Source organism: Miniopterus natalensis, chromosome 17, assembly GCF_054644295.1.
Source record: "Miniopterus natalensis isolate mMinNat1 chromosome 17, mMinNat1.hap1, whole genome shotgun sequence".
Taxonomy (NCBI): Eukaryota; Metazoa; Chordata; class Mammalia; order Chiroptera; family Miniopteridae; genus Miniopterus; species Miniopterus natalensis.
The window spans coordinates 960,295-1,032,383 of NC_142097.1; the positions used below are offsets into that span (position 1 = coordinate 960,295).

General features: G+C 41.6%; 1 protein-coding gene and 2 pseudogenes across 1 annotated transcript; 2 read left to right on the forward strand and 1 right to left on the reverse strand.

Moving 5' to 3' along the window:
- Nucleotides 1-1,048: 1,048 nt before the first annotated feature.
- On the reverse strand, nt 1,049-5,907 carry PLD6 (phospholipase D family member 6). Its single transcript, XM_087826454.1, has 2 exons — nt 5,478-5,907; nt 1,049-2,697 (listed from the first exon to the last, which is right to left on the reverse strand). The coding sequence occupies exons 1-2, from the start codon at nt 5,905-5,907 to the stop codon at nt 2,450-2,452; spliced, it is 678 nt and encodes a 225-aa protein (XP_087682580.1). The 3' UTR covers nt 1,049-2,449.
- Nucleotides 5,908-6,576: 669 nt separating this feature from the next.
- LOC148091172 (replication factor C subunit 1-like) lies at nt 6,577-41,441 on the forward strand (annotated as a pseudogene).
- On the forward strand, nt 41,438-47,203 carry LOC107539193 (replication factor C subunit 1 pseudogene; annotated as a pseudogene).
- Nucleotides 47,204-72,089: the final 24,886 nt, after the last annotated feature.

The following is a 72,089-nucleotide window of genomic DNA, read 5'->3' on the forward strand; positions in this document are numbered from 1 at the left end:
CCTTCCGTTCACGTTCAGGCCATGCCTGAGGGGGTCAGACAGAGGGTAGACTCACAGTCCTAGGGTGTCCTCAGTGTGACTGCTCATTGCTGGACTAGCCCCCAAATAACTGCTGCTCAGTGCAAAGCCACTTACATAAACTACCTGGTTAATTTGCTTTCATGGACCCAGAAACCTGATGTGTACTCCACCAGTTCACCCGGCAGACCAGACATGCCCAAGTCATCTCCAGTGCCCGGTCCTGGCCTGGCCACCCCTCAACACCTCTCCTGTCAGAGCAGGGTGCGGCCAATCCAAAGGTTAGGGGCTCCAGTAATTTTGTGCAACCACCTCATCTTACAGGCCAGGCAGATGGGCTGGAAATTGTACCAGAAGTGGTAGGTGTGTCTTGGAAACACTTTGGAACATCCCCAAGGAACACCTTCAGGTCTTACTCTCTTTGAGAGACTCCTATATTCACCAACAGTTTCTAAATAACTGTATGTTGCTTCTTCCCTCCAAAAGTTTTACTTGTTTAATAAAGAGCAGCCACAATTTGAATGACTGCAGAAAAGACAAAGACACACAACACTAACATTCCAGAATGAGAACATATTTATTCAATGTGTGGTTAGTCTAGAACAATCTGCAACTTCTCCCTTTATCAGAACATGCTCTGCTGGAGTACAGACTCAGATAAAAAATACATTTAATGTAAAACCATTTCTTGTGATTTCAGATCCATATATTATACTTTATAGTTTCAATTAAATAAGAAAAATTAACTTTGTGTTTACTTGTCTGACACCAGAAGTTAAAGAAAAAAACTTTAAAAAGGGAAAAACATGCAACAGTGATGGTCTCCAGGTGGCGCTGTGAGCATGGTGGGGAAGGAGAAACCCACATATACACCAGACACCTCAGGACGGCTACACAGCATATTACACACAGAAATATGACAAAATGGTAAAATACCATCCAGGTGTTATTTGATCTATCTATATATAAAGATACATGTTCTGAAAAAAGTAAATTGGAATATTTCACAAATGTAAGATATCTGTCCTCCTAATTACCTGTGGGTGTAAAACCCTGAGCTGAAATTAAAAATAGATCTGCAACACCCTGGCCAGTGTGGCTCAGCGGTTAGAGCATCAGCCGGTGGACTGAAGGGTCTCAGGCTTAATTCCCAGTCAAGGGCATGTACCTGGGTTGCAGGTTCGATCTCCGGCCCCCATTGGGGTTTGTGCGGGAGGCAACCAGTCAATGTGTCTCTCTCACATTGATGTTTCTCTCTCTCTCCCCTTCCTTCCTCCCACACTCCCCTAAAAATCAATGGAAAAAATATCCTCTGATGGGGATTAACAAAACAAAAAAAATAGATCTGCAAGGTACCACAACCTGAAACTGGCTTCTCTTCTTTGGGTAACTCATGGTTGATTACACTGACCCAAAAATGCAATTTAGCGTAGCACAGTTATTAAAGTGAACACCACTTCTAAACACACAACAAAACTACCCTGGATGTGAGAATGTTAAAAATTAAAAGCACAACATATGGAAACAGAAACAGGTTCTGGCATACAGTCCTTCCTGACAGACCACACACTTGACCATATGAAAATAGCAGAGAAGCTGCCAAGGACAAACATTTTTATGTGTACTTGTTTCAAAGAGAGCTCGCGTAAAAGAGTGACACCTGCTGCAATGGTAGCTAATGCTTGGGGAGCAGGGGGCCTGAAGGCAGCTCCCTGCAGCCCCCTGTGCCTAGCACTCCTCTCCTCTCGCACCTGTTTTCCTTCCTGACTTCTTTCCCTTCCCTCTTCTGACCAATAAGCTCTGGAGCTGGTGACAGCAGGGATGAAAAGACTGTCAACCTCTAGCCAATGCCAGGGTTCAGCTGTGCTGGGTGGGGACCAGGCTAGTTCAACGGGAGAAGAGGGAACATTTCAGCAGATACTGAAAGGGCTGAACTGCTGGAGTTGGCCAGAGCAGAAGGAGAGGGATTCTAGATTTTCAAGCCTGAGACAGGCACTGAGCCTGTCTGGGCAGCACGAGAAGCCCTTCCATCCTGAACCACGGCACCCGCAGGCTCCTCTAGGACACTTACAAAAGGCTGCAGCTGCACTTACTTCTGGTGGGAGGGAAACCCCAAAGCTCAGTCCAAACAACTGATCTGGATGTGGCAGGAATTTCCTTTTCCTTTTTAACACTAAACACTCTTTAGTTCCCTTTAGCATTTTCATGAATGAGAATTCAGTTTGGATGATTTTTTTCTGATGTTGAGGTTTATCTCAAGCGGAATGCAGAGTCTGACACCATAACTCGCAGCAGCTCCGGGCAGGATGCTGGCCGAACCTGGGCCCCATTCCTGACAGGTTTGGTCTGGTCTCTACTAGAGGAACCAAAAGTTCTGTGACGTTAAACACCTCTCCCCTCCAACTCCGAACACAGAGGTGAGAGCACGGCCTCAGGGACTTTTCTTCTTTTGTGGGAAAAAAGTGTACTTTGTAGGGTTAAACTCCTCCCAAATGTGTTCAAACTCCTCCAGGAAAAGCCTCACGCAGTCTCTGTCCTCCATAATCAGGACGTTCTCTCTGTTGTTCTGAATGGCTTGTGTGGTCCAGTTGAGGGAGCCGGTGATCAGCACCTTCTTGTCCACTATTGCAAACTTGTGGTGCATGTAGCCCAGGTCCTGGTCGTGCCGAACCTGAATACCTGCAAAAAGGACAAGTCAGCCTTCACACTGCTCTACTACTCTCCCACTCGAGCACCGCAGCTCAAGTTGGGGGCATTTGCTAGCAGCTACTAACTTTGCTATCTGTCTCCAAACTGGTGGGACAGGAGCAAAGCTTGTCACTTGGGCAGGTGATGGCGGCTGAGCCAGACAGTGACCAGCCACAATCAGCTCACAGGGGCATTCTGGTACAGAGGTACGGATACAGATGTCCAAAGCGTCCATGGCAGACACGCAGATACTGCTCTCTTAATATTACCCTGTTTCCTCTGGAAACAACCCATCCCGCACCCTGCCCACAACTCAAGTCCATACCAACCAGCAGAACCTTCAGAAGTCCTGGCTCACTCATCCTGCCAGAGGCAACCGGGGCAAACATCATTGCTGGGGTTTCCTTGCCGTGGAGCGCTCACTTTTGCACAGTACTGGACACCCCAGTAAACACCCCTAGGCTGGGAGCTGCACCCCACTCTGTTAAGAGAGGACCTCAGCCTGAGGAGAAAGGAGCACAGGAGAAACCAGACCCGGCCAGTGGCAGTAAGAGAGATGAGGGCACCCCGGAGCCAGCCAGCTCTGCCCAAGTGAAGTCCAGCTTGCACCTGGCCTTTCTGACTGCTGATGCAGAAACGAATTCCTCTCCACACCACCTGTTCCTCTGCCAAGAACTGTAATCGTCACCTTTCATTCTGCTGTCTTTCTCCCAGTTTTCAACCTCCCTGGGGCAGGGCCCTGTCAGTTCTGTCCACTCTGCACAAACCCTGGAATAACGCCTGGCTAGTTATCTGCTCAGTGAAGGACACCATTAGAAATGTGATTTAAAACAACCGTTTAAAATAGACTGCTTTGAATAGGTTCGTCAGACTTAGTGAATGAAAGTACATGATGTCCAAATTAAGTTGGGATTTCAGATAAACAACAATTTTTGAAGGTATGTCTCATGCAATATTGAGACACACACTAAAAATTATTCATTGCTTACCACAGCACCTGTACTTTGCTCAGGGTATGGGGCCACCATTCTACTCACACTCTATGGGTGAAGTCAGATTCACCTTCAAACCAGATCTTAAATCCAACCATTCCTGACCCTCCAGCACTACCACAAAGCTCTTCCATCCACCTCCTGCTCCCGTTCTGACTCCCCCCCCCCCCATCTACCCAAAGCCCATTCTCATCAGAGCAGCCTGGCCGTGAAGCCTGTGGTCCATCCTGCCCTGCTGACCATCCTCTAACAGCTTCCTATCTCACAGAATGGGTCCAAATGTCCGCTGCATGAAGCTACCCTCCCCACCTGTGTGCCCTCCAACCTCTTCTCATGACTACTTCCATCTTTGTCCACAGGGGATATCTTGTGACTAAGTTAGCATTGTACTTGCTGTTCCTCAAGCTAGGAGGCTCCCTCAGATATCTCTGAACATTGCTAAGCTCTGCTGACATGTCACACCTTTATTACATTTCCTGACCCTTCTTGCTACCTTAAATATTCAGGCACCGGTCAGAAGCTTAGTCGTGCTCACCGCCGCGTCCCTGGTGCCTAGAACTGATCCAAGCAAACACTGACACACAGATGTACATGTTGAACAGATGAATGGTGAATGATGCTGGGATGCCATCAGAGAGGAGTCAGCCTTAGATGGAGTCTGGTCACAGTGCCCTTTAAGGTTCTTTCCAAACCTGAGATTTTACACTTCTCTAAAAGCTAACTAAATAAAAATGGCCCATGCCTAACACTTCCTATTAAAACAACCAACAGAGTTAGGACAACTCACGGCTGCCAGGAGGAGTGGACGGGAGCAGCCTCATCATCTGAGCTAAGTTTCCAACTCTGCCTACATGGGATGCAACAAGCACCAGAGGGTTAACGTGCTTGGCCATGGCCGCGGCCGTCTGCAGAGCCCCAGCGGACGGGAAGCTGAGCCTCACTCTGGGAAAGGCTTCTCTGCCTCCCAGGCCAGCAAGAGGCTGCACGGGAGCTCGTGTAGCTCAGAGCACCTGGGACCGCTGGGCAGCCAGCCGCTCCCAAGGGCTCCGTGTCACTGGGGCGACCGGAATCGAGGGGTGGGGAGGATGTTCAGGCAGGAATTACATGAAGTGCGGACTCCATGCAGCCAACATACAGAGCGTGCTTGCAGGACACTCCATGGCACAGAGGTGCAAGGGTGGAACAAGGAATTCACAGGTAGGAACTCGACCTGATCTTATAAGAAAATGACTCATGGTCCCCGTTCACTCGGCCCCTGCCCCAGGGAGAGGCCAGCCGGCCAGAGAGGTCTTCCCAGGTGTTCTGCAGCTTCTCACCAACTAAATATTTTAGTTCCACTTTCTAGATTATTATTTGTATTCATTTCAGAAGCCCCAGTATGAAAGTCACTAGGGTGTTTAAGGTGAAGTGCCTTTTCTCCTTTGGCGCTTCACCCCGGGGCCGCCGGCGCTCTCAGGCTGCGCCGCCAAACTCCGCCGGCCCGGCTACGCCCGGCTCTGCCCGGGCCCGGCCTTCTCCGCTGGGCCCCACGGGAACGCGCGCAGTCGCGGGTGTCGGTGGGCACACGCCGCCCCTGCCCTCGGGGGCCCCCGGCGCCCGCTCCACCAGCGGGGAACCGCCCGCGGCGGAGGACGCGGCCTCACGGACGGCCCGGGTGAAGCCAGCCCCTCCCCAAGGCCACCGCGGGGAGCGGGCTCTCTGCTGCCCCAGATACCCGCTTCACACGTCGCCCCTTCGGCCCGCGCCCCGCCGCCCCTCGGGCCTGGGCTGCCGGCCTACCTGCCTTGCGGAGCAGGCCGATCTGCGAGCCCTTGAGCGCCATGTAGTCGCAGTCGGTGACGACGCGGACGCGCACCCCGCGCTGGTGCAGCAGCTGCACGGCGCGGCCCAGCTGCGGGCTGGAGAAGGCGAAGAGGCAGAGCTCCAGGCTGGCGCGGGCGGCCAGCAGGGCGCGCAGCAGGCGGCTCAGGGAGCTCTCCCCGTGGGGCAGGCTGCACGGGCAGCCCGCGGGGGGCGCCGAGGGCCCCGGGCCCGCGGCCCGCAGCAGGGCCTCGGTGCAGGTCACCTGCGACGGGAAGAACAGCACCTCGTGCCGCGGCCCGCGCCGCCGCCCGGCCCGCCACCAGCGCAGCGCCCAGGGCAGCGCCTCCAGGGCGAGCGCCAGGCCCACGGCCGCCAGCGCCGCCGCCGGCCAGGGCAACCGCCCCATGCCGCCCGCGCCCAGCCCGCGCCGCCACCGGCCAGGGCAACCGCCCCACGCCGCCCGCGCTCAGCCCGCGCCGCCACCGGCCAGGGGAACCGCCCCGCGCCGCCCGCGCCCAGCCCGCGCCGCGGCCGCCGCCGCCGCGCCAACGCTCCGCCCGCCAGCGCCACGTGCTTCCGCCGCCCGCGCCACGTGCTTCCGCCGCCCGCGCCACGTGCTTCCGCCGCCCGCGCCACGTGCTTCCGCCGCCCGCGCCCCAGCCCCTGCGCCTGCGCGCCGCGGTCACGTGCCCCGGGCGCCTCCGCCGCTGCGGGCGGCAGAGCGGAGCGGCTCCCCGGGCTCCTGCCTGCCGTTGGCCGCGGCCGGCGCGGGGCAGGGGCGGAGGGCGGGCTGGAATCGGGCGTGTTCCCCGCGGAAGGAGGGCGGCGTGGGCGCCCCGAGCCGGGTGTGGGCCCGGAGCCGCGCGGGCAGCCCGCGCCTGGGGCCTGTGGGTCTCAGGAGGCGCGGGCGCGAGGGCTCCTCACTCCTGCGCGGGCCCCGGGCCGCGGGCACGGCTCACCCTCCAGCCTCCCCGTGGCCGCCGATGGGCCCCGCGCCTCCCACCTGCTGGAAACGGGCCTCGGGGCGGGAGACGCTGACCGACCGGCGCCTGCGAGCGCGGTTCAGCCGGAGGCCATGCGGCCCAAGACGGCTGCGAGCGAGCGGCGGCCCCCACGGGAGGCGCCCCCTGCCCCCGCGCCCTCTGTGGGTCCGGCCGCCGTGACGCCCTGGGGCAGGACTGCGTCAGACGCCAGGGCGAACTCGAGTTTAGCGCAGTGACACCCGCGGCGATGCGCACGCCCAGCTCCCGGGTGCTGGTTTCCGACGCCCTCTCCGGCCAGAGGAGCCAGAGCTCCTTGGAGAAAGGACACTCTCGGGCTGGGCGGGGCCATGCCCGAGCCTCAGACTTAATACCTGGGGCCCGGGTGTGCAAGAGGCAGCTGGTCAGTGACTCTCCCATTGATACTTCTTTTACCTCCCTCTCCCTTCCTCTCTGAAATTGATAAAAAAAAATATATTTTTTAAAGGAAGAAACTGCCACAGACCAGAAGGGACTGGGGATATGTGACAACTAAATGCAGTGTGGTGCCCTGGACTGACTGGAGCCTGGGACGGAATGATAACATTAGTGGAAACGCTGGTGAAACCCAAATAAAGTCCACAGGTTAATTAATTGTAATGTACCAATGTTAACTTCTCCACTTTGACAAATGTATGATAGTAAGATAAGATGCTAACAGTAAGGGAAACTGGGTGACAAGAATGTGGGAACTCTCTGTGCTATCTTTAAAACTTTGCTGTAAATCAAAAATCATTTCTGGGCAAGATGGCAGCATAGGTAAATGCGTTACTCGCCTCCTCCCACAACATCAAAATTACAACTAAACTACAGAACAACCATCATTCAGAAACACCTGAAATCCAGCTGAATGGAAGTCCTACATCTAAGAATTTAAAGAAGAGGCCACATTGAGATTGGTAGGAGGGATGGAGCTGCAGAGTGGGCTGGTCCCATACCCATGTGTGGCAGATAAAAACCAGGAGAGAGATCTCAGCTGTGGAGGTACCCTCGAGGAGTGAGGGGTCTGTACATCATGCTTCCCAGCCCAATGGTGCAGTGCCAGCAAGAGAAGTCCCCATAACTTCTGGCTGTGAAAACCAGTGATGATTGAGGCTGAGCCAGACAAAGGGCACCTGGAGTTCCAGGTGTGCCCCTTAAAGGGCCAGCGCAGACTCCTACATGGACTCGCTCCCTCTGAGCGCCAGCCCTGGAGCAGCAGCTTGGAAGGCATCAGAGACATGTGGGGAGGAACTGAACTGTCCAGCATTAGGGCAGCTTTCTCCCAGACAGAAGTGCTGGCAGAGGCTGTTATTCTTTCAATAAGCCCTCCAGAAAGAGCTGGCAGGGGGAGGGGGCACCATATCTGAGTTTCCATTAATCTGGTTCACACTGTTTGCCCTGCTCTGGTGATTCCCTGAGGCCCCACCCCACCCAACTTTCAGGCTCACACAAGTTGTTTCCAGTGACTCTTCCATACAAATGACATGTTTTGGCTCACGCTTTAGATTTTCCTAAAATCTCTCAAGCAGCATCTGGCTTCAGCAAGCCCCATACCTCTCGCTAAGTGGGCCCAGAACTAGAAGCAATCAGCCTTGGTTCACAGCTTGACCTCACTGGGGCAATCGGCAAGACCAGCACAAGTAGCAGTCATCTGCAGATTGCTTTGTAGTTCATGCTGTTGGACCTGGGCAGAACACAGGTGGTAGACAACCTTTACCTGCACCTCCTGGGAGGCCCCAAAGCCAGCGCACCCAGTGTACAGCTTCAACCATGTGGAAGCATCACCAGCCAGCCACCTCCACAAGCAAAACACTCAAGGGGCAAACTCAGTGGGCTCCAGAGCTCCACTGAAGTAAGTCCTGCTCTGGGGGAGGGGGGAGGCTGCACAGCTGAATCTTCATGGTGGTCATAGCCAGTCCTTGCAGCTTATTGGCTGGGGGGTAAATCCCTCCCATTGATGTGCCAACAGCAATCAAGGCTCAACTACAAGAGGAGGGTGTACATGGCCCACACATGCACCTTGTGGGGGAAGTGTACCTTGAGTACCCAGCTTGGGTGATTGAGGAGGCTATGCCACTGGACCCTACAGGACACCTACTACGTTAGGCTACTCTACCAAGCCCAGGAGATGTAGCAACTCTACTAAATACATATAAAGAAACGCAGGGAAGCTGCCAAAGAGAGGAGACAAAGAAACATGTCCCAATGAAAGAATAGAACAAAACTCCAGAAGTGAATTAAACAAAATGGAGACAACCTACCAGATGCAGAGTTTAAAACACTGGTTATAAGGATGGTCAATGAACTTAGAGATAACATCAACTACATAAAAAAGGACCAGTCAGAAATGAAGGACACACTAACTGAAATGAATAATTTATAGGGAATCAACAGTAGAGCAGATGAAGCCAAGAATCAAATCAGTGATTTGGAAGATAAGGAAGCAAAAAACACCCAATCAGAACAGCAAAAAGAAAAAGAATCCAAAAAAATGAGGATAGTCTAAAAAGTTTCTAGGACAATTTCAAGCATACCTTCATGGGCATCATGGGGGTGCTGGCAGGAAAAGAGAGGGAGCAAGAAATTGAAAACCTATTTGAAAAAATGGCAGAAAACTTTCCTAATGTGGTAAAGGAAATAGACATACAAGTCCAGCAAGCACAGAAAATCCCAAAGAACATGAACCCAAAGAGGCCCATACCAAGATACACCATAATTAAAATGCAAAGGTTAGACAAAGAATCTTAAAAGCAGCAAGAGACAAGCAGTTAGTTACCTACAAGGGAGCATCCATAAGACTGTCAGCTGATTTCTCAACAGAAACCTTGCAGGCCAGGAGGGAGTGGCAAGAAATATTAAAAGTGATGAAAAGCAAGAACGTACAACCAAGATTACCCAGCAAAGCTATCATTTAGAATCAATGGACAGATAAAGAGCTTCCCAAACAAGAAAAAGGTAAAGGAGTTCATCACCACCAAACTAGTATTACATGAAATGTTAAAGGAACTTGTTCAAGTAGAAGAAGAAAAAAAAGATAAAAAATATGAACAATAAAATGACAATAAATGCATATCAATAATTGAATCTAAAAAAACAAAGTAAATAGCCAAGCAGAGCAGAAACAGACTCATAAATACAGAGAACATTTTGACAGTTACCAGATGAGAGGGAGGTTTGGGGGATGGTTGAAAAAGGGGAAGGGATTGGCAAGTACTAATTGGTTGTTAGTACTAGTAATAGGGATGTAAAGTACAGCAGAGAATATAGTCAATAATATTGAAATTACTATATATGGTGTCAGATGGGTGTGAGATTTATTGGGATGATCACTTAGCAAGTTATGTAGTACCTAAATCACTGGAGTTAACTAATATAATATTGTATGTCAACTGTAATTGAAAAAAATTATTTCAAAATGAAATAAACTCAATTTTATAAAAAGATTATTTCAAATTAAAAGTTTATTAAAAATGTTAAACATACTCTTTCCATATGCCCTAGATATCCCACTCTGGTGTATAACCCAAGAGAAATGATAGCATTGTGTCCATACAAAGATATGTATATAAGTGTTCACAGCAGGTTATTTACAATAACTGAAATCTAGAAATAGCACACAGGTTCATCAACAGATAACTAGATACACAAGCTTTTGCATATCTATACAATTGAATGCTATTTAAACTACTGATATATACTTCAATGTGGATGAATTTCAATTATGCTGAGTAAAAAAACCCAGAAAAATGAGTACATACTGTATGATTTCACTTATGTAAAATTCTAGAAAGCGCAAACTATAGTGATGGAAATAGGATCAATGATTGTCAAGAGATGAAGGAAGGGCAGGAGTGATTACAGAGAGAAAGTGATGAGTGTCTTTATTGTCTTGGTGGTGGAGATGGTTTCATGGGCATATATATATATGTCAAGACTTGTCAAATTGTATGGTTTAAATAGGTATAATTTATTGTATGTCAGTTATAGTTCAATAAAACTGTCATTTAAAAAAAAAAAGAATATAGCCCGGCCGGGTGTGGCACAGTGGTTGAGCATCGACCTAGGATCCAGGAGATCACAGTTCAATTCCCAGTTAGGGCACATGCCCAGGTTGTGGGCTCGATCAATGACTCATCATTGATGTTTCTATCTCTCTCTCTCCCTCTCCCTTCCTCTCTCTGAAATCAATAAAGATATATTAAAAAAAGAATATAGAGTCCCTGAGTTTAATTTTGACTCTCCTACTTCCTAGCTTCATGACCTGGGGCAAGTTGCTTCATTTCTTTGAGCCTCACTTTCTTCATCTAAAATGATAATAAAGACTGAGAAGAGGGACTTCCAGTTGTGGCAATATAAAGAGTTAGTCAATTCCTCTCTTCAAAAAACAAACATAAAATTGGGGGACATGGTCAATAACAACCACTTCAGGTCACTGGAAATACACCAAAGGCAGATAAAAAAAAAAATTGATGAGTTGCCTCCCTCATGTGTTCCAACCAGGGTGTCAGGTATCAAACCTGCAACCCAGGTACATGCACTTGACTGGAAATTGAACCTGTGGCCCTTTGGTGCATGGACCAACACTCTAACCACTGAGTCACATTCACCAGGGCAATAAGTACAACACTTTCAACAGACAAATGTCCTAGACCAGATAACTTCACAGGTGAATTTTACCAAACATTCAAAGAGGAATGAATACGTATCTTTTTCAAACTATTCCAAAAAATTCAAGAAGAGGGATTGATCCCAGCATTATCCTGATTCCAAAATGAGAGAAACACACTACACACACAAAAAAAGAAAAAAAATTATAGGCCAATATCCTGATGAGCATAGATGCAAAAATCCTCAACAAAATATTAGCAACCAAATTCAGGAATACATTAAAAAGATCATATGGGGAGAGGGAAGATGGCGGCCCTGTGAGAAGCAGCAGCGCCCCCGCTCCAGCCACGTATTTGATTTCCTCCTAAAATCCTACATAACCAGCTTGAGAAAAAACAGGGAAACATACCTGAGTGGACGGAGTGTGAGTGGGGAGCACTGAGGAACCATCACAGAGTCCGGTAAGAGAGGGGGCCCTTGGAAGGGGGTGTCCCCCTGAAGCCTGTGCTGGGCTCTGAGCCTGGAGGCTTGGAGGCTGCAAAGCCCCATGGACGGCATCCGAAAGCGGGCATCCCACACCCAGAGCAGAGAGGGGAAGGAGCGCCCCACACACAGGGCAGAGGGACCCAGGGGAGCGGTGAGTCCCGGAGGGGACGGTACCTTCCTAGGAAACAAAGCCTCTAGGGGCGGCTGCGACCGGGCGTCTGGTGCTCAGGGTGCGGACCATAGGGAAGGCTGTCCCAAGGCCTGTGGCACCCAAGTAGTGAGGGACCGGAGGACTGCGCTGAGCACCTGCACACAGGGATCCTCTTCCTCCCTGTGGGGCACTGCGCTGAGCCCCAGAAAGCGGTGAATCTGCATGGCGTGGGGGAGGGGAGGAGCCCTCCCGCCCTGAGCTCCCAGTGCCAGGAGGCTGGGATCTGTGACCAGCCCTGAGGGGCCCCGTGGTGGCACATGAAGCCGCCCCAGCTTTGCTCAGATCAGCGGTGAGGAGAGCTGCATGGAGCTGACTTTGGGTCCCCTCCTGCTGGGTGCCTTGAAGCAAGGGCTGCGGGACCTTGCAGGGCGGACTCTCTGTGTGCTGCTTTGTGCTTTTGCGAGTTTCATTGCAGAACTGTCTCCCACCTTCCCGGCGTGCACTGCACAGACAGACCAGCGGAGGCTGCCATTGGGGTCTGCACAGTAGACGGCTGAGGGGCGGGCCTGGTGCGACCAGCCAACCAGAGCTGAGCAGGGAGGGGCGGAGCCGGCCGGCCTCTCCTGCACCCAGGAGCACCACCCTCAACACTAAAGGGGTGGGTCCCGCTCACTGAAGCCCCAGACACACCCGTAGGGCACAGTCCTGAGGGGGAAGGGAGAGCAGCTCATAGGAGGACTCTGCAAGAATAAGACTCTTGCGGACTGTTGTTTGGGAACTGGAGGAAACGCTGAAAACCCCTGCTGGGGGCTGGGCAGGCAAAGGGCTCACCAGAATGTGTTCTGAGTCGAATCCACTGGGCCCTGGCTGCTGAAACGGCCCAGACAGAAGAGGCAACAGGCTGAAATCAATCTGAAGCTGCAGCAGGTCAGAGCCTGGGGAACTAGAATCAGAGGACAGGGGAGGGACTGAGGAGCTGGCGGTGGAGCAGAGACTAACTCCCGCAGAGTGAGCGCCTGACAGCGACACCTCTAACGGGAGTGATACCCTGGACTACACTAGCCACCCTGCACCCTGAAGACCCTACAGAAGACTCTGGAGCAAGACCAGGCAACTACAAGGTTGCAAAATAGCTGAGAAAAGGAGATGGCCCACGGAGAGCCTCAGATCAACCATCTACCTAAGGACACCACAGCCAAACCCAGACGCTCCTCACATTGGCTGATACACAAGTACCTCCAGGAGAATGGAAATCACAAAAAACAGTGTCCCTCAGACCACATAAGTTGCCCAGAAGAAATGCACCTGATTGACTACCTTTTTCTCTGCTGTATTTTTGTTTTGTTTGGTTTGGGGTTTTTTTTTTGGTTTTGGGTTTTTTGTTTGTTTGTTTTTCATTTGTGAGTTTATTTTTTCTCTTTTTTCCTTAGGAAGAAGAGAAAGGGGAGAAAATTTGTTTTTTCTTCTTTTTTAAATTTTATAAAAATCTTTTTTTTTCTTTTTTAATTTTTTTAAATTGTTTTTTTTAAACATTTTTTAACTAATTTTTTTTCCTATTTTTTATATAAAAGAATTTTATTTTGCTTAGTTTGTTTTTAGTTTTGTTTCTCTGTTTTGTTTTGTTTATTTGCTTTGTTTTGTTGTATCCTTGCTTCTACTATCAAGACTTTCTTGATATCCCTGCTTAACAACTGGGACTTTATCATTATAACCAAGTTTACTGCTTTCCTCTATAGTTTCCCCCAAATCTCTTACCAGACTCCCTGCCTGCCTGGGCTTTATCTCTCTCTCCTCTTAATCCATTGGCATAATTTATTTCTTCTTTCTTTTTCTACTTTTCTTTCATTCTTTCATTTTGCCCCCTTCAGTTTTCCTGTCCGATTGTTAGTTTCTCTTATTCTCTTTATTGTATTTTTGTTTTCTCATTTTCAACTAGTATCCTATTTTTATTCTCTCCCTTAATTTTATGCTGGCCCTTCTTTCAGAATCTTTTCTCTGCTTCTGTTATCTCCCAGTAGCTTCTCTATTTTTTATATTTTAGTTTATTATTATTTTCTAAATTTTCACCAGTATTAACAACAACATACACCTCTGGGCTCCACTGGACCCACAAGACAAAATCCCATACCACAAGACTGGGGGTCAGCAAATATATCTAATATATAGATATAAGCACTAAGACCTACCAAAATGGGGAGACAAAGAAATAACCCCCAAATTAAAGAAAAGGAAACATTGCCAGAAAAAGACTTTGATGAGATGGAGTTAAGCAAGTTATCACAAACGGAGTTCAGAGTATTGATGATGAAGATGTTCAAGGAACTTAAGACTATAGATGATAAGATCGAGAAACTTAGTGAAAACATGAAAAAAGAGATACATACCATAAATACAACTCAGACAGAGATAAAGAATGCTGTATCTGATATCAAGAATGCACTGGAAGGAATTAAAAGCAGGCCAAATGAAGCAGAGGATAGAATAAGTGACTTAGAAGACAAGGTATAACAAATCACACAATCAGAGCAGCAAAAAGAAAAAAAACACTTAAAAAGCATGAGGACAGTCTAAGGGAGCTTTGGGACAACATGAAGCGAAACAACATTCGCATTATAGGAGTGCCAGAGGGGGAGGAAACTTGAGATAGAGAACTTGGTGGAAGAAATAATTATAGAAAACTTCCCTAGGCTGGTGAAGGAGAAGGCCACACCAGTTGAGGAAGCACAGAGGGTTCCAAACAAGAGGGACCCAAAGGGACCCACTCCGAGACACATCATAATTAAAATGGGAAATGGCAAGGACAAAGAAAATATTAAGGGCTGCAAGAGAGAGACAAGCAGTGACCTACAAGGGAACCCGCATAAGGCTAACAGCTGATTTCTCAACAGAGACTCTTCAGGCCAGAAGGGAGTGACATGAAGTTCTGCAAGTAATGAAAAGCAAGAACATGCAACCAAGATTGCTTTATCCAGCAAGGCTATCATTTAAATTTGAAGGTGGAATAAAGAGCTTCCCAGACAAAAAAAGATTAAAAGAGTTCAGTACCACCAAACCAGCATTGCAAGAAATGCTAAAAGGACTGCTTTAAGAAAAAGAAGGAATAGTGAGAGAAAGGTACATCAGCATAAAGGGGGAAAATGGCATTAAATAAGTTGATATCAATAGTAACTTTAAATGTAAATGGAATAAATGGTCCAATCAAAAGACAAAGGGTAGCTGAATGGATAAGAAAACAGGACCCAAATATATGCTGTCTACAAGAGACCCACCTGAGAGCAAAAGACTCACACAGGCTAAAAGTGAAGGGGTGGAGTAAAATATTCCATGCAAATGCAAAGGAAAAGGAAGCTGGAGTAGCAATTCTTATTTCTGACAAAACAGACTTCAAAATAAAGACCATAATGAGAGACAAAGATGGTCACTACATATTACTAAAGGGATCAATCCAACAGGAGGAAATAACCCTTATAAACATTTATGCACCCAATACAGGAGCACCTAAATATATAAAAAATCTCTTGGGGGACTTCAAAGGGGAGATTGATAGCAACACAATCATAGGGGGGGACTTTAACACCCCACTGTCAGCATTGGACAGATCATCAAGACAAAAAATCAACAGGGAAACGCAGACCTTAAATGAATCATTAGACCTAATGCATTTAATTGACAGTTATAGAACATTTCACCACAAAGCAGCAGAATACACATTCTTCTCAAGTGCACATGGAACATTCTCAAAAATAGACCACATGTTAGGGCACAAGGCAAGTCTCTACAAATATAAGAAGATTGAAATCATATCAAGCATCTTCTCGGATCACAATGCCATGAAACTAGAAATCAACCACTATAAAAAAACTCAAAAATATTCAAACACATGGAGGCTAAATAGCATGTTCTTAAACAATGAATGGGTGACCAAGGAGATCAAGGAAGAAATCAAACACTTCATGGAAAAAAACAAAAATTACCAGACAACAACTCAAAACCTATGGGACACGGCGAAAGCAGTCTTGAGAGGAAAATTCATATCGTTACAGGCCTATCTCAAGAAACAAGAAAAAGATCTAATGAACCATCTAACACAACTAAAAGAACTAGAACGAGAACAGCAAGAAAAGCCCCGAGCAAGTAGAAGGAAGGAAATAATAAAAATCAGAGCAGAGATTAATGACATAGAGACTAAAGAAACAATACAAAAAATCAATGAAACCAAGAGCTGGTTCTTTGAAAAGGTAAATAAGATTGATGCACCTTTAGCCAGACTCACTAAGAAACAAAGAGAGGACCCAAATAAATAAAATCAGAAATGAAAGAGGCGATATAACAACTGATCCAACAGAAATACAAAGGATTGTAAGAAAATATTATGAGCAATTGTATGCCAACAAATTGGACAACATAGGGGAAATGGACAAATTCCTAGAAGCATACAACCTTCCAAAGCTCAATCAAGAAGAGACAAAAAACCTGAATAGGCTGATAACAACTAATGAAATTGAAGCAGTAATCAAAAAACTCCCAGCAAACACAAGTCCTGGACCAGATGGATTTACAGGCGAGTTTTACCAAACATTCAAAGAAGAATTAACACCTATTCTATTTAAACTTTTCCAGAAAATTCAAGAGGAGGGAAAACTCCCAAATTCTTTTTATGAGGCCAGCATCATCCTAATCCCAAAACCAGATAAAGATACTACAAAGAAAGAAAATTACAGGCAAATATCCCTGATGAGCATAGATGCTAAAATCCTCACTAAAATACTAGCAAACCAGATCCAGCAATACATTAAAAAGATCATACATCATGACCAAGTGGGATTTATTCCAGGGATGCAAGGCTGGTACAACATCCACAAATCAATAAATGTGATACATCACATAAACAAAATGAAGGACAAAAGCCATATGATCATATCAATAGATATAGAAAAAGCATTCGACAAAATCCAGCACCCATTTCTGATAAAAACTCTCAGCAAAGTGGGAATAGAGGGATCATACCTCAACTAAATAAAGGCCATATATGACAAACCTACAGCCAACATCATACTCAATGGGCAGAAACTAAAACCATTTCCTTAAAAACAGGAGCAAGACAGGGATGTCCACTTTCACCCTCTTATTCAACATAGTTCTGGAAGTCCTCGCCATAGCCATCAGACATGAGGAAAACATAAAAGGCATCCAAATTGGAAAGGAGGAAGTAAAACTGTCATCATTTGCAGATGACATGATACTGTACATAGAAAACCCTAAAGACTCCATTAAAGTACTACTACATTTGGTAAACGAATTTGGCAAGGTAGCTGGACACAAAATCAACATCCGGAAATCAATGGCATTCTTATACACCAACAATGAACTTTCAGAGAGAGAAACTAAAAAAACAATACCATTTACCATTGCAACTAAAAAAATAAGATACCTAGGAATAAACTTAACCAAGGATGTAAAAGACCTGTACTCGGAAAACTACGTGACACTGAAGAAAGAAATAGAGGAAGATTTAAACAGGTGGAAGAAGATACCATGCTCATGGATTGGGAGAATTAATATCATTAAAATGTCCATACTACCCAAAGCAATTTATAAATTTAATGCAATTCCTATTAAAATACCAACAGCATATTGCACAGACCTAGAACAAACATTTCGAAAATTTATATGGAACCAAAAAAGACCCCGGATAGCTACAGCCATCTTGAGAAAAAAGGATGGAGTGGGAGGGATCACATTACCAGACTTCAAACTATATTACAAAGCCACTGTAATCAAAACAGCCTGGTATTGGTACAACAACAGGCTTATAGATCAATGGAACAGAACAGAGACCCCAGAAATAGACCCACGCCACTATGGTCAGTTAATATTTGACAAAGGAGGCAAGAGTATCCAATGGAGTAAGGACAGTCTCTTCAATAAGTGGTGCTGGGAAAATTGGACAGATACATGTAAAAGAATGAAACTAGACCACCAACTTTCACCATACACAAAAATAAACTCAAAATGGATAAAAGATTTAAATGTAAGTCACGAAACCATAAAAATCCTGGAAGAAAACATAGGCAGTAAAATCACGGACATCCCACGTAGTGGACTTTTCACTGATACATCTCCTAGGGCAAGAGAAACAAAGGAAAAAATAAACATATGGGACTACATCAAACTAAAAATCTTCTGCATGGCAAAAGAAAAGTCTCAAAATACAAAGGAACCCCACAGTCTGGGAAAACATATTTGCCAAGGATGAATCTGATAAGGGGCTAATTTCCAAAGTGTACAAAGAACTCATAGCATTCAGCAGGAGGAAGACAAACAACCGAATTAAGAAATGGGCAAAGGACTTAAATAGACACTTCTCCAAAGAGGACATACGGATGGCCAAGAGACAGATGAGAAAATGCTCGACGTCACTAATCAGAGAGATGCAAATTAAAACCACAATGAGGTGTCACTTCACACCATGGCTGCCATCAACAAATCAACAAACAACATGTGCTGGCGAGGGTGTGGAGAAAGGGGAACCCTAGTACACTGCTGGTGGGAATGCAGACTGGTACAGCCACTATGGAAAACAGTATGGAGGTTCCTCAAAAAATTAAAAATGGAGCTGCCGTTTGACCCAGGGATTCCACTCCTAGGAATGTATCCCAAGAATCCTGAAACATTCATCAGAAAGGATATATGTACCCCAATGTTCATAGCAGCACAGTTTACAATAGCTAAGATCTGGAAACAGCCCAAGTGCCCATCAGTAGATGAGTGGATAAAAAAGCTGTGGGACATTTACACCATGGAATACTACGCAGCTGTAAAGAAGAAGAATCTTGTACCCTTTGGGACAGTATGGATGGACCTGGAGAATATTATGGTGAGTGAAATAAGCCAGGCAGCGAAAGACAAATATCACATGATTTCGCTTATACGTGGAATCTAAAGAACTTAATAAAGTGATGAAGAGAATAGATTCAATGACATGGAAGCATAGATGAGACTGATGAATGTCAGAGGGATGGAGGAGGACCAGTGGGGGAGGGGGAGAGAGTAACGAAAATTTATGTGCATATATACACAACCCAAGGACATGGACATTGGTGGGGAGAGGGACTGGGGAGGAGGAAGGAAAGGGGTGGAATGGGTCATTGGGGAGAAAAAGGGACATCTGTAATATTTTAAACAATAATAAAACTTAAATAAAATAAAATAAAATAAATAAAATAAAAAATAAAATAAAATAAAATAAAATAAAATAAAAAGATCATACACCATGATCAAGTGGGATTTATTTTGGGGATGCAAGTTTGATTCAATGTCTGCAAATCACTTAATGTGATACATCACATAAACAAAATGAAGGACAAAAATCATATAATCATATCACTAGGTGCAGAAAAAGCACTTGACAAAATCTATCACCCATTTATGATAAAAACTATAAGCGAAGTGGAAACACAGGGAATATACCTCAACATAATAAAGGCCATATATGATAAATCCATAACTAGCATCATACTCAACAGTGAAAAGCTAAAAGCATTTTCCTTAAGATGAGACACAAGACTAATAAAGTCCACTTTAGCACTTTGATTCAACATGCTATTGGAAGTCCTAGACAAAGCAATTGGACAAGAAAAATAAATAAAAGGAATCCAAAGTGGATTTAAAAAGATGTAAAACTGTCATTATTTGCAGGTGACATGATACAAAATAGGGAACCTTAAGGAGTCCATCAAAAAACTGTTAGAACTAATAAATGAATTCAGTAAAGTAGCAGGATACAAATTTAATATTTAGAAATTGGCTGCATTTTCATTCACCAATAACAAACTATCAGAAAGAAAAATTAGCCAGGCCGGACGTGGCTTAGCGGTTGAGCACCGACCTAGGATCCAGGCGATCAGGGTTCAATTCCCGGTCAGGGCACATGCCTGGGTTGCAGGTTCGATCAATGACTCTCTCATCATTGATGCTTCTATCTCTCTCTCCCTCTCCTTTCGTCTCTCTGAAATCAATAAAGATTTTAAAAAAAGAAAAAAAAAAGAAAGAAAAATTAAGAAAACAATCCCATTTACAATTGCATCAAAAAAACTAAAGTACCTAGTGACCAAAAGACCTGTAATCATAAGGTTGTAAGACATTTAAAAAAGAAGCTGAAGAAGATACAAATAAATAAAAGCATATAAATGCTCTTGGATAGGAAGAATTAATATTTTTTAAATGTCCATACTGCCCAAAGCAATCTATAGATTCAATGAAATCCCTATCACAGTACCAATGACATTTTTCTGAAAAAATAATTTCAGAATTTACACAGAACCTCAAAACACTTCAAATAACCGAAGCAATCTTGAGAAAGAAGAACAAAGTTGGAAGTATCACACTACCTGATATTAAACTATATTACAAGGCTTTAGTGATCAAAACAGCATAGTACTGGCATTAAAATGAACATATAGATCAATGGAACAGAATAGAAGCCCAGGAATAAACCCATTCCTGTATGATCAATTAATCTATGACAAAAGGAGGCAAAAATATGCAATGGGATAAGACAGTTTCTGTAATGAATGGTGTTGCAAAAGCTGAATAGTTGTATGCAAAAAAATGAAAGAAAGAAAGAAAGAAAGAAAGAAAGAAAGAAAGAAAGAAAGAAAGAAAGAAAGAAGGAAGGAAGGAAGGAAGGAAGGAAGGAAGGAAGGAAGGAAGGAAGGAAGGAAGGAAGGAAGGAAGGAAGGAAGGAAGGAAGGAAGGAAAGAAAGAAAGAAAGAAAGAAAGAAAGAAAGAAAGAAAGAAAGAAAGAAAGAAAGAAAGAAAGAAAGAAAGAAGAAACTAGACCACTTCCTTATACTATATATAAGAATAGCTTAAAATGGACTAAAGGCTTAAATGTAAGACCTGAAACTGCACTGCAAAACTCCTAGAAGAACACATAGGCAATAAACTCTATGACATTGCCTTAGTAATGTGTGTGTGTGTGTATATATATATATATATATATGTATATATATATATATATATATGTATATATATACACACACACATATATATACACACACATATATATATATAAATTTAGTATATATATTTAATATATATTTTAGTAAATATTTTTTATAGATCTCTTTAAATAAGGGAAACAATAAACAAAAAAATCCAATGTGGCTACATCAAAATAAAAAGGCTTTACACACCAAAGGAAACTACCAACAACAAAAAAGACAACCAACCAAATAGAAGATATTAGACAATGATACATCCGATAAGATGTTAATATCTAAAACTCACAACAAACTCACAGAAATTAACACACACAGAAAAACAAACAGTTTAACTAAAAAATGGGCAGAAGGTCTGAACAAACATTTCTGTGAAGAGGACATACAGATGGCCAGTAGACATATGAATAGGTGTTCAATGCCACTAATTATCAGAGATATTCAAATTAAAACCACAATGAGATATTACTTCACACCTATGAGAATGGTTATTATCAATAAATCAACAAACAAGTGTTTTTTGTTTGTTTGTTTTTTGCTTTTTAAAAATATATCTTTATTGATTTCAGAGAGAGGAAAGGAGAGGGAGAGAGAGATAGAAACATCAATGATGAGAGAGTCATTGATAGAGCCCCCAACCCGGGCATGTGCCCTGACCGGGAATCGAACCCTGATTGCCTGGATCCTAGGTCGATGCTCAACCGCCGAGCCACACCCGGCCAGGCCACAAACAAGTGTTGATGTGGGTGAGGAGAAAAGGGAACTCTTGTATACTGATGGTAGAAACACAGATTGTGCTGCCCTATGGAAAACGGCATGAAGGTCCCTCAAAAAATAAAAACTAGAACCACCTTATGGCCCAGCAATTATACTTCTGGGTATTTATCTAAAGAAATCCAAAACACTAAAACATAAAAGAAAAACACTTTGGCTGAATGCCTAAGATAACCCTTTTGTGACCTTTGAACACTCTTCCTGAAGAACTAAAGACAAGCTGGAGAGCACCCTCATAACCAAGGATGAAAAGTGGAGACAGCATAGAGACTGATATGAAGTGAGGAGGCGTGAGAGGGCTGGCTGGGCTCCCATAAGCAGCAGCTGAAGAGCTGGAGAGAGATCTCAGCTGTGGGGGATTCTCACTAAGGACTCTGGGGCCTAAACCCCAGGATGGGCTCCCCAGCCCAGAGCACCAGAACTGAGAAAGGTGCCCACATGATATCTGGCTCTGAAAATCGGCAAGTTTTCTGTCTGTCAGGGAGAGATGGCTAGAAATGCAGGCACCCTCTTAAAGAGCCAACACACAAAGTTTCATGTGCAGCCACTCACCTTGGGCTCCAGCAGAGGGAGGGCAGAGTGGACTGGAACTGTATGAAGAATATCTAGGGTTGTGGGCTCTAGAGATAGAGCTCAGAGGGCACTTCTGTGGATTTCTGTGCAGAGTTATTCCCCCATACTGCAGAGGACATCTTCCACAGGCAGAGATTTACCTTCCAAGCATTTTTGTCTGAGGGGGAAAAAACTGCCCCATCATACTAGAAAACCTGGCCCTACTCCGAGGAGTTTCTACAGCCACAGGCTCATTAAGAGAATCAGATTAATCAGCCTGCAGGCAGAGGCAGACCTCAGAGTGCTCTGAGTCCTTGCCTGATCTGCTTCTGGACCTGGGCATTGGAAAAGCAGACTTTGGTGTTCATCTTGGCCCAGTCCAAATGCACCCAGCCCCAACAGAGGGGAACTCTTGCTGTGGGTTGTTGATAGCTCCAAAACGGTACTCAAGGCCAGTCACAAACAGCATCTGACATTGGTATGCTCCAGAGACCATCAAAAAACTCTGAGAATCCTAGCAGTCCTACCTAATACATAGAAACAACCCCAAATGGGCAGCCAAAATGGGGAGACCAAGAAACAAGACACAAATGAAAGAACAAAAGAAGTCTCCAGAAGAAGAGCTAAATGAAATAAAGATAAACCATCTATCAGATAGAGTTCAGAATACTGATTTTAAGGATGCCCAACAGCATGAAAAAAGAAATGGAAAGTGTGAAAAACGACCAGTCAGAAATAAAGAATACACTGGAAGGAATAAACCGCAGATTAGAGGAAGCTGAGGATCGGATCTGTGAATTAGAAGAGAGGGTAGAAAATATCACTCAATCAGAGACCCATAAACAATTTAAAAACAGGAGGACCATCTAAGGGAGCTGTGGGACAACATAAATGTAACAATATTTGTATTATAGGAATGCCAGAGGAGGTCGAAAGTAAGCACAGGTTAGTGAACCTGTTTGAGGAAATAATAACAGAAAACTTTCCTAACCTGGGAAAGGAAAAAGTCACACAAGTTCAGGAGTCACAGAGAGTCCCAAGCAAGAGCACACACACAGACACATCATAATTAAAATGCCAAAAATTCAAGACAAAGAGAGAATATTAAAGGCAGCAAGAGAAAAGCAATCTATTACCTACAGAGGAGCTCCAGAAGGTTGTCAGCTGACTTCTCATCAGAAATGCTACAGGCCAGAAGGGAATGGAGTGAAGTATTCAAGGTAATGCAAAACAAAGATCTGAAACCAAGACTACTCTGTCCAGCAAGGCTATCATTCAAAATAGATGATGAAATTAAAAGTTTCCCAGAAAGAAAAAAAAAAAAAAAAGCTAAAAAAACTTATCACCACCAAACTAGCATTGCAGGAAATGTTAAAGGGACTGCTGTATTAGAAGTAGAAATAGAGAGAGAGAGAAACGTAAGCATAAAGAATTAAAATAGCATTAGAGAAGTATCTATCAATAACCTTAAATGTAAATAGATTTAAAGCTCCAGTAAAGTCTTAGGGTGGCTGAGTGGATAAGTAAACATGACCCAAATATATGCTGTCTACAAGACACCCACCTCAGAACAAAGACTCACACAGGATGATAGTGAAGAGATGGGGAAAAAAAATTTTATGCAAATGGAAATGAAAAAAAAGCTGGGGTAGCAATACACATATTAGACAAAATAGGCTTCAAAATGAAGACCATAACGAGAGACAAGAAAAGTCACTATATAATACTGAAGGGATTGATCCATCAAGAGGATATAACCTTGATAAACATATATGCACCCAATATCAAAGCACCTAAATATCTTCTGGAGGACTTTAAGGGAAAGATTGACAGCAATACAGTCATAGTTGGAGACTTTAACACCCCAATGACTTCACTGAAAAAGTCTTTCAAACAAAAATCAACAAGGACACACTGACCGTAAATGACACACTAGATCAGATGGATTTAACTGATATTTACAGAACATTTCACCCCAAAGCTGCAGAATATACTTTCTTCTCAAGTGCACACAGGACAGTCTCAAAGACAGACCACATGTTACGACACAAAACAAGTCTACAAGTTCAAGAAGATTGAAATCATATCAAGCAGCTTCTTGGATCACAATGGCATGAAATTAGAAATCAATTACAATAAAAACACTCAAAAACATTCAAACACATGGAGGGTAAATAGCATGTTATTAAATGGCGAATGGATTACCAAAGAGATAAAAAAATCAAAAACTTCCTGGAAACAAATGACAATGAACACACAACAATGCAAAATCTATGGGACACAATGAAAGCAGCCCTGAGAGGGAAGTTCATAACACTACAGGCCTACCTCAAAAAACAAAACAAACAAAAAACCTCTAATATAAATTATCTAACCCTATAACATAAAGACCTAGAAGCAGAACAACAAGAAAAGCCCAAAGTAGAAGAAAGGAAATAATAAAGATCAGAGCAGAAATAAATGATACAGAGACTAAAAAAAAACGATACAAATGATCGATGAAACCAAGAGCTGGTTCTTTGAAAAGATAAACAAGATTGATGAACCTTTAGCCAGACTCATCAAGAAACAAGGAGAAAGGACCCAAATAAACAAAATCAGAAATGAAAGAGATGAAATAACAACTGACCCAACAGAAATACAAAGGATTGTAAGAAAATACTATGAACAACTATATGCCATCAAGCTGGAAAACCTGGATGAAATGAACAAATTTTTACGGTTTCATAACTTACATTAAGTCTTTTATCCGTTTTTAATTTATTCTTGTGTATGATGTAATTTGGTGAACTAGTTTCATCTTTTTGCATGTACCTGTCCAATTTTCCCAGCACCATTTATTGAAGAGACTGTCTTTACTCCATTGTATGCTCTGGCCTCTTTTGTCAAATATTAACTGACCATAATGATGTGGGTCTATTTCTGGGTTCCCTTTTCTGTTCAAATGATCTATATGTCTGTTGTTGTGCCAATACCAGGCTGTTTTGATTACAATGGCTTTGTACTATAGTTTGATATCCAGTAAAGTGATCCCTCCCACTCTGTTCTTCTTTCTCAAGATGGCTGCAGTTATTCAGGGTCTTTTCAGTTCCATATAAACTTTTGGAATATTTGTTCTAGTTCTGTGAAATATGCTGTTGGTATTTTAACAGAGATTGCATTAAATCTATAAATTGCTTTAGGTAGTATGGGCATTTTAATGATATTAATTCTTCCAATCCACGAACATGGTATATTCTCTCACTTGTTTATATCTTCCTCTATTTCTTCTTTCAGTGTCCTGTAGTTTTCCAAGTGCAGGTCTTTTACATCCTTGGTTAAGTTTATTCCTAGGCATCTTATTTTTTTAGTTGCAAGGGAAAATGGGATTGTTTTTTTAGTTTCTCTTTCTGAGAGTTCATTATTGGTGTATATAAATGCTGTTGATTTTGGGATGTTAATTTTATATCCAGCTACTTTGCCAAATTCATTTATCAAATTTAGTAATACTTTGGTGGAGTTGTAGGGTTTTCTATGTACAGTATCATGTCATCTGCAAATAATGACAGTTTTACTTCCTCCTTTCCAATTTGGATGCCTTTTATGTTTTCTTCCTGTCTGATGGCTGTGGCGAGGACTTCCAGTACTATGTTGAATAAGAGTGGTGAAAGTGGACATCCCTGTCTTGTTCCTTTTTTAAGGGAAATGGTTTTAGTTTTTGCCCATTGAGTATAATGTGGCTGCAGGTTTGTCATTTATGGCCTTTATTTAGTTGAGGTATGATCCCTCTATTCCCACTTTGCTGAGAGTTTTTATCAAAAATCAGTGCTGGGTTTTGTCAAATGCTTTTTCTGCATCTATTGATATGATCATGTGATTTTTGTCCTTCATTTTGTTTATGTGATATATCACATTTATTGATTTTTGAATATTATACCAGCCTTGCATCCCTGGAATAAATCCCACTTGGTCATGGTGTATTTTAATGTATTGTTGGATCTGGTTTGCTAGAATTTTGTTGAAGATTTTAGCATCTATGTTCATCAGGGATATTGGCTTATAATTTTCTTTCTTTGGGGTGTCTTTGATTTGGGGATTAGGATGATGCTGCCCTCATAAAAAGAGCTTATGAGTTTTCCCTCCTCTTGAAATTTTTGGAATAGTTTGAGGAGTATAGATTTAATTCTTCTTCAAACGTTTGGTAAAACTAGCCTGTAAATCCATTTGGTCCCGGACTTATGTTTGGTGGGAGTTTTTTTTATTACTGCCTCATTTTCATTAGTTGTTATCAGCCTATTGTGGTGTTCTGATTCTTCCTAAATCAGGTTTGGAAGATTGTATGTTTCTAGGAATTTTTCCATTTCACCCAGGTTGTCCAGTTTGTTGACATATCTCATAATATTTTCTTACTATCCTTTGTATTTCTGTTGGGTCAGTTCTTATATTTCCTCTTTCACTTCTTTTTATTTATATGGGCCCTCTCTATTTTGTTGGTTGGTGAGAGTGGCTAAGGGTTCATCAATCTTCTTTATATTTTCAAAGAACCAGGTCTTGGAATTTAAAGATGGCTGCAGACTGAGTGAAAGCTACACTGACACTCTCCTGGACCCAACTCAAATTACACATAAAGTAGAAAAAAAACATCCTGAATAATTAACTGCAACTGAAGATGAGCAGGAAGAGCATCATCATAGCCATAGAAGAAAAGTGCAGACCACATAGAGACTAGTAGGAAATGCAGAGGTGCAAAAGGGCTGGTGGGGCTCCTACAGGCAGCAGCTGAAGGTCTGGAGGGACATCTCAGCTTTAGTGGGTTCCCACTGAGAACTCTGGGGCCTAAACCCCAGGATGGGCTCCCCAGCCAGAGCACCAGAACCAAGAAAGGTGCCCACATGACATCTGGCTCTGAAAAGCAGCAGGGTTGCTGTCTGCCAGGTAAAGATGGCTGGAAATGCAGGCACCCTCTTAAAGAGCCACCACACAAAGTTTCATGTGCAGCCACTCACCTTGGGCTTCAGCAGAGGAAGGGGAGAGTGGCCTGGTGCTGTGTGAGGAGATTCTAAGGTTGTGGGTGTTGGAGACAGAACTCAGAGGGCACTCCTGTGGATTCCTGTGCTGTGTCATTCCCCCACAGTGCAAAGGAAATCTTTCACAGACAGACATTTATCCTCCAAGCAGCTTTTGCCTGAGAGGGAAAGAATTGCCCCACCCTACTGGAAAACCTCTCACCCTACTTGTGGAATTTCTACAGCCTGAGGCTCATTAAGAGAATCAGATTAATCAGCCTGCAGGCAGAGGCATACCTCAGGGTGCTTTGAGCCTTTGCCTGATCTGCTTCTGGACGTGGGCATTGGAAAAGCAGACTTTGGTGTGCATCTTGGTCCAGTCCAAATTCACCCAGCACCAACAGAGGGGACCTCAAGCTGTGGGTTGTTGATAGCTCCAAACAGAGCACTCAAGGCCAGTCACAAACAGAATCTGACATTGGCCTGCACCAGAGACCATCCAAAAACACTGAGAGTCCTAGCAGTCCCACCTAATACATAGAAACAAACCCAAATGGGCAACCAAAATGGGGAGACCAAAAAACAAGGCCCAAAGGAAAGAACAAGAGAAGTCTCCAGAAAAAGAGCTAAATGAAATGGAGATAAGCAATCTATCAGATATAGAGTTCAGAATACTGATTGTAAGGATGCTCAACAGCATGAAAAAAAGATATGGAAACTATGAAGGAAATGAAGAATGACATAGCAGAAATAAAGGATACATTGGAAGGAATAAACAGCAGATTAGAGGAAGCTGAGGATTGGATTAGTGCATTAGAAGATAGGGTAGAAAAGATCACTCTCAGAGATCCAAAAAGAAGAAAACAGTTTTTAAAAAAGGGGAACAGATAAGGGAACTGTGGGGCAGCATGAAACATAATATTCACATCATAGAAGTGCAAGGAGAGGTCAAAGTAAGCAAGGGTTAGAGAACTTGTTTGTAGAAATAATGGCAGAAAACTTCCCTGACCTGGTGAAGGAAAAAGTCACACAAGTTCAGGAGGCGCAGAGAGTCCCAAGCAAGAAGAATCCAAAGAGGCCCATGCCCAGACACATCATAATTAATATGCCAAAAATTCAAGACAAAGTGAAAATCTTAAAGGCAGGAAGAGAAAAGCAATCTGTTACGTACAAAGGAGCTCCCATAAGGCTTCCAGCTGATGTCTCATCAGAAACTCTACAGGCCCGAAGGGAATGGGATGAAGTATTCAAGGTAATGCAAAACAAGGATCTGAAACCAAGACTTCTCTATCCAGCAGGGCTATCATTTGAAATAGATGGTGAAATAAAGAGCTTCCCAGACCAAAAAAAAAAAAAAAAAAGGCTAAAGGAGTTTATCCCACCAAACAAGCATCACAGTAAATGTTAAAGGGGCTGCTATAATTAGAAGAAATAGAGAAAGAAACATAGGCATAATGAATTAAAATGGTAATAAATAACGACCTACCAATATTAACCTTAAGGACTTTAAGGCAGAGATCAACAGCAATACAGTCGTAGGTATGGAATTTAACACCTCAATGACTTTCCTGGATAGATTTTCAGGACAAAAAGTCATCATGGAAACAGGGACCTAAATGGCACACTAGATCACAAGGATTTAATTGATATTTACAGAATATTTCACCCCAAAGCTGCAGATCATACATCTCTCTCAAGTGCACATGGGTCATGCCCAAGGATAGACCACATGTTAAGACACAAAACCAGTCTCTACAAGTTCAAGAAGATTGAAATCATATCAAGCATCTCAGATCACAATGGCATGAAATTAGAAATCCACTACAGTAAAAACATTCAAAACACGTGGAGGCTAAATAGCATGTTATTAAACAATGAATGGGTTACCAATAAGATCAAGAAGGAAATCAAAAGCTTTCTGGAAACAAATGAAAATGAACACACAACAACCCAAATCTTTGGAACACAGTGAAAGCAGTCTTAAGAGGGAAATTCATTTCCAAAGTGTACAAAGAACTCAAAGCACTCAGCAAGAGAAAGACAAACAACCCAATTAAGAAATGGGCAAAGGACTTAAATAGACACTTCTCCAAAGAGGACATACGGATGACCAAGAGACACATGAGAAAATGCTTGATGTCGCTAATCATCAGAGAGATGCAAATTAAAGCCACAATGAGGTGTCACTTCACACCTGTCAGAATGGCTGCCCTCAACAAATCAACAAACGACATGTGCTGGCAAGGGTGTGGAGAAAGGGGAGCCCTAGTGCACTGCTGGTGGGAATGCAGACTGGTGCAGCCACTATGGAAAACAGTATGAAGGTTCCTCAAAAAATTAAAAATGGAGCTGCCGTTTGACCCAGTGATTCCACTCCTAGGAATGTATCCCAAGAATCCTGAAACATTCATCAGAAAGAATATATGCACCCCTATGTTCATAGCAGCACAGTTTAAATAGCTAAGATCTGGAAACAGCTCAAGTGCCCATCAGTAGATGAGTGGATAAAAAAGCTGTGGGACATTCACACCATGGAATACTACGCAGCTGTAAAGAAGAAGAATCTTGTACCCTTTGGGACAGTATGGATGGACCTGGAGAATATTATGGTGAGTGAAATAAGCCAGGCAGCGAAAGACAAATATCACATGATCTCGCTTATACGTGTAATCTAAGGAGCTTAATAAACTGATGAACAGAATAGATTCAATGACATGGAAGCATAGATGAGACTGATGAATGTCAGAGGGATGGAGGAGGACAGGTGGGTGGAGGGGGAGAGAGTGACCAAAGAATTTATGTGCATATATGCACAACCCAAGGACATGGACAATGGTGGGGAGAGGGACTGGGGAGGGGGAAGGAATGGAGTGGAATGGGTCATTGGGGAGAAAAAGGGACATCTGTAATATTTTAAACAATAATAAAATTAAAAAATAATAATAATAATAAAATTTTTTTTAGAAAGGGAAATTCATAGCACGGCAAGCCTTCCTCAAAAAGCAGGAGAAATTATTGGTAAAATAACACTACAATTTAAAGAATTAGAAAGCTCCCCTGTGAAGCCGTCTGGACCAGTGCTTTTGTTTGCTGGGAGTTTTTTTTTTTATTACAAACTTCAATTTCATCAGTTGTTATTGGCCTATTCAGGTTTTCTGATTCTTCCTGACTCAGTTTTACATGATTTCACTCATGTGGAATCTGATAAAATAGACTTAGAAACAAAATGGATCCAGAGACATAGAAGCATGGAACAGACTGATGAATATCAGTGGGAAGGCAGGGGTGGGGAGTAGGTGAGGAGAGATTAATCAAAGAACTTACATACATATATGCATAAACCATGGACACAGACAATAGTGTGGTGAAGGCTTGGTGGGTAGGGGCGGAAGCAGGGTAGAGGGAATCAATGGGGGAAAAACAGAGGGATATCTGTAATACTTTCAACAATAAAGATAAATTGAAAAGAAAAAAATCAGCTCTTGGTTTCATTTATTTTTTGTATTTATTTATTTATTTTTTAGTCTCTATGTCATTAATTTCTGCTTTGATGTTTATTGTTTCTTTCTGTCTACTTCCTTGGGGCTTTTCTTGTTGCCCTCTCTAATTCTTTTAGCTGTGTTAGATAGTTTATTAGAGCTTTTTCTTGTTTCTTGAGATAGGCCTGTAATGCTATGAACTTTCCTCTCAGGACTGCTTTTACTGTGTCCCAGAGATTTTCAGTTGTTGTCTGTTCATTTTCATTTTTTTCCAGGAAGCGTGTGATTTTTTTCTTGATCTCATTGATAATACAGTCATTGTTTAATAACATGCTATTAACCTCCATGTGTTTGAATATTTTTGAGTTTTTTTAATAGTGGTTGATTTCTAGTTTCATGGCATTGTGATCCAAGAAGATGCTTGATATGATTTCAATCTTCTTGAACTTGTAGAGAGTTGTTTTGTGCCCTAACATGTGGTCTATTTTGAGAATGTTCCATGTGCACTTAGGAGGAATGTGTATTCTGCTGCTTTGGGGTGAAATGTTCTATAAATGTCAAATCCATTAGCTCTAGTGTGTCACTTAAGATCTCTGTTTCCCTGTTGGTTTTTTTGTCTAGATGATCTGTCCAATGATGACAGTGGGGTGTTAGAGTCCTGACTGTGTTGTTGTCAATACCCCCTTAAAGTCCCCCAAGAATTTTTTTATATACTTAAGGTGCTCCTATATTGGGTGCATATATACTTATAAGGGTTATTTCTTCCTGTTGGATCGATCCCTTTAGTATTAGGTAGTAACCTTCTTTATCTCTTGTTATGGTCTTTATTTTGAAGTGTATTTTGTCAGAAATAAGTATTGACACTCCCCCCCCCTTTTTTCCATTTGAATGGAATATTTTTTCCCATCCCTTCACTTTCAGCCTGTGTGAATATTTTGCTCTCAAGTGGGTCTCTTGTAGACAGCATATGTATGGGTCATGTTTTCTTATCCATTCAGCTACCCTTTGTCTTTTAATTGGACCATTTATTCTGTTTACATTTAAGGTTACTATTGATATCAACTTATTTAATGCCATTTTCCCCCTTTATGCTGATGTACCTTTCTCTCACTATTCCTTCTTTTTCTTAAAGCAGTCCTTTTAGCATTTCTTGCAATGCTGGTTTGGTGGTACTGAACTCTTTTAATCTTTTTTTGTCTGGGAAGCTCTTTATTCCACCTTCAAATTTAAATGATAGCCTTGCTGGATAAAGCAATCTTGGTTGCATGTTCTTGCTCTTCATTACTTGCAGAACTTCATGCCACTCCCTTCTGGCCTGAAGAGTCTCTGTTGAGAAATCAGCTGTTAGCCTTATGCGGGTTCCCTTGTAGGCCACTGCTTGTCTCTCTCTTGCAGCCCTTAATATTTTCTTTGTCCTTGCCATTTCCCATTTTAATTATGATGTGTCTCGGAGTGGGTCCCTTTGGGTCCCTCTTGTTTGGAACCCTCTGTGCTTCCTCAACTGGTGTGGCCTTCTCCTTCGCCAGCCTAGGGAAGTTTTCTATAATTATTTCTTCCACCAAGTTCTCTATCTCAAGTTTCCTCCCCCTCTGGCACTCCTATAATGCGAATGTTGTTTCGCTTCATGTTGTCCCAAAGCTCCCTTAGACTGTCCTCATGCTTTTTAAGTGTTTTTTTCTTTTTGCTGCTCTGATTGTGTGATTTGTTATACCTTGTCTTCTAAGTCACTTATTCTATCCTCTGCTTCATTTGGCCTGCTTTTAATTCCTTCCAGTGCATTCTTGATATCAGATACAGCATTCTTTATCTCTGTCTGAGTTTTGTTTATGGTGTGTATCTCTTTTTTCATATTTTCACTAAGGTCCTCGATCTTATCATCTATAGTCTTAAGTTCCTTGAACATCTTCATCCATACTCTGAATTCCATTTCTGATAACTTGCTTAACTCCATCTCATCAAAGTCTTTTTCTGGCAATGTTTCCTTGTCTTTAATTTGGGGGTTGTTTCTTTGTCTCCCCATTTTGGTAGGTCTTAGTGTTTGTATCTATATATTAGGTATATTTGCTGACCCCCAGTCTTGTGGGATAGGATTTTGTCTTGTGGGTCCAGTGGAGCCCAGAGGTGCGTTTTCCATATACCTCTGAGTTCTTTGCTCTAGTCGTGTTCCTCTTGTGGGTACCCCTTTTGTGGTTTCTTTATGTTCTCCTGTTGTGGTTGGGTCTAGATTTTTGTTGATCAGTCCTTGGGAGGACCCTTCTCTCAGGTTGGTTAACTGTGTCTCAGCCCCAACCTTGACGTGTAAGCTGTTGTATGTGTGCTGGCAAGGCAGGCCAATGCACAACTAAAATTCCAGGAAACAAGGGGTATTTTATAAAATATCTTGACAGTAACAATGAAAACAACCCACGTGAAAATAGAACTGGGAGAGTGAAGGGAGAACACACACACACACACACACAGAAAAGAAAAGAAAAAAAGATGCTTAAAAATAAAGAAAGAAAAAAAGAAAAGTAAAGCTTAGAGAGAGAGATGTATATAGTTGTTAATACTGGTAAAAATTTAGAAACTAATAATAAACTAAAATATAAAAAATAGAGAAGCTACTGGGAGGTAACAGAAGCAGAGAAAAGATTCTGAAAGAAGGGCCAGCAAAAAATTAAGGGAGAGAATAGAAATAGTAGTTGAAAATGAGAAAAAAATACAATAAAGAGAATAAGGGAAACTAACAATCCGACAGGAAGACAGAAGGGAGCATAATGAAAGAAAGGTAGAAAAGAAAAAAGAAACAGAAGAAAAAGTTATGCCAATGGATTGAGAGGAGAGAGAGAGATAAAGCCCAGGCAGGGAGGGAATCCAGTAAGAGATTTGGGGGAAACTATAGAGGAAAGCAGTAAACTTGGTTATAATGATAAAGTCCCAGTAGTTGAACAGGGATATCAAGAAAGTCTTGATATTAGAAGCAAGGATACAACAAAGCAAAGCAAATATCCAAAACAAAACTAAAAAACAAGCAAGGCATAACAAAATTCTTTTATAAAAAGGAGAAGAAAAAAATTTAGTTAAAAAAATGTAAAAAAAAAATTATTATAAAATTTTAAAAAGAAGAAAAAACAAATTTTCTCTTCTTCCTAAGGAAAAAAGAGAAAAAATAAACAAACCCACAAACAAAACAAAAAAACCAAAACCGAAAAAACACAAAACCAAACCAAAGAAAAAAGCAGCAGAAAAAAAAGTAGTCGATCAGGTGAGTTTTTTCTTGGCAGCTTGTGTTGCCTGAGGGCCACTGTTTTGTGTGCTGATTTCTATTCTCCTGGGAGGTGCTTGTGTATCAGCCAATGTGAGGAGCCGTCTAGGTTTGGCTCTGGTGTCCTTAGGTAGATGGTTGATCTGAGGCTCTCCGTGGGCCACCTCCTCTTGTCCGCTATTTTGCAACCTTGTAGTTGCCTGGTCTTGCTCCAGAGTCTTCTGTAGAGTCTTTAGGGTGCAGGGTGGCTAGTGTAGCCCAGGTGTCACTCCCCTTGAGGTGTCGCTGTCAGGTGCTCACTCTGCAGGAGTTAGTCTCTGCTCCACCGCCAGCTCCTCAGTCCCTCCCCTGTCCTCTGATTCTAGTTCCCCAGGCTCTGACGTGCTGCAGCTTCAGATTGATCTCAGCCTGTTGCCTCTTCTGTCTGGGCTGTTTCAGCAGCCTGGGCTCAGTGGGTTCGATTCAGAACACATTCTGGTGAGCCCTTTACCTGCCCAGCCCCCAGGAGGGGTTTTCAGCTTTTCTTCCAGCTCCCAAACAACAATCCCTGAGAGTCTTATTCTTGTTCAGTTGTCTTGTGAGCTGCTCTCCCTTCCCCCTCAGGACTGTGCCCTGCGGGGGTGTCTGGGGCCTCCTGTTGGGGGCGGTGCTCCCGGCTGCAGGAGAGGCCGGAGGGCTCTACCCCTCCCTGCTCAGCTCTGGTTGGCTGTCGCACCAGGCCCGCCCCTCAGACGGTCCACTGTGCAGCCCCCAACCCCAGCCTCCGCTGGTCTGTCCCGGCAGTGCAGGCCGGGAAGGTGGGAGCCAGTTCCACAATCAGACTCACAAATGCACAAAGCAACACACAGGCAGATAGTCCGCCCTGCAAGGTCCCGCCGCCCTCGTTCCAAGGCATCCAGCGGGAACGAACCCAAAGTCAGCTCCACAGCGCTCCCCGCACCACTGGTCTCAGTAAAGCTGGAGCAGCTTCACGAGCCACCACGGTGCCTGTCAGGGCTGGTCACAGATCCCAGCCTCTCGGCACCGGGAGCTCAGGGCAGGGAGGGCTCCTCCCCTCCCCCACACCACGCAGATTCAGCCTTTTTGGGGCTCAACACAATGCCCCACAGGGAGGCAGAGGGTCCCCGTGTGCGGCTGCTCAGCGCAGTCCTCTGGTCCCTTAGCATTTGGGTGCCACAGGCCTTGGGACAGCCTTCCCTATGGTTGGCACCCCGAGCGCCAGACACCGGTCGCAGCTGGCACTAGAGGCTTTGTTTCCTAGGAAGGCGTCATCTCCTCTGGGACTCACCACCCCCCTGGGTCCCTCTGCCCTGTGCGCAGGGCGCTCCTTCCCCTGTCTGCTCTGGGTGTGGGATCCCCGCTTTTGGATGCCATCCGCACTCCCAAGGGGAGGGAGCTTTGCAGCCTCCAAGCCTCCGGGCTCAGAGCCCTGCACAGGCTTCGGGGGGGGGGCTTCCCCTTCCTACACCCCCCTCTCTTACTGGACTCCGTGATGTGTCTTCATTGCTCTCCATTCACACTCCATCCACTCAGGTATGTTTCTCTGGTTGTTTCAAGCTGGTTATGTAGGATTTTAGGAGGAAATCGAGTCCGTGGCTGGGCGTGGGGGCGCCTGCCGCTTCTCACAGGGCCGCCATCTTCCACAAAATCGCCGACTGGGCCTAGATTGTTGTTGACCTGTTCATGGGAGGAGCCTCCCCTCAGGTTGGCTAACTGTGAGGCTCAGCCACAACCACGTCATGTGAGCTGTTGTACAGGTGCTGACAGGGCAGAACAAAACACAGCCAAACTGCCAGGAAACAAACAGGAACTTACAAAATATCCTGACAATCACAATGAAAACCACCCAAGAGAAATTACAATCGGAAGAGTGAAGCAAGAACACAAATACTAAAGAAAAGAAGAAAGAGAGAAAAGGATATTATTCATACTAGTAAAAATAAAATAATTTTAAAAAGAGAAGCTACTGGGAGATAAAAGAGGCAGAGAAAAGATTCTGAAAGGAAAGGAGGGCAAACAAAAAAAGAAGAGATTAGAAATAAGAAAATGGTTGAAAAAGAAAAAGAAAATGGTTGAAAAAGAAAAAAAAGAAAAATACAAACACAAACAAACAAAGAAAAAGACAGGAAGGCAAAGGCTAAAAGGGGGAGAAAAAGAAAAAAAGTTATGAGAGGGGAACAGGAAGAGGGGGAGAGGTAAAGCAAGGGCAGGGAAGGAGACCAATAAGAGATATGGAGGAACAATAGAGAAAAGCAATAAACTTATTGATTATAATGAAAATATCCTAGTAATAAAGCAGGCAACATCAAGAAAATCTTGATAACAGAACAAAACAAAGGAAAGCAAGACAAAACAAATCCTTAAAAAATAATTAATTGAAATCAATTAAAAAATATTTTCCTCTTTTTTCTAAAAAAATAAAATAAAATAAAAAATTTAGAAAGTCACCAGGGTGAGTTTCGTCTGGCCAGCCTACGTTGTCTGAGGCTCACTGTTTTGTGTGCTGGCTTTGGATATACTGGGTGGCACTTGTGTGTCAGTCAACGTGAGGAGCTCTCTAGGTTTTGCTCTGCTGTCCTTAGGTAGTTGGATGACCTGAGGCTCAGTGGACCACCTCCCCCGTCAGCTCCTTTGCCTCCCCCTTGTGGTTGCCTGGTCTTCCTCCAGAGTCTTGTGAAGAGAGTCTGGGGTGCAGGAAGGTTACTGTAGCTCAAGGTATCACTCCCCTTAGAGATTTCGCTGTCAGGCGCGCACTGTGGGGAGGTTAGGCTCTCATTCAAAGCCAGCTGCTCAGTCCCCACCCTCTCCTCCAATTCCAGCTCCCCATACAATGGCCTGCTGCAGGTTCAGGTTGGCTTCAGTCTGTTGCCTGGTCTGTATCGGCAGTTTCAGTGTCCTGGGCTCAGTGGGTTTGATCAAAAGAGACCCCAGTGAGCATGTTGCCTGCCCAGCCCCCAGAAGGGGTTTTCAGCGTTTCCTCCAGTTCCCAAACAATCGTCCCTGAGAGTCTTATTCTTATATTGTTGTCCTGTGAGTTCTTCTTCTTTCCCCCTCAGAACTGTGCCCTGTGGGGGATATCTAGGGCTTCAGTGAGCTGAACCAGCCCCTTTCCTGTCGGGGATGGTGCTCCTAGCCTGAGGGAGAGGTAGGCATGCTTCGCCCTTCCTTTCCCAGTTCTGGTAGGCTGATTTCATAGGGAGCTCAGATCGAATTCACAGTGCAGACACAAGTCCCAGGTTTTGCTGGTCTGTCTCCCCAGCGCAATTCAGGAAGGTGGACATCCATTCAGCAATCAAAAATGCACAAAGCAACAAACAGGCAGAGGGCCCTCCTTGTGAGGCCCTGGCACACTCATGCCTCAAAACAAAGCAGGAGGGGTCACAAAGTCAGCCCCACGCAGGTCTCCTACACAGCTGATCTCAAAAAAGCTGGGGAAGCTCTGTGCATGCTATCCCAGCTCTCTTCGGAGCAGGTCAAAAATCTCCAATTCATCCCACCAGCAGCTCCAGTGGCTGGAGACCTGATCCACCAGCTGGTGGCTCCAGTCCCTCACTGCCAGCAGGAGGGCTCTCTTTCCCTTCCCCATGCCACACAGTTCAAATGCTTTCTGGTGTTTTACACAGTGCCTTACAAGAAAACATAGGTTCTCTGTAAGTCACTGCTGATTGCCCCTCTCTGGCCCCTTTCTATTGGGAAGACACACCCTGCAGGATAGCCTTTCCTGCGGTCAGTGCTGGGGATGAAAGTCTCCTGTCGTGACTGCCACCATTTGAAGCATTCTTTCACTGGGAAGAAGTCACGGTCCCCTCCTCAAAGGCACACTGTTCCCCTGCTCCCTCTGCCCCCTGTCCCCCCATGGCTCTCCTTCCCTTCTCCTCCACTTTAGGTTTGAGATCCCAGCTTTTGGATGCCAGTCTACACTCCCAAGGGGAGGGAGCTTAGCAGCCTCTAACACTTGGGTCTTTCAGTCAAGCTTTGGTGTCAGGTGGAACTTCCCCTTTCTACACACCCCCTCTCTTACCAGACTCTGTAGTGTTTCTTCAGTGCTCCTTACTCAAAATATGTCCACTCAGGTATATTTCTCTTGTTTTTTCAAGCTGGCTATGCAGTATTTTAGCTGTAAATCCAGTCCATGGCTGGAAATACAGGTGCTCTGTTTCTTGTTAGAGTGCCACCATCTTCCCTCCTCAATGGCATTTTTATACACCAATAATGTACTCTCAGAAAGAGAAACTTAAAAAAGTCCCATTTACCATTGCAACAAAAAAAATTAAGATACTTAGGAATAAACTTAACCAAGGAGGTAAAAGCCTGTATTCAGAAAACTACAAGAAGTTGCAAAAAAAGAGATAGAGGAAGATATAAACAAGCAGAAGAATATTCTGTGTTCATAAATTGGAAGATTCAACATTATTAAAATGTCCATATTACCCAAAGCAATCTATAAATTCAATGCAATCCCTATTAAAATACCAACAGCATATTTCACAGATCTAGAACAAACACTTATATGGAACCAAAAAAAACCCCGAATAGCCACAGCCATCTTGAGAAAAAAGAACAAAGTTGGTGGGATCACAATACCAAATATCAAGTTATATTACAAAACCACTGTAATCAAAACAGCCTGGTACTGGCACAAGAACAGGCATATAGGTCAGTGGAACAGAAACTGAACCAAGCCATTATGCTCAATTAATATTTGACAAAGGAGGCAAGAGCATACAATGGAGGAAAGACAGTCTCTTCAATAAATGGTGCTGGGAAAATCAGTCAGGTACATGCAAAAAAAAAAAAAAAAAAACTAGACCACCAACTTACACCATACACAAAAGTAAACTCAAAATGGATAAAAGACTTAAATGTAAGATGTGAAACCATAAAAATCCTAGAGGAAAACACAGGCAGCAAAATCTCAGACATCTCTCGTAGCAACATGTTTGCTGATACATCTCCCAGGGCAAGGGAAACAAAGGAGAAAATAAGCAAATGGAACAGCATCAAAATAAAAAGCTTCTGCACAGCAAAAGAAACCATCAACAAAATGAAAAGGGAGCCCACTTTATGGAGAACATATTTGCTAAGGACACATTTGATAAAGGGTTAAATATATAAGGAACTCATACAACTTAACAAAAAGAAGACAAACAATCCAATTAAAAAGTGGGCAAAAGATCTGAATAGACACTTCTCCAAAGAGGACATACGGATGGCCAAGAGACATATAAGAAAATGCTCAACACTGCTAATCATCAGAGAGATGCAAATTAAAACCACAATGAGGTATCACCTCACACCTGTCAGAATGGCTCCATCAACAAATCAATGAATGACAAGTACTGGTGAGGGTGTGGGGAAAGGGGAACCTGGTTCACGGCTGGTCGGAATGCAGACTGGTGAAGTTTCTATGGAAAATAGTATGGAGGTTCCTCAAAAAATTAAAAATGGATCTACCATTTAACTCCATCATCTCACTTCTAGGAATATATCCTAAGAAACCTGAAACACTAATCAGAAAGAATATATCCACCCCTATGTTCATAGCAGCACAGTTTACAATAACTAAGATCTGGAAACAGCCCAAGCGCCCATCAGTAGATGAGTGGATAAAAAGCTGTGGGACATCTGCACCATGGAATACTATGCAGCTGTAAAGAAGAAGAATCTCTTATCCTTTGGGACAGCATGGATGGAACTGGAGATTATTATGCTAAGTGAAATAAGCCAGTCGGAGAAAGACAAGTATCACATGATCTCACTCTCGCGTGGAATATAATAAAATAAACTGATGAACAAAATAGATCTAGAGACATAGAAACATGGAACATGCTGAGGAATCTCAGAGGCAAGGCGGGAGTGGGGTACTGGGGGGGAGATTAATCGAAGAACTTATATGCATATGTGCATAACCCATGGACACAGACAATAGTGTGGAGTAGGCCTGGGGGGCAGGGGTGGAGGGGATCAGTGGGGTGGGGAGGGACATTAGTAATATTTTCAACAATAAAGGTAATTTTTTAAAAAATGTGAAGGGATTAAGAAGTACAAATTGGCCCAGCCAGTGGGGCTCACCAGTTAAGCATCAACCTATGGTCCAGGAGATTGAGGTTTGATTCCCAGTCAGGGCACATGCCCAGTTTGCAGGTTCGACCCCCAGGAAGGAATGTGCAGGAAGCAGCAGATCAATGACTCTCTCATCATTGATGTTTCTATCTCTCTCTTTCCCTCTCCCTTCCTCTCTCTGAAATCAATAAAGATATATTTAATTAAAAAAAATACAATTTGGCAGTTACAAAGTGGTCAAGGGAATGTAAAGTACAGCATAGGGAATATAGTCAATAATATTTTAATTATGTATGATGCCTGGTGGGTACTAGAATTATTGGGGAAACCACTTCATACATTATATAAGTGTCTAATCACTATGTCGTACACCTGAAACTAATATAACATTGAATGTCAACTGTAATTGAAAAACAAATTTTTTTAAATATACATTGGAGGATTTTTTTGTTTTTTAGTGACTATTATTCAAACTTGCCCTAGCCAGTTTGGCTCAGTGGTTAGAGTGTCAGCCCTTAGACTGAAGGGACCCAGGTTCTATTCTGGCCAAGCACATGTACCTCGGTTGCAAGCTCGATCCCCAGCCCCTATCGGGGCATGTGAGGGAGGCAACCAGTCAATGTGTCCCTCTCACATCGATGTTTCTCTCTCTCTCTCTCCGCCCCCCCCCCCCCCATTCTCTCTGAAAAGCAATGATCCATGGTTGGTTGAGTCTGTGGAAGTGAAACCTAAGGATATGGAGGGTCAACTGTATATTTACTGAAAAAAAATCCACATATAAGTGGAACTGGAAGTGTCCGAACATCAGGTGGAAAGATAGAGGCAAACAAAAGAAAAGAGCCTTCAGAAAAGGCAGACAATTCCAGATTAAATGACAAAGTCATCACCAAGCAACTGCAACTTGATGAAGATGCCAGATGTCAGTCATGTTGGATGAAGAACCTAAGAACAAAAAGGCTTGAAAGAATCCAGAAGAGAGAGAAACATTTTCATCTGTCCAAGCCAATTTAAGGAAATCAGAAAAATATAAATCCTCATAAAATAAAAACAGAACAATTTCTGGATGAAAGAAAGTATTAGGAAGCAAACGAAATGTGAAAGTTCAAAAGGATCTCAGCAACATTCAAGTCATCAGCTCACAATACAGGAGAAACCCCTTCTCCCAAAGTTAGCTTCAAACTGGTGCTTTTGAAGAAAATAAGAAAACAAAAGAAAGGTCTTCTAAAGAAACAGATCCAATGGACTCAAAAAGAAAATGCCATTGAATTGAGAAACAAAACTCCTAAGAAAACCAAAAGTTCTCCAGCTAAAAAAGAGTCTGTAAGTCCTGAGGATTCTGAAGAGATACACTAATTATCAAGTATCAGAGTTACTTAACTTGAGAAGGTCCTGAAGTTCTGGGCTCCAAAGGGAACTGAAAATTGCTTGGAAGGCCTTATATTTGTAGTCAGAGGAGTGCTGGAGTCCATTGAGGGAGATGAAGCCAAGTCTCGAATTGAATGTCATGGAGGAAAAGTAACAGGAAATTCAGCAAGAAAACAAACTACCCTGTTAGGGGTCATGATAGTGGACAGTTCAAGAGTAATAAACTATGAATGAAATAATTTGGGGAGCCATCCAAAATATCAGGCAGGTTTTACACAATCTGATTATGTCCTGTGTACGAAGTAAGGCACTAACCTATACCCAGGCCAAGGCTGACTCTCACAGAGCCAAAAGGGAGATTAAACTGGGCCCAGGGAAAGTGTTTATGGCTGAAGAGGAGGCTGCTCATATGTCACCTGTGGACAAATTAGATCTTTTTCATGATTATTCAATAGCACATCTCCTTGCAAAAGAGCTACGTGAAGCCTGTAGCAGCAGTGGGTGACATGAAAAAGCACTTCATGCTTTTAAGCAGAGCAATAGATAATATATGTAATGGTGACCTACTGGACTCTCAGATCCTAAGTAAGCAAAACTGGAGCCTTCTGCCCACACAGGCCATTTGTCAGTGTTCTTCTTGGAGCTATGAGGGAGTACATGACTCATAACTGGTTGGGTAAGCACTTGTCTACAAGCAAACACGACTGCATCGTTCAGGATTGCATTGCATCTGAGTCTCAGGACTTACTCTAGCAAAAAGACTATAAATATGAATTATCTCTCATATGTAAGGGATGCACTTGTACACCCCTTGACCTCACAAGGGGTAGAAGGAGTACAGGATGCTGTGGCTCTTACGAATGTATATTATTTGATGAAAGAAGACTGAGGCGATCATGGAAATAAGCAGCTGGGAAGGCAAACCTAGTCCCTTCTCCAGGCTGGATCCCAGGTGAACACAGCCTTTGCAAGAGCTTACAATAAGGAGGTCCGCGTACCCCGTCTTCACTTCAGGCAGTAAAGCCCAGACACAGCGCAGGCCCAGCACTGGATTCTGAGCTCAACCAAGAGTTAAATGAAGCCCAGCTGGTGTGGCTCAGCGGTTGGGTGTCAACCCAGGCACCAAGAGGTCATTGGTGTGATTCCGTCAGGGCACAAGCCTGGGCTTCGGCTTGATCCCCAGCAGGGGGTGCAGGAGGCAGCCAGTTGATGTCTCTCTCCTGGCGATGTTTCTGTCTCTCCCTCTCCCTTCCTCTCTCTGAAATCAATAAAAAATAAAAATAGAAAGAAAAAGACAAAATCAGGAAAAAAAATAAGGAGTCTGGAAAAGGAAAAGTTCAAATAAATGAAACCACTTTTCATTACTGACGGTCACGTTTTACTCACTCTCCTGGCCAGTCTCTCGGCTAGAAAATGCCTTGTTTTTTTCCAAAGGATCGATGTTTTCGCATAATGGGGTGACGCAGAGTGGTCCCATTATAAATGAATGGTACAGCGGGACGGCTGTGACTGGTAGGCTGACAAACGCCCCTTGTGGAGGCTGATGGGACCGCTGGGGTCCTCGGCTGTACCCTGTCAGTCTAACTGGGCTGTGCTTCAAAATGAGTGTACAACCAGAACTAAAACTACGTGTGGGCTTTGGAATCAGATTTTATTTGCCTGGGAACAGCGGTACTGAGGTGACTTATGATGTGAGACATAGAAAATGGCAGGTACAAATCTAGCCACATCAATAATTACATTAAAAGCAGACAGACTAAGAAATCCAAATCAGACAGCAGAGATTGTCAGGCCAGATAAAAAGGCAGGAGCAAATACATGCCATCCACAAGAGACACTAGCTCCAAAGGCACAGAGAGGTTGAAAACAAGAGGGTAGGAGAACATGCACCATGCAAACAGCAGCCTTAAAGAGAGCTGGGCTTGCTGTGCTTATATCAGATAATAGACTGTAGAACCAAAAATAATATTCAAAATAAAATATTAAGGAATTAAATTTGGCAGGAGTTAAAAAGAAATGTTAAGTGCCACTAATATTTAATGGTCATTCTTAAAAATTAAGAGGAATTTAAGAAAGATGCTTAGGCAATTGCCCAATAATCTGAACAAATGCTCCTGATTGTCTGCTCTTGGAAGAGTGTATCTTTAATAAATAACAGGAAACCCTTGACTGCCCTCAAACAAAAAGGGAGGGCTCAAGACCCAGAATGTGTCCTCTCGCCCACTCAAATGTGAAAAGCTCCAAAAGCACTAAACTAGACTCAGTCACCAAGGCAGCAATCCACCAAGTCTGAGGGTCTCCTGACTGCACCCTCACATCTGATGGGAATCAGCCTTTAAGGACTGCACTGCTCCGGGGGGGAGCCCACCGCTGTCCAGAAAAACTAAGCAGTGTATGGCCCTGCCTGCCCATTGTTGTCAAAACAATTTCGTTAGACATTTAGATCACACATTCCTGTGAAATGAATGCTGAGTTAATACTGATGTTGGCCTCCTACCAAGTGGAGTCAGTCACTGGACCGACAGATACCTGGCAAAATCCTCATTTAAACATAAGAGTTTTTCCAGGAAATTTCATACCCTAAAAAAAACAGAAACATTTATACCCAAAGATGAGGGGCATGGGGGCGGTCTTCTCTTCCCTTCATCTACCCGTGACTTACTTGTACAAGCCAGGGCGGTGGCTCACCTTCCCCTCCCAGCAGTTGACCCAAACACAAGCTGCCAGTTTAAGGGTTCCCCTGCCATACAGGAGTTTTCCAGGAATCTTCCTCTCAGATGTATGTACCTTTCAATATCTTTAAGAGATGAGCTATTTCCAAAAGTTGAACAGAATGATAACCACACAGTTGTAGACACTCGGCAGCTGTGTTTGGAAGGAGTGTCATCTTCCCACCACAGACTCCAAACCCTGACTTTGAGAAGCCCGTTTAAGGTCACTAAATCAGCTTAAACCTGTACACCGCAGAGAACTGGCCACTTAGCCGTGTCATTATTTTTTTAATTGTGTTAAAATACTCATAACATATTTACCATCTTAACCATTCAGTGGTATTAAATACACCATCCCCACCGTCCATCCCCATGGCTCTTTCATTTTGTGAAACTGAAATTCTATGCTTATTAAACAATAAGTGCCCATTCTCGCCTCCCCCCAGGCCCCAGGAGCCATCATTCTACCTTCTGTCTCTATGGTTATGACGACCCTACATACTGTATATAGGTGAAATCATACAGTAGTTGTTTTTCTTTGACGGACCTATGTCACTTAGCATAATGTCCTCAAGGTTCATCCATGTTATAGAATATTACAGAATCTTCCTTCTTTTTAAGGCAGAATAATATTCTATTTCATGTATATACCATGTTTTGCTCTTGCATTCATCAGCTGATGGGCACTTGGGCTGCTTCCACATTTTAGCTGTTGTCAGTAATGCTGCTACAAACATGAGTGTGCAAATATTTTTGAGACCCTGTTTTCAAATCTTTTGGGTATACCCAGAAGTTGGATTGCTGGGTCATATGGTAATTCTGTTTTTTAATTTTTTTAGGAACCTCCATGCTGTTTGCCACAAATCTGCATGATTTTCCTTCCCACCAGCAGTACAAGTGTTCCCATTTATTCACACCCTTGCAACACTTGTTTTCTGTTTTGGGGTGGTGTTGAAGGTGGTAAATTGTATATCATGTATATTTACCATAATATCAGATAGATGATAGATAGATGATAGGTGATAGATAGATGATAGAGATAGATGATAGATAGATGATAGATAGATGATAGATAGATGATAGATAGATAGATAGATGATAGATAGATAGATAGATAGATAGATAGATAGATAGATAGATAGATAGATAGATGATAGATAGATGATAGATAGATGATAGAGATAGATGATAGATGATAGATAGATAGATAGATAGATAGATAGATAGATGATAGATAGATAGATAGATAGATAGATAGATAGATAGATAGATATAGATAGATAGATGATAGATAGATGATAGATGATAGATGATAGATAGATGATAGATAGATGATAGATAGATGATAGATAGATAGATAGATAGATAGATAGATAGATGATAGATAGATAGATAGATAGATAGATAGATAGATAGATAGATAGATGATAGATGATAGATAGATAGATGATAGGTAGATAGATAGGTAGATAGATAGATAGATGATAGATAGATGATAGATAGATAGATAGATAGATAGATAGATAGATAGATGATAGATAGATAGATAGATAGATAGATAGATAGATAGATAGATAGATAGATAGATAGATATAGATAGATGATAGATAGATGATAGATAGAAGATAGATTTCAAAAATAAGTCATTTTAAAAAATCTTCCCTGATGTTTGGTGATCTGAGGATCTAAGTGGCTGTGATCAGCAGGCAGTGGAATGATTCCTGAACTGTATGACTCTGTCATTAATTTCCTCACAGAGAAACTGGTGACAATCCTTAAGTAATTGTCAATAAGAGAATGGTATCTATTCTAGCCCAATTTGGATTTTCTTCCAGCCCCCCTGCTCCTCTTTTTTGGGGAAGGTCATTCTTGAACCCAGCTGATTTCTGCTAGGAAATTCACTTCTATATATCATGACTTTTATTATTGCTTTTTAATTTTTTTAAATTTTCAATTACAGTTGACATTCAACATTATGTTAGTGTTAAGTGTCCAACATAGAGTAAAAAGTCTAATACCCACCTGACACATACATAGTCATTACAATATTGTTATTATACAGTATATTCCCTACTTTGTACTTTACATCCATGAGACAATTTTGTAACTGACAATCTGTACTTAATCCCTTCACCTTTTTCACCCAGCTCCCCAAAACCTCTCCTATCTGGCAACCATCAGTTTGTTCTCTGTATCTATGAGTCTGTTTCTATTTTGTTTATTCATTTATTTTATGTTTTTAGATTCCACATATATGTGAAATCCTATGGTATTTGTCTTTCTCTCTGTCTGACTTATTTCACTAGGTCCATCTATGTCACAAATGGCACAGTTTCATTTCTTTTAAGGTTGAGCAATATTCCATTGCATATGTGTACAACAGTTTCTTTATCTAATCACGTGTCAGTGGACACAGGTTGCTCCCATATCTTGGCTGTTGTAAATAATGCTGCAGTGAACATAGGGGTGCACATATCTTTTTAAATTGTTGTTTTGGGTTGCCTAGGATATATTCCCAGAAGTGGGATCACTGGGTCATAAGGCAGTTCTATTTTTGATTTTTTGAGGTAAGTCCATGCTGTTCCCCTCAGCGGCTGCACCCGTCTGCACTCCCACCAACAGTGCATGAGGGTTCCCTTTCCCCACACCCTCGCCAGCACTTGTTGATTTATTGATGGTGCCATTCTGACAGGTGTGAGGTGGTATCTCATTGTGGTATCAATTTTCATTTCTCTGATGATTAGTGACATTGAGTTTCTTTTCTATGTCTACTGGCCACATGTATGTCTTTTTTGGAGAAGTGTCTATTCAGGTCTTCTGCTTATTTTTAAATCGAATTGTTTTGGGGGGGTGTTGTATAAGTTCTTTATATATTTTGGAAGTTAATCATTTATCAAATGTATTATTGATGAGTATCTTCTCCCATTCAGTATCTTGTCTTTCGTTTTACTCATAGTTTCTTTTACTGTGCAAAAATTTTTTAGTTTGATGTAATGCCATGTTTATTTTTACTCTTGTTTCCCTTTCCTGAGGAAACATGTCCCGCCCCCTGCTACCCCCCCCCCCCCAATAAGAAATTTTATTATGTTTTCTTGTAGGAGTTTTATGGCTTTGGGTCTTCTATTCAAGTATGTAATTCATTTTCAGTTTATTCTTGTATATAGTGTAAGAAAGTGGTCTAGCTTCATTTTTTTACATGTATCTGTCCAGTTTATTGGAGAAACAAGAAGCTGCCTCTACCCCAGTGCCTCTTGCTGCGTCCTCTGCCATAGAGTAACTGACCACAGAAGCCTGGGTCATTCTGGGCGGCCTGTGCAGTTCCATTGATCTGTGTGTCTGTTTTTATGCCAGGATGATGTTGTTTTGATTACTATTACTTTGTAGTATAGCTTGGTATCAGGAAGCTTGATCCCTCCAACTTTGTTCTTCTTTCTCAAGATTTCTGTGGCTATTCAAGGTCTTTTGTGGTTCGGTATAAATTTTAGAGTTATTTGTTCTAGTTCTGTGAAAAGTTCCATTGGTATTGTGGTTAGGGCTGCACTGAACCTGTAGATTGCTTTGGCTGGTGGGTATTTTGACCATGTCACTTGTTCCTGTCCATTAGCACCACATATGTTCTTATTTATTTATATCTTCTTCAATGTCTTTCTTCAGTGTCTTCCATTCTTCCAAGAACATCCTCAGTTAAATTTATTCCTGGGTATTTTAGGGGTTTGTTTGTTGTTGTTGTTGTTTTGATGCAATTGTAAATGGGATTTTAAAAAAATTTTTCTTTCTGATACTTTGTTACTGTATAAAAATGCAACTGATTTCTGAATATTAATTTTATATCCTGCTACTCGGCTGAATTCATTTATCAGTTCAAATAGTCTTTGGTGGACTCTTTAGAGCTCTCTCTATATAGTATTATTTTATTTGCCAATAATGACAGTTTTACATCTTCATTTTTACTTTAAATGTCTTTGTCTGATTGCTGTAGCTAGGACTTCCAATATGTTGAATAAAAGTGATGTAAATGGAAGTCTGGCCAGTGTGGCTCAGTTGATTGACTGTCCATGCACCAAGAAGTCATCGGTTCAATTCTCCTCGGTCAGGGCACATACCCAGGTTTCAGGTTCGATCCCAATAGGGCTGTGTGCAGGGGGCAACTGATCGGTGTTTCTTTCTCACATCAGTGTTTCTCTCTCTCTTCCTCTCTCTCTCCCTTCTACTCTCTCTAAAACCAATAAAAACTTCTTTTCAAAAAAGTGGTAAAAGTGGACAACTTTGTCTTCTTCCTGATCTTAAAAAAAGAATCACACACACTTTTAGCTTTTCACCATTGAGTATGATGTTAGCTGTGGGTTTGTCACATATGGCTTTTAATATGTTGAGGTATGTTCCCTTTTATCCCCATGCTACTGAGAGTTTTTATCTTAAATGTGTGTTGAATTTTGTCAAATACTTTTACTGCATCTATTGATATTATCATATGATGTTTATCCTTCCTTTTTTTATATGGTATATCATGTTAATTGATTTGCTGATACTGTACCAATCTTGAATCCCATGATTAAGTCCCACTTGATCACTGTGTATAACCTTTTAATGTATTGCTGAATTTGGTTTGCAAATATTTTGTTGAGGATTTTTGCCTCTACATTCATCAGAAATATTGGCCTATAATTTTCTTTCTTGGTAATGTCTTTGTCTGGTTTTGGAATCATGGAAATGCTGGCCTCATGAAATAAGCTTGGGAGCCTTCTCAGCTCTTAAATATTTTGGAATAGCTTGAGAAGGATAGATGTTAATTCTTTCAATGTTTGGTAAAATTTACCTATGAAGCATTCTGATCCAAGGCTTTTGTTTGTTGGGAAGTTTTTAAATTGCCAATTTGGTTTAGTTAGTTATTATCAATCTGTTCAGATTTTTTGTTTCTTCCTGGAAGATTGCATGTTTTTAGGAATTTCTTTCTTTCAGGTTGTCCAATTTTTTGGCATATAATCCTTTGTATTTCTATGGTGTCAGTTGTCATTCTCCTCATTCATTTCTGATTTTATTCAGTTGGATCTTTCTCTTTTTATCTTGATTAAAGTTTTATCAATCATGTTTATCTCTTCAAAGAACCAACTATTGGTTTCATTGATCTTTTATATTGTGTTTTAAGACACTGTTTCATTTATTTCTGCTCTGATCTTTATTATTTCCTTCCTTCTACACACTTTGAGTTTTCTTTGTTTTTTTGTTTTTGTTTATTCTCTAATTCCTTTATGTGTGAGGTTAGATTTAAATTTTTTCTTTATTCTTGAGTTAGGCCCATAATGCTATGAATTTCCCTCTTGGAACTGCTTTCACTGTGTCCCATAGATTTTGGGTTGTTGTGTTCTCATTTTCATTGGTCTCAAGGTATCTTTTGATTTTTTCCTTGATTTCATTGTTAACACATCTATTGTTCAGCAGCATGTTATTTAACCTCCATTGTTTGTGTATTTTCAGTTTTCTTCTTGTAACTAATTTCTAGTTTCATGTCATTGTAATGAGAAAAGTTTCTTGATGATTATTTTTATTTTTATTTTTTAACTGTCATCTGAGGACATGCTTAGAGGGGAGAGGAAAAGAGAGGAGAGAGAGAGAGAGAGAGAGAGAGAGAGAGAGAGAGAGAGAGAGAGAGATCAGTTGCCTTCCATACCTGCCCTGTCCAGGGATTGAAACCACAACCCAGGTATGTGCCCTGTCCTGGAATCAAACTGGCAACCCCTTGGTGCACAGGATAACACTCAACCAACTGAGCCACTTCAGCTGGACTTGACTTGTTTTTAATCCTCTAAAATTTATTGAGACTTGTTTTGTGGCTTAACATGTGTTCTATCCAGGAAGATGTTTATGTGTGCTTGAAAAGGATGTATATTCTAGGGCTAAAATCTTAACTGAGCCCTGGCCAGTGTTGTTCAGTGGTTAGATCATTGATTCTTGGTCAAGGGCACTTACCTGGGTTGCGGTTCACTCCCTGCCTCAGGTCGGGGAATATTCAGGAGGCAAACAGTTGATGTTTCTCTCGCACATCAATGTTTCTCTTTCTCTCTCCCCCCCACTTCCCTTCCCTCCTTTCCACTCTCTCTGAAAAGCAATGGAAAAAAGTATCTCCAGGTGAGAATTAACAATAAGTAAGTAAGTAAATAAATAAATTAATTAATTAAAATTAAAATCTCTCTGGTCTAGTGTGTTATTTAAGACCACTGTTTCCTTTTGTAACTTTAAATCATTTTTTATTTTTTAATTACAGTTGACATTCAATATTATATTAGTTTCAGATATACACCCCAGTGATTAGACATTTATATAGCTAACTAAGGGATCTTCCCAATTAATTTCGTACCCATCTGACACCATACATAGATATTAGAATATTATTGACTATATTCCCTGTGCTGTATGTTACATCCCCATGACTATTCTGTAACTGCCAATTTGTACTTCTAAATCCCTTCACCTTTTTCACCTGTCCTCCAACCCCCTTCCAATCGGGCAACTGTCGCAATGTTCTCTGTACCTCTGAGTCTGTTTCTGTTCTGCTTGTTCATTTATTTTGTGTTTTCTATTTTTATTTTTTTAAATATATCTTTATTGATTTCAGAGAGAGGAAGGGAGAGGGAGAGAGATAGAAACACCAATGATGAGAGAGTCATTGATCGGCTGCCTCCTGCATCCCCCTGACTGGGAATCGAGCCCACACCACGGGCATGTGCCCTGACCGGGAATTGAACCCCGATCGCCTGGATCCTAGGTCAATGCTCAACCTCTGAGCCACACCTGGCCAGGCTATTTTGTGATTTTTAGATTCATTTGTTGATAGATATGTATTTATTGCCATTTTATTGTTCACATTTTTAATCTTTTTTTCTTTTTCTTAGAGAAGACTTTTCAATATTTCATGTAATACTGATTTAGTGGTGATGGACTCCTTTAGCTTTTTCTTGTCTGGGAAGCTCTTTTTATGTTTTTTTATTCTAAATGATAGCTTTGCTGGGTAGAGTAATCTTGGTTGTAGGTCCTTGCTTTTCATCACCTTGAATATTTCATGCCAATTCCTTCTGGCCTGCAAAGTTTCTGTTGAAAAATCAACTGACAGTCTTATGGGACCTCCCTTGTAGGTAACTAACTGCTTTTCTCTCTTGCTGCTTTTAAGATTCTCTTTGTCTTTAACCTTTTGCATTTTATTTATGATGTGTCTTGATGTGGGCCTCTTTGGGTTCCTCTTGTTTGGGACTCTGTGCTCCCTGGACTTGAATGTCTATTTTCTTCACCAGGTTAGGAAAGTTTTTTGTCATTCTTTTTTCAAATAAGTTATCAATTTCTTGCTCTCTCTCATCTCCCTCTGGCATCCCCATCATGTGAATGTTGTATGCCAGAGGCTCCTTACACTATCTTTATTTCTTTGGATTCTTTTTTTCTATCTGCTGTCCTGATTAGGTGATTTTTGCTTCCTTAACTTTCAAATCGCTGATTTGATTTTTGGCTTCATCTACTCTACTGTTGATTCCCTGTGAATTATTCTTAATTTTGGTTAGTGTATCCTTCATTTCTGACTGGTTCTTTTTTATGATTTCCATGTCCTTTTTTATGCTGTTGAAGTTCTATGTTCAACTACTTTCCCCCTAAATTCATTGAGCATCCTTATAACCAGTGTTTTGAATTCTGCACCTAATAGATTGCTTGTCTTCACTTTGTTTAGTTCTTTTTCTGGAGTTTTGTTCTGTACTTTCATTTGGGACATGTTTTTTGTCTCCTCATTTTGCAGCCTCCCTGTGTTTTCTTCTATGTTAGATAGAGCTGCTACATCTCCTGGGCTTGGTAGAGTGGCCTAATGAAGTAGGTGTTGTGTAGGGTCCAGTGGCACAGCCTCCTCCATTGCCCAAGCTGCACTCTAGTTTCACCCTTCCCCTGTGTGTGCTGTGTACACCATCTTATTGTAGTTGAGTTTTGATTGCTGTTGGCACATCAATGATGTGCCCCCCAACTAATCAGGTGCAAAGACCGGCTTCAACCACCAAGCACCATGGAGGATCAGCTGTGCAGGGGCCTGCCCTACAGAGCAGGAATTACTTAAGCATGTCTCTGGTGCCCACTGAGTCCACACCTTGAGCGTGTAACTGTGGAGATGTTTGGGTGGTTCTTTGATGTGGTCTGAAGCTGCGCATTTGGTGTTCTGGCTCTGGGGCCTCCATGAAGGTGCAGGACAAGGTCAGCTGTGTTCTGGCCTGGGCCACCTGGCTTGAGATATAAAGTGATCTGAAGACAGCTACTACTCATGCTGGGCTTGGAGGTGCCCAGGCAAGGCCAAGCTGCAAACTATGGCTGACTGCTGCTAGTGCTAGGCCTGGGCCACTTAGTGAGAGGCATGGGGCTCACTAAGGCCAAATGCTACTTGTTTGAGAGATTTATGAAAGTCTGAAGCATCAGACAAGACAGGCCATTTGTATTTAAAAGCTTGGGTGGACTCACAAGTTTGGTGGGGTGGGGTTTCAGGGAATCACCAGGGCAGGGCAAACAGTGAGAACTAGGTTGGTGGAGACTCAGATATGGTGCCCACCTGCTGTCTCTGTCAGGGGAGGGCTCATCAAAGATACAATGGCCTCTGCCAGCACTTTTGTCTGAGAGAAAGTTGCTCCCCACAGCTCTCACCCTGATGATGAACACTTCAGTTCCTTCCCATATGTCTCTGGTGCTTTTTGAGCTACTATCCCAGTGCTTGAGCTCAGAGCAGGTGAGTTCCAAGCCTCTGTGTGGACCCTTTAAGAGAAACTGCCTAGGACTCCAGCAGCCCTCTGTCTCATTCAGCCTCAATTCCCACCAGAAGTTGTGAGGACTCCTCTTTCCAGCATAGGAACCCTGGGTTTGGGGGCCTGGTGTAGGACTGGAACCTCTCGCTTCTCAAGGGGGACCTCCGCAGCCTAGGTATCCCTCCAGATTTTTCTGTACCACATGTGGTTGTGGGACCAGCCCATTCTGTGTCTTAGAGCCTCCTACCAGCCTCAGTGTGGTTTCTTCTTTCAATCCCTAGTTTTAGGACTTTCATTCAGCTAGAATTCAGGCAGTTTTAAGTGACGGTTGTTCTGTAGTTTAGTTGTAATTGTGATACAGTTGTGGGAGGATGAAAGTACCATGTTTACCTATGCTGTCATCTTGACTGGATGTCCACTGTTTCTTTTTTGATTTTCTGTTTGGATGATCTATCCATTGATGACGTCAGCTGGGGGTTAGAGTTCCCTCCTATTACTGTATTTTTGTTGATCCTTCTCTCTATATTTGTCAATATTTCCTTTATATATTGAGATGCTCCTACACTGGGTACATAAATGTTTTCAAGGATAAAATTCTCTTGTTGGATTGATCCTTTTATCATTATGAAATGTTCTTCTTTGTCTCTTGTTATAGCCTTCATTTTAAAGTTTATTTTGTCGCATATGAGCATTGCTAACCTAGCTTTCTGTTGTTTCCATTTGCATAAAATATCATTACCCATGCCTGTATTTTCAGTATGTGTGTCTTTCAATCAGAAGGTTGTCTCTTGTGGGCATCATATGTACATGTTTTGTTTTTTTATCCATTCAGCCACCCTATGTCTTTTGATTGGAGCATCTAATCCATTTACATTTAAAGTAATTATTGATAGGTATGTGATTGTTGCCATTTTATTACTCATATGTTTGAAGTTTTTCTTCTTAAACAATCAACCTGAATATCCAATTGAACACTGGCATAACAGAAGCCTTATAATCAAGGATTTATAGAAGAAGCCACACTGAGGTTTATAAAAAGAGCAGAGATGTGTAAATGGCTGGCCCCACCCCACTTGCAGCAGCTGAGGATCTGGAGGGATATCTCAGCAGCAAAGGTTCTCCCTGAGAAGTGTGTCTCTGCCCCACACTAAGTTCCTCAGCTCAGAGGAGCCCACATAACATCTGGCTGTGAAAATCACCTGGGATTCTGTCTTTCAGGAAGAGAACAGGAGCTTGCTAGGAGCCCAGGTTCCCTCTTAAAAAACTAGCACACAAAATCTCAGTCACACCCACTCACTCTGAGCTCCAGCAAAGGAAGAAAGGCTTGAAGTGGAATGGAGTCATGTGAAGAGTGACTAGGTTGTGTGGCTCCAGGGAGAGAGCTGAAGGGACAGCCACCAGGGTCCCTGTGCTGAGTCCCTCTCCCACACCACAGATGCTGTCTTTCTTGGGTTGAGCACTCCTCCCCACAGGGCATCAGCAATAGTATCACACTTCAGTCTCCATGTTTCCCCTCCCTGCTGAGGAGTCAGATGCCTGGGACCAAGGTTTAGAGGTCCAGGCAGACTCAGAGGGTGTCAGAGACTGAGTTGTGTGTCTCTGAGACAGGGGCCGTTCTTCCCACCTGCCCATGACCCTGACTGGTGCCACCTCTCATGGGAGATCCACTAGCCTTACCTTCCTGATTCCTGGAAGCCCCGTCCTGCTGAGTTCAGGCTCTCCATGAGGTCTGGCAGAATCTAGGACAAACTGAGTTGTGTGGCTCTAGAACAGGGGCCATTTCCCCCTAGCACACTTGACCAGTGCAGAGCCCTCCCTTCACATGACAAAATCTTTTTTTGTTTGGGTGTGATAAACTCTTCTCACCGCCCTGTGATGTCTCCCCGAGATTTTGCCCCACAACAAATGTCTGCAGGCACTCAACATGTAGCAGCTAGCCTTGGTGAACCCTGGAACTTTTGTGAGTGGCCTCAGATCCAGTCTGGCACCAAGTTTGAATCTGGAACTAACTGGTGAACACCACTTGCCCCTACCGAGTGACTCACTGGGAACCTACCTCATGCAACTTGCATATTGCCAGAAGCTCTTTCAGTGACTAAGCCAACAGGCAGTCAACAGGCAGAGACAAATGTAGGAAGATCCCATGATGCCTTGGGTTTTTTTGCTGACCTGTCTCCAAGCTTAGTGCTGGTAGAAGCCAGACTTGGTGCATAGATTGGTCCTTCTCACTCACACCAAGGCCCAGCAGAGGCAGCCACAAACTATCTATCGCTTGTAGCTCCAAACAGGTTGCCCAAAGATAGTCACAGGAAGTGTCTAACATTAAGCTGCACCAGGATCCCTCCCAAGAGGCCCAAGAACCAACACACCCAGGGGCAAGGTTCAGACAACATCAAAGTGGATCCAATTAGCTCCAAAAGTGGCACATTTAAAGGAAGATCTAGACAGGCACCAGACCCTGCTGAGGCGAATTCCACATTATGTGGTCAGCACCTGCACACAGCTGAGGTCAATCCTCCCAGCCAGCTGGCCTGACAGTCAACCCATGCGGGGATGATCCAACAACAGTCAAGACTCAACTACAGCAAGAGGGCTCACATATCACACACAAAGGACATTTCTGAAGCACCCAGCTCAGGTAATCAAGAATATTGGTCTCACAAGACACCTACTATATAAGGTCACCTTACCAAGACTTGGAGTCATAGAAGATCTACCTAATACATAGAAACAAACTCAGAGAGGTAGCTAAAATGGGGAGATTAAAAATGCCCCAACTGAAAGAACAGGAGAAAGCTCCAGAAAAAGAACTAAATGAAATGAAGACAAGCAATATAACAGATATAGAGTTCAAAACAATGGTTATTAGAGTGCTCAAGAAACTTAGTGAGAACTTCAACAGCATGAAAAAAGACATAGAAACCATAAAAAAAAAAAAAAACAAAAAAAAACAGTCTGAAATGAAGAATATACTAGAAGGGATCATTAGTAGGTTAGATGAAGCAGAAGATAGAATCAGTGATATGGAAGACAAGGTAGCAGAAAACACCCATTCAAAGCAACAAAAAGAAAAAAGAATTAAGAAAAATAATAGTTTAAAGAACTTTCAGGACAATAGGAACTGTAACAACATCTGCATCATAGGTGTACCATAAGTAGAAGAAAGAGCAAGGGATTAAGAACCTATTTTAAAAAAAATAATGACAAAATTTTTCCAACCTGGTGAAAGAAAAAGACGTATAAGTGCAGGAAGCACAGAGAGTCCCAAACAAGATGAACAATGATGGGTTAACAGTGAAATCAAGAAAAAAATTAAAATTTACCTTGAAACAAATGAAAATAAAAACACAACAACCCAAAATGTATGTGGTACAGTGAAAGTATTATAGCATTAGAGGCCGACCTCAAGAAAGAAGAAAAATCTCAAATAAACAATCTAACCTTACACATAAAGGAATAGCAAAAGAACAACAAACAAAGCCCAAAGTGAGAAGAGGAAAGGAAGTAATAAAGATCAGAGCAGAAATAAATGAAATAGTGTCTAAAAATATATAAAAGATCAATGAATCCAAGAGCTGGTTTTTTGAAAAAATAAACAAACCTTTAACAAGACTCATAAAGAAAAAGAGAGAGAGGACCCAAATAAATACAATCAGAAATAAAAGAAGAGAAGTAACAACTGTCACCACAGAAATATAAAGGATTATAAGAAAATATTTCAAACAATTATATGCCAAAAAATTGGACAATCTGGATGAAATGGATAAACTCCTAGAAACATACAATCTTCCAAGACTGAATTAAGAGGGAACAGAGAATTTGAACAGAATGAATACAACTAATGAAATTGAAGCAATAATTTTAAAACTTCCAACAAACAAAATCCTGGACTGGATGGCATCACAGGTAAATTTTATCAAACATTCAAATAAGACTTAACAGCTATCATTTCAAAAAATTCAAGAGGAGGGAAGACTCCCAACCTCATTTTATGAGGCAGCATTATCCTAATTTTAAAACTAGATCAAGACACTACAAAGAAAGAAAAGTATAGGCTGAGATCCCTGATGAACACTAATGCAAAAATTCTTAACAAAGTATTATTAGCAAACTGCATCCAGCAGTACATTAAAAAGATCATATACCATGATCAAGTAAGACTTATTCCTGGGATCCAAGGTTGGTACAATATCCATAAATCAATTAATATGATACATCACATTAAAAAAAAAAAGAAATATAAATATCACATGATCATGTCAATAGGTACAGAAAAAGCATTTGACAAAATCCAGCACCATTTATGCTAAAAACTCTCAACAAAGTGGGAATAGAGGGAACATAACTCAACATAACCAAGGTCATATATGACAAACCCACAGTCAGCATCATACTCAGTGGGCAAAAACTAAAAGCATTTTCCTTAAGATCAGGAAGAAGACAAAAATGTCCATTTCACCACTCTTATTCAACATAGTACTGGGAGTCCTAGCTACAGCAATCAGGCAAGGAGGAGAAATAAAAGATATCCAAATTGGAAAGGAAGGAATAAAAAATGTCATTGTTTGCAGATGATAGGCTACTATATTTAGAGAACCATAAAGAGTCCACTAAAAAACAAAACAAAACAAAACAAAAAACCTACAAGAACTATAAATGAATTTAGTAAAGCAGCAAGATACAAAATAAATATCCAGAAATGAGTTGCATTTTTATACATCAATAACAAACTATCAGAAGCAGAAACTAAGAGAGCAATCTCATTTACAATTGTGTAAAAAAAATACCTAGGAATATATTTAACCAAGGAGGCAAACAACCTGTACTTGAAAAATTATAAGACATTGAAGAAAGAAGTTGAAGAAGATACAAATAAATGGAAGTATATACTGTGCTTACAGATGGGAAGAATTAACATTGTTAAAATGTCCAGACTACCCAAAGAAATCTATAGATTCAATGCCGTTCCTATCAAAATACCAATGGTGTATTTCACAGAACTAGAACAAATAATCCAAAAACTTGTATGGAACCACAAAGACCCCAATCTTGAGAAAAAACAAAACTGGAGGAATCATGCTACCTGATATCAAACTATATTATAAGGCCATAGTAATCAAACCAGCATGGTATTGACAGAAAAACAGAACATGGAACAGAATAGAGAGGCCAAAAATAAACACACAGCTATATGGTCAATTAATACTTGACAAGGGAGGCAAGAACATACAATAAGGTAAAGAAAGTCTATTCAATAAATGGTGTTGGATGCAAAAAAATAAGATAAAACTAGACTACTTTTTTACACCATATACAAGAATAAAATAAAAATGGATTAAAGACTTAAATGTAAGACTCAAAACCATAAGCTCCTAAAAGAAAACACATAGGTGGTAAAATCTAGGACATTTCTCTTGGTAGTATATTTTCTTGGGCAAGAGAATCAAAAGAAAAATGAATAAGTGGAACTATATCAAACTGAAAGTTTTGGCACAGCAAAGGAAACTATCAACAAAATGAAAAGACAGCCTATTAAGTGGGAGAATATACTCACCAATGATACTCATCAAAATTTATTAAAAACTCATACTACTCAACACCAAAAAACAAACAATCCAATTTAAAAATGGGCAGAATACCTGAATATACACTTCTCCAAAGAGGGCATACAGATGGCCAACAAACATATGAAAAAATGCTCAACATCACTAATAATCTGAGAAATACAAACTAAAACCACAATGAGACATCACCTTGTGCCTGCCAGAATGGCTATCATCAATAAATCAACAAACAATAAGAGTTGGCAAGGATGTAGAGAAAAGAAAACATTCATGTACTATTGGTGGGAATGCAGATTTGTGCAGCCACTATAGAAAACAGTATGGAGGTTCCTTAGAAAGTTAAAAATGGAATTCCCTATGACCAAGCAATTCCAATTCTGGGTATATATTCAAAGAAACTCAAAACACTAATTTTAAAAAATAATGCACCCTTATATTCATTGCAGCATTATTACAATAGCCAACATATGGAAGCAATCCAGTGTCCATCAATATTCAATTGGATAAAGAAGCTGTGGTACATATACACAATGGGATATTACTCAGCCATAAAATGAATGAGATCTTATCGTTTGCAACAGCATGGATGGATCTAGAATGTCAAATACCATATGATTTCACTTATATGTGGAATCTAAAGAACAATATAAACAAACAAACAAAACAGAAACAGACTCTTAGATACCGAAAACAGACTAATAGTTGCCAGAGGAGAGGCGGGTTGGGGGCCAGAGTGAAAAAAATGAAGGGATTAAGATGTACAAATAGGTAGTTACAAAATAGTCATGGGGATATAAAGTACAGCATAAGAAATATAGTCAATAACACTGTAATAATTAGGTATGGCACCAGGTGGGTACTGGAAATATTGCGGAGAACACTTTGTAAAGTATATGATTGTCTAACCCCTGTACTGTACATTTGAAACTAATACAAATAATATTGAATACAAACTGTAATTGGAAAAAATAAAAAATTTAATTAAAAATATTTCTTAAAGTTTGGCACCATGTTTTATTCTAAGAGTTTTTCTTATTTAGGTCTTACATTTATGTTCTTGATCCATTTTAATTAAATTTTTGGAAAAGAGTGACTTCAAGCAATGGCAACATGAGAGATACCCTTGGCTTCTCCCCTTGAAATTTCAACAAATTAACCAACTATAATTCAACAAAGAATTCCCTACTCAACACAGAGACACGCCTGAGCGACCTGTGAATTGAAACACCTAAAGGTGGGCAATCAGGAATAAGAGGGGAGAAAAGAAGGGAGGAGAGGTCAGATGGCCCTCAGATGTAGCCCTGCAGCTGGGAGCTCACAGTATGGTGCTTCCAGGAGACGGGAGGAAGCCAGGGGTAGCAGGCACTTCCTTCAGTGGGCTAGGAGGAACAGAGAACTATGGGGGGCAGTCTAGCAGAGCAAGCAGAGAGAACAGTGACTGAGCCAGCAGATGCCTGACAGAGCATGGGGTTCTGCCCCTCATATATCCACTGTCAGTGGTGGAGTTTCTGACAAAGAAATGAAACCACAGAGCCCTGCCACCCCTTGGTCTCCCAAAACTTGCCTCCTGTTTCCCTTAGTGTTAGGTCAGGGAACATTTTATCTGTAAATCAAGAGCTAGTGCAGTAGAACCACTGTTTCCCTCTGACTGATCCCCAGGTTTGGTGCTTAGGGCAGGACCCCATGGAGGTCGAGGTTGCCATTACTGAGAGGGCAAAACAAACCCCACCCCCAAGCAGCACAGTTGTATTGCCTTACAGAAGCTGTGGAGGTCAAGTCTGGGAGGTCACAGAGGTAAAAAATCTTGCAATTCTGCACCATCTACCGAAAAATAGTAGAAAGACCTCTTCAGAGAATGCTGCTATAGAAGAGACATTTATGCCTAGACAAAGGAGAGGAGCAAATACCATGAAGAGCCATGGTAATAATGAGGATGATCAGAAAGAAAATGAAAAATCCCCAGAAAGCAAACTGGAACACATGGAAATATGTGATATAAGTGACAGAGATTTCAAGATTGCAGTTCTGAAAATACTCAACAAGATGCTGGAAAATACAGGGAATTCAGAGCACTCAGAAAACAAATCACTCCGAAAACAAATCAATGAACAAAATGAGTACCTTACCAAAGAGACTGAAACTTTAAAAAGCACCAGTCAGAAATCCTGGAAATGAAGCATGCAATTAAGGAGATTAGGAATGAGCTACTGAGCATAGAAAACAGAGCCAACCAGATGGAGGAAAGAATTAGTGATATCAAAGATATGAATCTAGAAATGACACAGAGGGAAAAAGAGAGAGAACTGAGCATAAAGAAAAATGAATAAAGCTCTATGAGAACTGACTCCATCAGAAAAAGCAATATTAGAATAATAGGCATTCCAGAATAAGAAGAGAGGGAGAAGGCAACAGAGATTCTATTCAAACAAATAGTGGGTGAGAACTTCCCAAACCTAAGGAAAGAACTAGATCCTTAAACCCAAGAAGCAAACAGAACACCTAGTTACCTCAATCCAAAGAGGCCCTCTCCAAGGCACATTGTTATATTAACGCTGTCAAAAATTAATGACAAAGAAAAATTCTCAAAGCAGCCAGGAAAAAGAAAGAAGTGTCTACAAAGGAAAACCCATCAGAATTTCATCTGACTTCTCAGCAGAAACTCTACAAGCCAGAAGAGAGTGGAGCCAGATATTCAAATGTCTGAAAGAGAGAAATTACCAGTCATGAATAATATATCCAGCAAAATTATCCTTTAAATATGAAGCAGAAATAAAGACGTTCCCAGACATACAGAAGCTTAGTGATTTTATCACCAGACAACTTTCATTGCAGGGAATACTCAAGGGAGTTATTCTACATGAAAAAAAGGACATAAGGTCACAACACTACCAGTAAGATTGCAAAAAACTTACAGCATAAACAGGGATAATATGTGACAACAAAACATAAAAGGGGAGGGGTAGAGGTCTGAACTGGCGAAGGAGGATGAACATCAGATGCACTTGAAAGAAAAAAGACTATTGTATTTATGCAACTTTATTTTTTATAAACCTAATGGTAACCACATACAAAAATCCCCTAACCAGGACACATATCTTAAAAAAAGAGGACACAGAGGAAAGAATTATGAAATACCACCAAACAAAAACAGCAGACAGAAGTACCAAGGAAAAGAACCAATAGATAAAATGGCCATAGGAGATTCTCATACATCAATAATTACCCTAAATGTAAATGGTCTTTTTTTGTTTTTAATATATCTTTATTGATTGCAGAGAGAGGAAAGGAGAGGGAGAGAGAGAGATAGAAACATCAGTGATAAGAGATTCCTTGATCGGCTGCCTCCTGTACGCACCCAACAGGGGATCGAGCCCACAACCTGGGAATGTCCCCTGACCTGGAATCGAATCCCAATCACCTGGGTTCTAGGTCAACGCTCAATCGTTGAGCCATGCCCAGCCAGGCATAAATGGTCTTAATTCACCAATAAAGAGGCACAGAGTAGCAGAGCGGATGAAAAAAACAACAATCCAACCATATGCTGCCTACAAGAGACACATCTAAGCTGCAACGAGAAAGGTAGATTCAAAGTAAAAAGGTGGAGAGATCCAAGATGGTGGCGGACTGAGTGGAAGCGACACTGACACTCTCCTGGGGTCAATCTGGATTTACAACTAAAACATAGAAAAAACATCCTGAAGACCAGCTGGAGAGCACCCTCATAACCAAGAAGAAAAAGTGGAGACTGCACAGAGACTGGCAGGAAGTACAGATGCAAGAGGGCTGGCTGGGTTCCCACAGGCAGCAGCTGTAGGTCTGGATGAAGATCTCAGCTGTGGGGGTTCCCACTGAAGACTCTGGGGCCTAAACCCCAGGCTGGGCTTACCAGCCCAGAGCACCAGAACTGAGAAAGGTGCCCACATAACATCTGGGTGTGAAAAGCAGCTGGGTTTCTGTCTGACAGGGAGAGGCAGCTGGAACTGCAGGGACCCTCTTAAAGAGCCAACACACAACATTTTGTGTGCAGCCACTCACCTTGGACTCTGGCAGAAGGGGAGTGGAGTGGACTAGAGCTGTGTGGGGAGAGTCTGGGGTTGTGGGCTCTGGAGAGTGAGATCAGGGGATGCCCATCTGGATTCCTGTGCCAAGTAACTCCCCCAGACAGCGGGTGACATCTTTCTAGGAAGGAGAATTTTTGGCTTTTGCCTGAGGGGGGAAGCAATTGCCCAACTCTGCTGGAAAGCCTCTCACCCTGCCCAGAGGATGTTCTACAGCCAGAGGCTTGTTAAGAGATTGGTAACAACCATCCACCCCAACCTGTGGAGCTTCTACAGTCTGAGGGTCATTAAGAGAATACAATTAATCAGTCTGCAGGCAGAGGCAGACCTCAGGGTGCTTTGAGTCTTTGCCTGATCTGCTTCAGGACCTGGGCCTTAGAAAAGCAGACTTTGATGTGCATCTTGGTCCTGTCAAAACGCACCCAGCCCCAGCAGTGATGAACAGAGATACTAAAATCCTCAACAAACTATTAGTAAATTGGATCCAGCAATGTATTAAAAGATCATACACCATGACCAAGTGGGATTTATTCCAGGGATGCAAGGCTGGTACAATATTCACGAATCAATAAACATGATACCTCACATAAACAAATTGAAAGACAAAAATCACATGATCATATCAATAGATGCAGAAAAAGCATTTGACAAAATACAACACCCATTTTTGATAAAAACTCTCAGCAAAGTGGAAATAGAGGGATCATACCTCAATATAATAAAGACCATATATGACAGACCTACAGCCAACATCATACTCAATGGGCAAAAACTAAAACCATTTCCCCTAAGAACAGGAACAAGACAGCGGTGTTCACATTCACCACTCTTATTCAACATAGTACTGGAATACCTAGGCACAGTGATGAGACAAGAAGAAAACATAAAAGGCATCCTAATTGGAAAGGAGGAAACGAAACTGTCATTATTTGCAGATGACATGATATTGTACATAGAGAATCCTAAAGACTCTACCAGAAAACTACTAGATTTAATAAATGAATTCAGCAAGGTAGCAAAATACAAAATTAACACCCAGAAATCGAAGGCATTTTTATACACCAATAATGAACTCACAGAAAGAGAAACTAAAAAAACAATCCCATTTACTATTGCAACTAAAAAAATAATATACCTAGGAATAAACTTAACCAAAGATGTAAAAGACCTTTACTCAGAAAACTACAGGACACTGAAAAAAGAAATAGAGGAAGATATAAACAAGTGGAAAAATATACCATGTTCATGGATTGGAATAATTAACATCATTAAAATGTCCATACTACCCAGAGAAATTTATAAATTCAATGCAATTTCTATTAAAATACCAACAGCATATTTCACAGATCTAGAACAAACACTTCGAAAATTTATATGGAACGAAAAAACACCTCGAACAGCTACAGCAATCTTGAAAAAGAAGAACAAATTTGGAGGGATCACAATACCAGATATCAAGTGATACTACAAATCCACTGTAATCAAAACAGCCTGGTACGGGCACAAGAACAGACATACAGATCCATGGAACAGAACAGAGAACCCAGAAATTGACCCACACCATTATGGTCAATTAATGTTGACAAAGGAGGCAAGAGCATACAATGGAGTAAAGACAGTCTTTTCAATAAGTGGTGCTGGGAAAATTGGATAGTTACATGCAAAAAAATGAAACTAGACCACCAACTTACACCATACACAAAAGTAAACTCAAAATGGATAAAAGACTTAAATATAAGACATGGGACCATAAAAATCCTAGAGGAAAACATAGGCAGCAAAATCTCAGACATCTCTCGTAGCAACATGTTTGCTGATACATCTCCTAGGGCAAGAGAAACAAAGGAGAAAATAAGCAAATGGAACAGCATCAAAATAAAAAGCTTCTGCACAGCAAAAGAAACCATCAATAAAATGAAAAGGGAGCCCACTGTATGGGAGAACATATTTGCCAATGACACATCTGATAAAGGGTTAATATCCAAAATATATAAGGAACTCATACAACTTAACAAGAGGAAGACAAAAAACCCAATTAAAAAATGAGCAAAGGACCTGAATAGACACTTCTCCAAAGAGGATACACAGATGGCCAAGAGATATGAAAAAATGTTCAACGCCATTAATCATCAGAGAGATGCAAATTAAAACCGCAATGAGGTATCGCCTCACACCTGTCAGAATGGCTCCATCAACAAATCAACAAAGAACAAGTGCTGGCGAGGGTGTGGGGAAAGAGGAACCTAATACACTGCTGGTGGGAATGCAGACTGATGCAGCCTCTATGGAAAGCAGTACGGGGTTTCCTCAAAAGATTAAAAATTGACCTGTCATTTGACCCAGTGATCCCAAGAAATATATATCCTAAGAAACCCTAAACACCAATCACAAAGAACTCATGCCCCCCGATGTTCACAGCAGCACTATTTACAATAGCTAAGATCTGGAAACAGCCCAAGTGCCCATCAGTAGATGAGTGGATAAAAAAGCTGTGGGACATTCACACCATGGAATACTATGCAGCTGTAAAGAAGAAGGATCTTTTATCCTTTGGCACATCATGAGGGAACTAGAAAGCATTATGCTAAGTGAAATAATCCAGTCAGAGAAAGACAACTACCACATGATCTCACTTATATGTGGAACACAATAAACAAAATAATCTGATGAACAAAGTGGATCCAGAGACATAGAAGCATGGTACTGACTGAGGGTTCTCAGAGGGAAGATGTGGAGGGGTGAGTGGGTGGGGAGAGATTAGTCAAAGAACTTATATGTTTATAAGCATAACCCATGTACATAGACATTGGTATAGGAAAAGCCTGGGGGTGGGGTGGATACAGGGTGGAGGGGATCAATGGGGATAAAAAGGGGATATCTGTAATATTCTCAACACTAAGATAAAGAAACTGAAGAGGAAAAACAAAAACAAAAAACCAACAACAAAGTAAAAGAGTGGGAAATGATTCTCCAAGCAAATAGCATCCACGGAAAAGCAGTTGTAGCCATACTTATATCTGACAAAACAGATTTCAAGATAACAAAGGCAACAAGAGACAAAGATGGACACTTTATAATGATAAAGGGGACACTACATTAAGAAGACATTACAGTTCTTAATATATATGCACCCAACGAGGGAGCACTGAAATATATAAAGCAGCTACTCACAGAAACAGATCAAAACACAATCATAGTTGGGTACCTTAATACTCCATTGACAGCTCTAAACAGATCAAACAAACAGGAAATCAATGAAGAAAGATTGGCCTTAAATGAAACACTAGAGCAAATGGACATAATTGACATTTACAGAGCCTTTCATCCCAGAACATCAGGTTATACACCCTTCTCCAGTGTACATAGGACATTCTCAAGGATAGACCATATGTTGGGTCACAAAACCAGCATCAACAAATTCAAAAAGATTCACATCATACCAAGTACAATCTCTGACCACAATGCCTGGAAATTAGAAATCAACTGCAAAAAGGAAGTAAAGAAACCCACAAATACATGGAGATTAAACAACATACTCATAAAAAATGACTGGGCCAAAGAAGAAATAAAAGATGAGATCAAAATTTATATAGAGACAAATGAGAACGAGAATGTGACATATCAAAACTTCTGGGAGGCAGCAAAAGCAGTAGTAAGAGGGAAGTTTGCATTGTTACAGTCCCATCTCAAGAAACAAGAGAAATTCCAAGTAAACAACCTAACATCACATCTTAAAGAATTAGAAAAAAGGAACAAAAGCAACCCAAAGTCCGCAGAAGAAAGGAAATCATAAGAATTAGAGCAGGATTGAATGAGATAGAGAACAAAAAGACTATACAAAAAATTAATAAAACAAAGAGCTGGTTCTTTGAAAAGATTAATGAAATTGACAACCCCCTGGCTAGACTCACTAAGGAAAAAAGGGAAAAGACTCATATAAACAAAGTCAGAAATGGGAGGAGAAGTGACCACAGACATCACAGATACACAAAGGATCATAATAGAATAATATGAAGGACTGGATGCCACCAAATCCAATAACCTAGAAGAAATGAGTAAGTTCCTAGAAATATATAACCTCCTTAGAACAAATTATGAAGAACTGAAAATGTAAATAGTCAGCAGTGAGGAAATTAAAACAACCATCAAAAACCTACCAAAAAATAAAATTCCAGGACCAGATGGCTTTACCAGTGAATTCTACCAAACATTCAAAGAAGATTTAAAATCTGCCCTTCTCAAACTCTTCCTAAAATTGAAGAAGAGGTGACACTTCCTAGCTATTTATGAAGCCAATATAACTTTGATACCAAAACCTGGGAAGGATAACACACACAAAAAAGAAGACTACAGACCAAAATCTCTGATGAATACAGGTGCAAAAATCCTAAACAGTCCAGCCAGCTTGGCTCAGCAGTTGAGCATCGACCTAGGATCCAGGAGGTCGCAGTTCGATTCCCAGTCAAGGCACATGCCTGGGTCGAGCCCCAGTGGGGGGCGTGCAGGAGGCAGCTGATCAAAGACTCTCTCATCATTGATGTTTCTGTATCTCGCTCCCTCTCACTTCCTCTCTCTGAAATCAATAAAGACATATTAAAAAATAAAAATAAAGAAATAAAATAAAAAATTCTAAATAAAATACTAGCAAATAGAATAAAGCAATACATAAAAAAAATAACACATCACAATCAAGTGGCGTTCATTCCAGGGGCACAAGAATGGTTCAACATTTGTAAATCAATCAGTGTAACACACCACATTAACAACAACAAAAATGATAAAAATCATGTGAACTTATCAATAGATGCAGAAAGAGCATTTAATAAGATATAACATCCATTTATGATTAAAACACTCAATAAAATAGGAATAGAAGGGAAGTAACTTAACATAATAAAGGCCATATATGATAAACCCCCAGCTAATATCACACTCAATGGTGAAAAATGGAAAGCTTTTCCTCTAAGATCAAGAACAAGACAAGGATGTCCACTCTCACCACTTATTCAACATAGTTCTGGAAGCCTAGCCAGAGCAATAAGGCAAGAGAAAGAAATAAAAGGCATCCAAATAGGGAAGGAAGAAAGAAAACTCCCACTCCACCAAAAAAGTATTAGAAACAATAAACAAATACAGTAAAGTTGCAGGATACAAAATCAATGTCCAAAAATCCATTGCCTTCCTGTATACTAAGAACAAAACTTCAGAAAAAGAAATGAAAAAACAATTCCTTTCGCATTTGCAACCCAAAGAATAAAATACCTAGGAATGAACTTAACAAAGAACGTAAAAGACCTATATACTGAAAATCACAAAGCATTATTGAAAGAGATTGAAAAAGACACAACAAAATGGAAAAATATCCCATGTTCATGGATTGGAAGAATCAACATGGTTGAAATGGCCATACTACCCAAAGCAATATACAGATTTAATGCATCCCCATCAAAACCCCAATGTCATTTTATAAAGAAATAGAACAAAAAATCATCAGATTTGTATAGAACCACGAAAGACCCCGAAGAGTCAAGGAAATCCTGAGAAAAAAGAATGAAGTTGGAGGTATCACACTACCTAACTTCAAATTATACTACAGAGCTACACTAATCAAACCAGCATGGTATTCACACAGAGATAGACACACAGATCAGTGGAACAGAATAGAGAGCCCGGATATAAAACTGCATGTATACGGGCAGATAATTTTCAACCAAGGAGCCAGAAACACACAATGGAGTAAAGATAGTCTCTTCAATAAATGGCGCTGGGAAAACTGGAAAGCCACATGCAAAAGAATGAAACTGGATTACAGTTCGTCCCCATGTACAAAAACTAACTCAAAATGAATCAAAGACCTAAATGTGAGACCTGAAACAATGAATTACATAGAAGAAAACATAGAAACCAAACTTATGGACTTTGGTCGTAGAGAACATTTTATGAACTTGACCCCAAAGGCAAGGGAAGTAAAGGCAAAAATAAATGAATGGGACTGAATCAAAGTAAACAGCTTCTGCACAGCAAAAGGAACTGACAATGAAACAAAGAGGCAGCCAACCCGATGGGAGGTGGTATTTGCACACAGTAGGTCTGACACAGGTTTAATTTCCAAAATACATAAAGAGCTCATAAAACTCAACACCAAACGAACAACCCAATCAAAAAGGGGCAGAGGACCTGAGCAGACACCTCTCCCAAGAAGACATAGGAACAGCCAATAGATACATGAAAAGATGCTCAACTTCACTGGCTCTCAGGGAAATGCAAATGGAAACTACAATGAGAGACCAACTCCCACCCGTAAGAATGGCTCTTATCAGCAAGACAAGAAAGTGGTGTTGGCGAGGCTGTGGAGACAAGGGAACCCTCACTCACCGCTGCTGGGAACGCAGACTGGGACAGCCACTGTGGGAATCCGTGTGGAGCTTCCTCAGAAAATCAATAGAGCGACCATGTGACCCAGCAATCCCTCCCTGGATATCGACCTAAAAGACTCGAAGCATTTCTTTGCAAAGATTTACGCACCCCTATGTTCGTTGCAGCATTATTCACGGTGGTCAAGATACGCAGACAACCAAAGTGCCCGCGACAGAGGACTGGCTAGAGAGGCCGTGGGACGTGGACGCAGGTCACACCACTCAGCCACGAGGAAGGGTGAAGTACTGCCGTCTGCGACCACATGGATGGACCTTGGGAACATCGTGCTGAGTGAAATAAGCCAGTCAGGGAAAGCTAAGACCCATATGATTTCACTACTCGTGTGTGGGACATAAAACTGAAACTTGTGGACACAGACAGCAGTGTGGGGGCTGCCAGAGGGAAGCGGGCGGGGTGAAGGGGCCTAATATTCGGTGACGGGAGAAGGTGTGGCTTTGGGTGGTGGGCACACGGCGCAATATACAGATCTGTATCACAGAAGCTCACACCTGGAACCTATGTGTTCATAGTCACCATTGTCGCTCCAATAAATTTAATTGGAAAAAAGAAAAAAGAAAAACAGGAAAGAAAAAAACTTTTTTGCATATGATGTTAGAAAGCCTCCAACTTTTTTGAATGTGGATAGTCATTATTTTCAGCACTATTTGTTGAAAAGACTGTGAGTTCCCCATTAATTGGTCTTGGCATGCTTGTCAAAAATCATTGGACCATATATGGGGGGGTTATCTGGGGGCTGTATTTTATTTCACTGGTCTATATGTCTGTTTTATGCCAATACCACACTGTTTTGATTCCTGGAGCTTTGTATTAAGTTTTGAAATCAGGATGTGTGAGTCCTCCAGATTTGTTCTTTCTCTTTTTTTCCTAAGGTGGTTTTGGTTATTGGAGTCCCTTGAGCTTTCATGTGAATTTTAGGATGGGTTGTTTATTTCTGCAAAAAATGTCAATGGGATTTTGGTAGGGATTGCATTGAATGATATTGATAGCATTGGGTGATACTGACATTTTAACAATATTACATTTTTGAATGCATGAACATGGGATGTGTTTACATTTATTTGTCTTCTTTCATTTCTTTTAGTTTTAATTTTACAAGTCTTCACCTCATTAAGTTAATTCTTAATTATTTTATTCTTTTTAATGCTATTATAAATAGACTTGTTTTGTAATTCCCTTTTAATATTAATTGTTTTAGTTAGAAATGTAACTGATTTGTTAGTTTTTGCATGTTGACTTTATATCGTACTACTTTGCTCAATTTACTTATTAGATCTAACAGCTTTTTGTGGAATCTTTATGATTTCTTACATATAAGGGCGTAATATCTGCAAACAATTTTACTATGTCTTTTCCCATTTGGATGCCTTTTCTTTTTCTTGCCTAATTTCTCTGACTAAAATGTCCAATACTATGTTGAACAGTATTTTTTATCTCAAAGGAAAAGTTTTAAGTCTTTCATTATTAAATTATGTTTGCTGTATTATGGCTCTTATGTGGAGGTCTTCTATTCCTTTTTTTTTTTTTTTATCATGAAAGGGTGCTGAATTTTGTCAAATGCTTTTTCTACATCAATTGAGATGACCATGTGGGGTTTTTTCTTCATTTTGTATGAAGAAAAAACAGATTTTGTATGTTGAATCTTCTTGCATGCCAGGAATAAATCCCAATTGTTCATGGTGTATAGTTCTTTTAATATGCTGCTGAATTCTCTTTGCTTGGATTTTTAAAATATTTTATTATTATTATTGATTTCAGAGAGAGGAAAGGAAAGGGAGAGAGAGAAACATCAATAATGCAAGTCATGGATTGGCTGCCTCCTGCACACCCCCTACTGGGGATCGAGCCTGAAACCCTGGCGTGTGCCCTGACTGGGAATTGAACTGTGACCTCCTGGTTCATAGGTCGATGCTCAAACACTGAGCCACACTGGCCAGGCTGTTTGCTTATATTTTGAGAATTGTTGCATCAGTGTTCATAAGGGGTATTGGCTTGTACTTTTCTTTGCTTATAATGTCTTTTCTGGCTTTAGTCAGGGTGATGCTGGCTTCATAGAACGAGTCGGACTTCAGTTATTTGGAAAAGTTTGAGAAGGGTGAGTATTAGTTCTTGAAATGTTTGGTAGAATTCACCAGTGAAGCAATCACCTCCAGGGTCTTTCTTTCTTGGAAGATTTTTTATTACAGATTCAGTCTTCTTACTAGCTATAGGTCTATTTAAATTTTCTATTTCTTCATGATTTAGTCTTGGTGGGTTTTATGTTTCTAGCAATTTGTTCCTTTCATCTAGGCTATCCAATTTGTTGGCATATGACTGTTCACAGCACTCTCATAGTCCTTTTTATTTCTGTAGAATCATTTCTGATTTTAGTGATTTGAGTCATCTAGCTAAAGGCTTGTCAATTTTGTTGATCTCTTTGAAGAACCAACTTTTTGTCTCATTGCATTTCTGTGTTGTTTTTCTCTTCTCTAGTTTGTTTGTCTCATTTCTGATCTTTTCAGTCTGTAGGCAGAGTGAGGGGAAAGGCACAGGGAAGAGGAGCCGGCTCCTTCCCATCCAGGCCTCAGCCGCCCGTGAGCGCGGTGCCTTCCCTCGCCCTCCTGTGCAACATCGCACTGCTCGTGCTCACTACTCTCTGTCTTGGCCTAATCATAGTAAATATTTCTATTTAGGTTGTTTGTTTATTTATTTAATCCTCACACAAGGATATATTTTTATTGATTTTTAGAGAGAGAGAGAAACATCAATTGGTTACCTCGCATACGCTCCCCAAAAGGTTCGGTGCGTGGGATGACTCTCCCCCTAACCGAGCCACCCCCTGGGGCCCAGTTATTTACTTGTTATTTTCTTCACAAGATAGAAAGTTTCAAGAGAGCAGAGAACTGTATTTCCAGCTTCTAGAATAATAACAGGTATACCGTAGGTACTTTATAATATTGTTGAGTGAAGAAATTAAGTATCACAAAAAGAGAAAGGAGAGAAGCAAGACATAGAGAGTGGTCCAGGTAAAAAGGTCAGGAATGTAGAATAAACCCTTGTCTCAGATGTCACCCACGGCACCGATCCCTTAGCTGTCCCAGAAATCATTCCCTACAAGAGATTCAAAAAGAACATTTAGGGAAGACTATGTCTATCGCGTAGCCCACCTATTGCAAAAGCTTGCCAGGTTAAAAGCCAGAATACCAACTGCATTTTGGACATATTGCTATTTCATCTGAAAAGTGAAAAAACCTTCATGCAGAATAATTTAATTGAGAACTTATTCAAATAAGGGTTTTCAACCTAAATATTAGTCTTTTCAATGTGCTCTGATCTTTATTATATTTTTTTCTTCTGCCAGCTTTGGGTTTA

What these genes read in the sequence shown, in the direction of transcription:
- PLD6 (XM_087826454.1), bottom strand. Translation starts at nt 5,907, where the DNA reads ATGGGGCGGTTGCCCTGGCCGGCGGCGGCGCTGGCGGCCGTGGGCCTG. An exon ending in CGGCCTGCTCCGCAAGGCAG is followed by an intron (nt 2,698 to 5,477) that starts GTAGGCCGGCAG and finishes TCCTTTTTGCAG; the next exon opens with GTATTCAGGTTCGGCACGAC.